Genomic DNA, 72089 nt, shown 5'->3' on the forward strand with positions numbered 1-72089 from the left:
CTCAAGTGCTTTGGAGAATAGTTTGACTCCCTCTTCTTTGTGGCAACCCTTGAGATATTGGAACAATGCTATCATGTCTCCCCTAGTCCTTCTTTTCATCAAACCAGACATATCCAGTTCCAACAACCGTTCTTTATATGTTTTAGCCTCCAGTCCCCTAATTATCTTTGTTGCTCTTCTCTGCACTCTTTCTAGAGTCTCAACATCATTTTTACATCATGGTGACCAAAACTGGATGCAGTATTCCAAGTGTGGCCTTACCAAGGCATTATAAAGTGGTGTTAACACTTCACATGATGTTGATTCTAGGAGATTCCTATCTGGCATACTTACCCTAATCAAATTACATTTCTTCTCTGGACCGATATTTCTTTTTTGTGGCCTTGGTTTAACTCTTCTTCCTATTCTTCAAGGTTATTCCTACTTCCACCTTACAACCTTTCTCTATTTTTATAAGCACTATTAAATTCCGGTTCTGTTAACAAAATGTCTGCTGTCCAAATTCTAATAGCCACTTGTCATTTACTGCATAACATCTCAATGCCTCAGCCAGTGGCAACAGATGGCCAGTCATGTTTGGGGATAGAGGCTAAGGAACATAAGGTGTGACTAGTATTTTGATAGGAGACTACCAGCAGCATAAATTACAAGCCAGGGTGACATAAAAATGATGAAAGATGTAACATAACATCATCATACAAATGATGTAATTTCTATCCTTACATCAAATACATAATGCAATGATATAACAGTGTCATTTACATAATGATATGATACCAATGCCACCAATTGCCTGCTTCCTGGTTGATGCCAAGGAACACATATACGACATTGACAAGATAATGCCATCACACAGATGCTGCAACTTTTATGTCTTATCATAGTTTATAACCCAGTTTGAGCCTTTGGAGTGAGATGAATTAGAACTCTTATTAATAAATGCTACAGATCCTAGAGTTTTTTGCTTACCTTGTTCTCAGAGCGCTTGTTAATTTCTTTTGAATTGTTGGTGATATTTTGGACTTCCTTTATATTGAAGGTGATGCTATTGTTTTCTTTGCTAATCTTTCCATCTCCCCAAAGCTTCTCTGTCTGGCTATATCTGGCAACCCGAAAAAGTCAAGGGAAGAATTCCTTCAGAATATATATTATGTCTTCCCTGATGAATTAAACTGAAATGATGAATTGAACAAGAAAATTCAGGGAAACTACAGAAAGTTGAAGGAAAAAAATATACAGTGAAAGACACAGTGACCTCTCTAAACTATCTGATAATGAAATACAGTAAGTGCTTTCTACTCATAAAAATGTCACCCCAATCTCTCGTTATTTGAAGAAATGTTTCAAACAAGTTGTCTTTCATCAAACTGAATGAAGATTGGTGTGAAAGTAATGCAGGATTTATCTGCATGTCACTGGTATATAGGTACGTGAAATACATTTTGAGCTCTTGGTCTTTCTGTCTTTCAACTGAAATCATTTTTCCCCCTCAGTTCTTCTGTTCACTTCATATATTTTTCCCCTTTGGGCTTTAATTGTGTTCTACACTTTGTGGGTTTCCCAGGATATTTTACATCTCCCCTGTATGGGAGGAACTATTTCATGCTATTCATTTGATAGTTTGTTCCCTGCCTCACTAGAATATACTGGATTAATTTCCTCATTATTATTCTGTATATGGATCGTTTTTTTTTAAATCACAGGGTTTGAATAGGATTCCGTGGTACTGAATTAAATAGGATAAGTAATAGATGGAGTAACTTTCACTTCTTGTATTCTAGGGGCGCATCGGTTGATGTGAAAATCGAACATCCACTTGGCACAGCACTGGCAAAATAGGTTCATTAAGGAAGATTATTGCTTCAGTATTGGCTGCTATTGGAGAGCAAGCGATAGAAGGATCATTGATCTTGCTTCATGAGGCAATTCCTGTGTTCTCTACTAAAGCAATTTACTGTGGCAACAATTAGAATATTTCCCTCAGGAGGAAATAGAGCCAAAGACATCACAAAGTCACTGAAGTCCTAAAGTTTCTGTTATAACCAAGAGCTTTTCAGCGAGCTCAGAGTTTGCAGACGGAGTGTGGGATTGGTTTACAACTGCACTGGATTGTGCTTTCTTTGAATCATAATGTACATGTAGCCCTCGACGTACGGCCACAACTGAGCCCAACATTTTTGTTCCTAAATTAGACATTTGTCAAATGAACTTTGCCCCATTTTACAATTTTCCTTGACACTGTTGTCAAGAGAATCACTGCCGGTTAAGTTAGTAACACAGTTGCTCAGGGAATTTGGCTTCCCCATTGACTTCGCTTGTAAGACGGTCACATGACCCTGGATACTGCAACCGTCATAAATAGGAGTCAATTGCCAAGTGTCTGAATTTTGATCACATGACCATAGGGATGCTGCAATGGTCACATGTGTGAAAAATGATCATAAGTCACTTTTCTTTTAGTACTGTTGTACCTTTGAACGGTCGCTAAATGAACTGTTTTAAGTTGAGAACTACCTGTATTCAATAAGTCACGTTGGTTGATTTATGCATCTAGTAAATCACAAATCCTCCTCAAGTCCTGCTGAGCTACTTCATGATGGCAGAGGATAATGGTGGACTATGATTTGGGGAGCATTAAGTGAAGTACAGTAGACTATACACCAAGTGTTCAGCCTCTAAGCAAGATTACCCAAGTTACGAGAGTTATCTCCGCTGTCCAGCTGGAGAAGCAGACTGCTGAGTTAGGCCACAGTGATATAGGAAGACATTGAAGGTATCGGTGACTTGAATGGAAACACCAAAGGTGTCAGAAAGCAACCGTTGTAAGCCAATATTATATTTTATGCCAATAGACAGAAGGTTCTTATTGTGTGGAGAATAGAAGGTGGGTATATTGCGTGCAGTGCCCTGAATTGTACAAAATAAAGTTGGCATATAATGATGGTGAAAGTAAGATAAAAATGTCCAGGTAGTGGATGTGGCAGTACCTGGAGAGAGCAGAAGAGAAGAGAAAGAACTAAATACCAAGATTTGCCAATGGAAAAAGTTTGACTGTGGCAAAAGAAAGCAAGGGTAGTACCAATAATAATAGCGCCTTGGGTGCACTTCCGACATAAATGGAGCACCACTTGAACATTGTCAGCATTGACATTGACATTGGTACACTAAGTACACTAATTTGAGTGCAAGCAGAGCTTTGCACACAAGCACAAGGGCCCTCCACTCAAGCGACATCCACTTGCATGAGTGGAACTCTGTGCCTGCCATTCTCGCGCGAAGCTCCATTCGTGCAAGTGGAGGACACACACATGCACTGCTCACACGAATGGAGCTGTGCACACATGCAGAGTCACACATGCACTATCACTCACACGTGCACCCCACATCAGGTTGAGCTGCTGGAAAGGTTTGGGACTGCTGCCTTATATATTATTCTCATTTACTAGAGCCTCTAATGCTAGAAGATGAAGTTTGATCAGCCATTACCAAGATGGAAGGTCAGAGGAATTGATGGAAATAAAAGTAGTACAAGGAAGAGAAGAAGAATCTGTAAAGTACTGACCAAACTATGAGAGCACATCTTGAGAAAGGCACGGTGGCCAATAGGTTGGAAGAGGTAAATCCACATAATAAGGAATCTAAATATCTTTCCAAGTCTTTTGTGGCCGCTCTCCCAAATTACAGTCTGCAACAGACTTTTGACTGCTCTTTTCACTTGTTAATGGTTGATCTTAAAAGGCAGAAGCTGTCTACCATTTCTTTATCTTCATTGCCAGTTTTAAGGCTGGTTCTTGTAACTCTAGTCATTAGTTTAGTCTTCTTTGTATTTAATTCTAGTCCTATTTTTTCACTGTACTCTTTGACTTTTATTATTAGAGTTTGCAGATTTTTTTTTGCATTTTCAGCTCACAGAGTAATGTCATTAGCATATGGCAGGTTATTGATGTTTCTTCCTCCAATTTTCTAACCATGCCCATCTTTTCCCAATCCATCTTCCTGTAATTGATTCAGCATATCAATAAGTAAGAGCCTTGTTTCATGTCTTTGACAACCTGGGCCCAGACTTTTTCACCATGTTCTGTCCATACTATGACTTCCCGACCTGTACAGTATATAGGTTTTACATGAAGATTATGAGATGTTTTTGAATTCCCATTTATCTAAGTGCCCAGCTCCCTGCCCAGTGCAGAAATCTACTGTTATGTACCCTAGATGGTTGGTCATCCAGCCCAGCACCTCCAGTGCAGGCACCTAAGGTAGCCTGTTCCATTGTCAGAAATCAATTATTTCAAATTTTCTATAATATTCAGGTGGAGGCTGTACAGGTAGTCCTTCATTTACAAGCACAGGTCTGAGCCCAAAATTATTTTTGTTAAGTGAGAATTTGTTAAGTATGTTTTGCACATTTTACGACACTTTCGCCACAGTTGTTAGTAGTAGTATAGTCTTTATTGTCATTGTACAAAATAAATACAAATTCGGTTAATACAATGAAATTGGTTAATTGTTAAGTGAATCACTGCAATTGCTAAGTTAGTAACCTGGCTGTTAGGTGAATCTTGTGACTTTGCTTGTGAGAAGTTTGCAAAAAGTTTGCAAAAAATGATCACCTGACCTTGGGACACAGCAACAGTCATAAGTATGAACCAGTTGACTTCCGGTTCCGGCGGCTACGGCGACAGGCAAGTCTTTGCCTGCTCCCGCTCTCCCGGTGGGCTTCCCCCGCTTCTGGGGGGGCACAGGACGCCCCGAAGAGGCGTCCTGCCGAGGGAGCGGCTCGCGGAAGGCCCCTGCATCGGCGGCGGCTGGTGGGGGCTTCTCCGCTTCGCTCTAGGCACCGGGGAGCAGTTTTGGAGGGCGCGCACGCGTCTCGCTCCATGCCGAGCGGACAACGTACTTCTGAAGGAAGCAGCGGCGGTATGGTGAGAGGCTTCTTTCCTTCATTCCCTTCCTTTTGAAATAATGGACTTTTCAGCGCTTTTAAAAAGCTAAACTTTCGGATTCTTGCCAGAGGTGCGGCTAGAGGGAGGGGGATTCCCCCCCCCCTTGGACAAGCGGCTTGAGAAGATTTTGCTTTTGCCCCCAGGGGAAGGAGGAGGGGGGAGAGCCAACTAATGATGCCTCACCCCTGTAAAAGTGACTTTCATTGGATTTACCTCCAGAACTTATGGGTGAACTGAGAACTTTTTGAACTTTTAAAATTTTATTATGCCTCTGAGCCCAAAGCTGGCAGGGCAAGATGGCACACTTCCGTTGTCTTCATGAACTGTGAAACCTGACTCCACCTTTAAAATTCAGGCTTCCGGTCTTTGTCTCCGTGTCACCCAGAAGAACCTCTTGTGGATTGCTATTTCTTGAACCCTCTGGAGAGAAAATTTTCCTCTATTGCTAGACTGACCAAAGAAACTCCCAGCTGTTTGGATCTTCTGCCTCCTGAACTCATCTTCCTGCTCTATCTCTTCACCTGTCCAGTCTCTACATTGACTGATCTCTCTGCTTTATAAACTATGTCTCCAAAAAGACCACCACCTGGAAAACCTGGCTTTGCTACCTCTGCACCGACATCTGCAACATCCAGTCCTGCTACACAGTCAAAGATTACAGAACTGATGCAACCTAAGAGTACAGAGATGGATTTGCAACAAATGCTTCAGCAACTCATACAGGGCCAGGAAGAAATTAAGAAACAATTAAAGGAAATGAAGGAAGAAATTAAAGAGAATCAAGTCCAAATCTATAAGAACTCACAGAGACTGGACCTTGTGGAGGGTGGGGTGGCGGAGGCGGGGGGGGGGGGTAGAAGCTTTGCAGAAGGGTAACAAAGAACTTGATATACAACAAATGAAAACAGAATTTGAGAGAATGTCCTTTTATCTCAGATTTCAAAATGTTATAGAAGCGGAGGGGGAAAACATAAGGGACATCATGACTAATATTTTAGCTGAATATATACACAAAGATAAACAACAGATGGAATGGGAGATAGACCTGGTCTATAGAGTGAACTCAGCATATGCCAGAACACACAATGTACCCAGGGAGGTCCATATCAAATTTCTTAGGAAAAGCACAAGAGACACAATTCTGGGTGTACAAAGGGGGCAAGCATTGACATACCACGACAGGGAGATAACCATCTTGAAGCAGATCCCAAAAAAAATTAGGGAGAAAAGAAAAAATTATTCGCAATTGGCGAATAAATTATACCAGAAAGGGGTGTGGTTTAGATGGTTGATGCCTGAAGGGATGCTGATATTCTGGGAGGAGACAAGAATCAGAATCAATACACCCATAGAGGCCCAGGCCTTTATGGAAAAAAATAAAGCGAACCTAGAAAAAACAGAAGACTCTACAACGGTCACACAGGACACGGGAGGGGCCGGAGCTCTGCCAGCGGGGGGAGAAGGGGCAACATTAAGAAAGCTCAGATCACAAAAATGAATAAGAAAATCACATTGTTATAAACAGACCGAAAGTAATAATGAAATTATATCTAGATTATATATTATAATATATAAGTTGATTGAAATTTTTTTTATAGAATTAATATGCTGATTTTATACGATTTTGTATTAATGTTTTATACACAGATGTATCTTATGAGTTTGGAGGGAGGGGGCGTCTGCCATACTTGCAACTGCCAAAATTTGTATACCATTCCACCTACCCTTTTCCTTATAAATGTTTTAAAAAACCAATAAAATTAAAAAAAATAATAAGTATGAACCAGTTGTCAAGCATCTGAATTTTGATCACATGATCATGGGGATGCTGCAAAGGTTGTATCTGTGAAAAACGGTCATATGTAACTTTTTACAGTGCTGTTGAAACTTTGGGCAGTCACTAAATGAACTGTTGTAAGTCGAGGACTATCTGTATCTTTGTAATTTAAATCGATTTTTGTCATGTCATCTGGAACATCTCTGAACAATCTGTTTTGTGTTCTACATGATGAGATGTTCACATGTGGCCATAGGTCTGCCCAATAATCTTATGTCCATCTCTTCCAATGTTTTTCATAAGTTTTTCCTTCCAACCCCTTCCAATCTTGGTTGCTCTACTCAGGACACATTTCATTTCGTCAGTGTGATTTGTATCATGTAATGCCCAGAATTGGACACAATATTCTAAATGCTATCTAACCAACGAAGAACAGAGAGGAAGAATATCTTCTCTTGATCTAGATTTCTGTCGATGCAATATAATTGCAATAGCACTTAGACATATACAGATTTACAGTGCTTTATAGCCCTGTCTAAGCAGTTTACAGAGTCAGCATATTGACCCCAACAATCTGGGTCCTTATTTTACTGACCTCGGAAGGAGGGAAGGCTGAGTCAACCCTGAGCCTGGTGCGATTCGATCTGCCAAATTGCAGTCAGTTGGCAGTCAGCAGAAATAACCTGCAGTGCTGCACATGGTTACATTGCGCCACCACGGCTCATAAAATTGCCTTTTTGTTAATTCTGCAATAATTAATTAATTATGTATTCCTTAGTCTGTCCTGTTTCATATTTTGCCATGACTTCCTTCTGACTCTTCACTGAAGGATTATCAGAAACATTTTTCCACATGATTTTCTGATGTCTCAAAAGTATTCTGACAGATTAGTAAAACAGGGCTTACCCTTGCGGAAGTCAGGTTAACGCTTCTTCGGCATGACTTGTCTTCTGATGTGCCTGAAAATCTTAATGTTAGTAACACTTTCTACTGATTTGCTTACATTAGCTGACTACCCCCTAATTTACAGGGGCGCACATAAAAATCCTTTAGATTTTAGTTTTAGGCTTGGAAGATTCAGGGTGACCCAAACAAAGGCTCCTCTACTTATAAAATTACTGAGTAGAAGATACTCTCTTTGGAAGCAGATGCTTCTAATGAGCTCCCGGTGGGCCGAATAATGGATAGGAACCCTGAACACTATTATATACACCTTAGTCAGTCCAATTTCTTTTTCTTCACAGGTCTGAATAAGTAATTGAAAACAATTTCCCAAGTACCTTAAATATTGATATGGCAATACAAGGAGGCAGGGAACGGACGGCATACAGTAAGAAAAATATACCTTAACTCCTTATGCTCTCATGGAATTACCCATGTCATTTTCTGGACAATTGTGTAGAAATGGTTTGACAGACTTTTCCTTCAGGGCGTATTTCTTTTATATGTCTGCCTATCCTGTCGGATCTCCTGATTGTCACCCGTTCAAGTGTTAACCAGGCTTGATCCAAGTGGGCTCCTGCCAAAGCCAACTAGAGATTGCCATCTAGTTAGGGATTTAACTACTGTTGAAAGAAATGTCCATCTGGGTTCAGTTGCAAGTGAGGAGAAGGACACTGGAAACATGGAGACTGCTTGGAAAGATGGTTTAATGGTGGACAGGACCACGTGAGTTTTTTGATCCTGGGCAAAGAGAAAAGGGCAGAGATGCTGAGAGTGCCTGGGCTTTAAGCCCTCTCTGGGCTTTCGAATTTGACCTTGTATTCTGATTGGTTGTCAGACTCCCATGAGGCCATGCAGGGGTAACTTTGTAGATTGTCTGTGTCCCAGGCTTAGTTGAGCCTTGCTGGGTGATGATGCAATGAAGGAGCTTTGGGCATTTCTTCTATGGCTCTGCTTGAAGGAGGTAGATCTTTGTTATGTAGAATAGACTGACACAGGCCTTAATGGGCCATTAACAAAGTTGGGTTGCGGGGGACTGAGTTTCTGTCTCCCTTTTAGGGGAAATACTCTTGTCCTTTTAATATTTCCTAAAATATTTTATTTTTTCTAGGAGAGGGGTAGGTGCCAACTTCCCACACTACAAAACATAGATCCCAAATGCAGAGAGATGAAGCTCTGTGGAAGGAGAAAGGAAGGTGTTTATTTTTTTTATTTTTTTAAAAAAACACCTTTTTAAAAGCACATAAAATTCTCCCATTAAAGTGCTGTAAGGACAGGGTATACAAATGCTTGATTATCATACCAGAGAACGCTTCAGTCTGGATCAGACTTTACCAGTTGGTTTTTCTACTTTTGTCTGTGGAAAATTAAGCATAGCCTTTGTTTCCCTAGAATTTGGAAGATATTTGGTAACTGGACTTGATTTTGGTATGTGAAGCCAATCTTCTGATATATTGAGCTTCCCTTGATTCAGGTTTGGCATCCTGCCAAGAGTCACAAAGGGGGCATTTGTACATTTCTATCCTGTTGCTTTGAGTCTCAGCTGGCTCCAGGAAGTGAACTGAAAGCACTTGAATGTAACCTTCTAAACTCTTCACTTTTTAATGCATACTACTTTATTTCCATGCCAAAGCCAACACTTTTTAAAAATGAAGGATAGGAGGCTGTGGCAACTGTATTATGAAATGAGTATGAAAAAAGGTGCATTATGAAGTAAAAAAAAACAACAACCCCACAGTATGAGTCAAATGCCTTCCTCTCACTAGAATGCAGTATGAATTTACCCATAAACATGATCTGGGTTTTTTGCATAATTCAAACACCTTTAAATATTCTGCTAGATATTCCAGCTGCCTTAGGTTACTGCAGCATATTTCCAGGTAGATAGATAACTGATTAGCCTTTTTTTTTGCCAGCCTCTGTTAAGCTATGCACCCACTTGCAAATATGCTGCAGTATCCTGGAGAGCAGGAATATATTGCAGAATATGTAAAAGTATTTCAGATGCTTGCCATATAGAGATCAGTAAGGATACTGAAAATAATTCATGCTATGTTTTCTCCATCTCTGTAGCAACTTTCTTTAAAAAAAGAGTATAAAGTCAAGTACTGGGGGGTTCACCTTTAATTACTGCATCATTATCACCATCAGTATGACATTGTATAGCCATTTCAATTTGCTTTCAAGTTGGAGTCTCTGAGAGAACTACTAAATCTGGTTTACAATAATCTGAACTCGAGAGTTGTATCAGTTAGTTGTATTAGCAGTAGGTAATAGGGTTTCGGTATAGGGTTTCCTGCCTAGGCAGGGGGTTGGACTAGAAGACCTCCAAGGTCCCTTCCAACTCTACTATTGTATTGTATTGTATTGTATTGTATTGTATTGTATTGTATTGTATTGTATTGTATTGTATTGTATTGTATTGTATTGTAATAAAGAGTGGTGAAAACAAAGTTTAACATACTTCTAATATGGTGTAAAATAAATAAATCTTAGAATAATGAATATTATGCCTAGTCCCGTAATGTTTTATTTACAAAAGTAAGACAGTGATCCAAAATATATACTTAGTCCTTTGCATTCAAAAAGAATCCAGTTGTGTTTGAATGTTGGGTAGGACTTAATCTCTTTCCTTGGCATAAATTATTCTTACTTTCATTTGCTCCTCCAGATGACTCATTAGGATTTCCTGACTTTCTATTTCTTGTCCTAGGTTCTAACAGGGAGCTTTAGCAATTAAAATATTAATTTGGGAACAGGTAATCCTGTTATAATATATTTAATTATTCTTCAGTCCCACATTAGTTAGATAATATTGAGAAATCCAAAGCTCCCTGTAAATTATTACTAGTGAGTTACTACTATTACTTATAATCTAATGGATACCTGTCCTAAAACAAGCCATAATATTAAATGGCTTTCCCAAAGGTGCTTTTTCAAGCGGCAACTGACTTTCTGTTTTTTTGACCCGGATGATGGACCTGGATGACTGAGAATCTTCATAGCCATTAAGTGGTTTTATATTTTCTACAAAAGAAAAGTAAAATAATGGTGAATATATGCCTATCATAGGGTTACATATGCTACAGTCAAGACCATCATAGCCCCAAGCTGCGGTGTCCAGTGTCCTTTGTCTCAAGGCATCAAGCGGATCAGCAAGCATATCAAGATAAAGGCTATTGGACAGAACAGCATGTGTGTTCTTGGATACAGGCCAGTAGCAATTATGAAAGGTTTACTATAGTCTAGTCCACTGCTCACACCTGGAAGTTTTCTGATTGTCTTCTCTCCAAATAATAAACAAGTCTGGCACTGCTTAGCTTTTCACTCCACACATGATTGCTACCTACTTAACAGAGAGACTGGGTATTTATTTATTTATGTATTTACTTTTTGTATTTGTATTATTTATAATACAAAAGATGGAGTTCAGCAAACAATGCAATATCAAATTCAACATTAAGATGTGATAAGAACAACAACTAACATGACGTGTGAATCCTCTCGCTTTTTCCTCTCTGTTTCATTTTCAGAAATAGAAATGCTAATTTTGAGTTATCATTTGACTCTCTAGCACTTCTGGTGGCTGGTTAACTTGTAGAAAACCATATTTCTGGGGGGAAAGTCCACATTCAGAGACATAAAATGCATTCATGCTATTAAACCCGTTTGTTCATTTTCAGAACTTTTAGAGTTCAATGCTTCTTCATTATATGAAGTGTACATTTTTAGCCTTTTTGATTAGAAGGCTGCAATTTCAACATAATGAAAACACTGGTATAATTCATCTGCCAGAAACATTATTTACAAGAGTCTCCCCTGGATAATAACATCATATCGGATTCTAAATCTTACATGCTATGCTGGTAATGAAACATAAGATGTAATAGTATTTCATATGTTTAGTTTCTCGCCAACTATCAGTGCTGTTGGCTGAAAATCCCTTCGCTTATGCTTCCTTTCCCTCTGCATAAGAGTGTGCATCCATGCTCCCTATGCATGCACATGGGCGAGGCATTATAGTCATCTGTGTTCATTTGATACAATAACACAGAAGTTATTAGCTGTGGTGGCTCAGTGGTTAGAATGTAGTATTGCAAACTAATTCTGCCAACTGCCAGCCGTTTAATCCTCTCCAGTTCAAGGTTGACTCAGCCTTCCATCCTTTCGAGGTGGATAAAATGAGGACCCAGATTGTTGGGAGCAATATGCTGACTCTGTAAAGTCAGTACTTAGAGAGGGCTGTAAAGCACTGTGAAGTGGGCATATAAGTTTAAGTGCTATTGCTATTATATTGGACACAGATGACTACAATGCCAAGGTGAACACTTTTCTGAAGGACACTGCTACATATGAGACTCTGAAGACAGATCCTACCAGCAGTTACAGGAAAAAGGCCATTGATTTCCTGCAACAATTACTGAAGGACAATGCCATCAAAAAGCCATAATATTACTGCCTTTACCCTGGGGAAGCCACTCCATGCATATATGGACTCCCCAAGATCTACAAAGAAAGAAATCTACTCAGGCCAATTTTCAGCAGCATCAACTCCATTATCTACAACATTGCAAAACATCTAACCATCCTATTAGCCCCTCAGATCGGCAACACCACCCCTCACATCAACAATTCACAGGACTTTGTTGACAAGGATTTGAAACTAAACCTTGATCTGGATGAGACTGGTTTCTTATGATGTGACTTCACTCTTCAGCTGCATTCCAACAACTGAAGCTGTCACGGTAGTGAAGAAACGACTGCTACAAAACAACACATTAGATAACAGAACCAATCTCAGCCCAGAGTATATGTGCCTTTCAGGATCTCTTCCTGACCATTACCTATTTTAAATACAATGAAGGTTTCTCCAGACAAAAACACAGCTATGCCATGGGTTAACCTGTATGCCCTATAGTGGCCAATTTCTACATGGAAGAGGAAGAAACCAAAACCTTAAACTCCTTCATAGGAATTCCATCCACTCACCAGTATGTGGATGATATTTGGGTCAAGATTAAAACACAGGAATTGGAAGCTTTCACCAAACACATCAACACGATGGACAAATACATTAAGTTCATTCAGGAAGATGTTAAGGAAAATAGTCTGGTCTTCCTGGACTGTGCACTACACATTAAAGAAGATCAAAACCTTAGCATTGACGTTTCCAGAAAAATCCACACACACAGATCAGTATTTACATTTTGATTCTCATCACCCATTGGAGCAAAAATAGGAATGACCAGAACCCAACACACCAGTGTTGCCTACTAGCAAAGTTGAAAAAGGATAAAAAAACCTAAAATAACATCAAGGAGACCCTCAGAACTTGTGGCTTTCCCAACTGGGCCTTCATCAAATAAAAAAAAAAATCTCAACAGGAGCTCCTCCATAATATGCAAAGAAGAGAACAATAAACAAAGCAATGTTGTCATTCCATAAGTTGCAGGAATATCTGAAAAGCTCAGAATTTTCAACCAATACAACAGGCATATACACTTTAAACCGAAAATAACACTAAGGCGGAAAGCTTGTCCACGCTGAGGATAAAACACTCAGACACAAAGTGAGCAATGTGATATATGCAGTACAATGCAATGAGTCATGTGCAGATATGTACACTGGAGAAATAACACAACCACTTCACAAATGCATAGCACAATAATGGAGAACAAACCCATCTGGACAAAATTCTGCAGTCCATCTGCATTTGAAAGACAAAGGCCACTCTTTTGAAGACCGTGAAGTTCACATTCTGGACAGAGAGGACCACTGGTTTGAAAGAGGGGTCAAAGGCCATCTATATTAAGATTGAACAGCCCTCTCTCAGGTGAGGGGAGGGATATGACACCACCTATCTCCTATTTACAACACAGTTCTTTCAATAATTCCAAGAAGATTCCACACCCATTTGCACTATTCAGGTGTTGGAAGAAATGTCCTTCTGGGTTCGGCTCCAAGTGGGGAATAAGACACTGGAGACATGGAGGCTGCTTGGAAAGATGGTTTTAATGGTGGACAGGACCACATGGCTTGAGTCCTGAACAGAAAAGGTAATCACATGCTTCAATGTTGGTGGAGAAGAAGAGAAGGAAAGAGAAGGGAAGAAGAAGGGCTTGCAGGGCTTTTTATAATCTGTTCTGCCCCACCTATCTGTTTCCTGTTCCTGTGTAAGAAATGTATTCTGATTGGCTGTCAGACTCACACGGGCCCATGCAAGGGCAACCCTCTAGGCTGAGTTTTGAATTCAGGTTTGATTGAGTTCAGCTGCCATGTAGTCAGTTGAGTAAAGGCTTATATTATCATGCCTTCATTGTCACTGCCAGAACTCTACACCCATCCCTCTGGAGCTGAAGAGGAGAACTCTTTATTATGTAAAGTGGACTAGCTTGGCCTTCTTAATGGCCCTTTGACAAAGTGGGGATGGGCGGAAGCTGCAGGAATTTACTTTGTGTTTAAAATGTGTTTCTCCCTTTTTCACATCCAGGAAAATATAATATTCTGCCTTTTCAATATTTCCTAGGATATATCATTTTTCTGGGAGAGGGCTGGGTGATAACTTCCTACACAGGTGACCTTGAGGGCACAGATAAACCTCCAAATAGCCTCAAGGGCTCTAATGACTTCAAAGAATATTAATCCTTCCTAAACAAGAAGGTTCAATTGCTTTTGAAAAAAACACCTTTGGGACAATTCAAGATATAAGAAAAAAACCCTAAAATATCTGTACAAATAGATGGAAATAATAAAACATAAATCTTAAATGCTTTACTAGGAAAACAAAAAAATTCTATTCTCTTCAGTGACCATTTGAAATATAAAAAGATTTTTTTTCCCTTAAGATATCCAAGAGGCGAAAACTGAGATACCAGTAACAAAAGGAGAAGGAGAATCCTCTCTCTGTCTTGGCACTTGAAATCCTTTGTTAATAGTTAACCAAGCAGCAGGTGTACTGAAAAATATAATTTTCCCAGCGCACCTGAAAAACATAAGTAATTTTAGAAAAATTATATTTTCCAGATCCCCTTGGTTCATTGTTATAAAAATGATTCTACCACAAGAAGCAGAAAAGAGAAATTAGACAGAAAGAGACGCTACTGTAGTCTTATTGTCTGCATAATTCAAAGGATGCACTGCTGGAGTATTATTTTAAAAAATGCCAGGGAAAAGGAATGAAATAGCACACAGGTGAATTTGTAAAAAAACAACAACATAACAACATGTAAAGTAGGTAGTTGAGGGAAAGAAAAACAGTGTGCTGTATGTATTGAGAGAGAGGGGAAATTCTACTGGATTTGTGAACCATCAGTCTTCTATTTATATAAGATATGTGTTATAACCCTTGTACTATGGTAGCATCCCTGACAAAGGTAGCTCTAGAAGGAAGTAGGGACCATGCCAACCATTGACTCAGCTGGAACCTGATAAAACTGCCAGGCTAGTCTATGCCAAAGAACTTAATCAGCTGAAACAGAGAACAATCTTGAACTGAACACACTCAAAATTGCAGAAATAATAATAGATTTTAGGAGAAGCTCTCATATTCTACCACCTCTTACAATACTAGGCAGTATCAACAGTAGAGACCTTCAAGTTTCTAGGTTCTATCATATCTCAAGCCTTAAAATGGACACCTAACATCAAAAACATCATCAAAAAAGCACAACAAAGAATACTCTTCCTGCGCCAACTCAAAAAGGTCAGACTCCCCAAAGAATTTCTGATACAGTTCACCTAAGGAATTATTGAGTCTTTCTTTTGAACCTCTATAACTGTCTGGTTTGGCACTGCAACCAAACAGGACAGAGAGAGACTTCAACAGATAGTTAGAACTGCAGAAAAAACAAGTGCTACCAGCCTGAATTTGCTGGTTTCTGATAAAACATTCTGATTTTGCACATATTTATCAAATATTTTGTTAAAGGCACATGACATATTTGCAAAATCTGTGACAATTTCCCTGAAAAATGCATGTGTCATCTTGTAAAGCTGGCTCATTGCCTTAAGTACTCCAAGTATGTTGCAAGATGATGAAATGACTTAGATGGCAGATGGCAGTGTTGGAGAAATAAAACTGCAGCACAAATTATCTGAAATGTTGTTCTACAAACACTTGATGGAGTCCCACTGATAACAGAGGCCAAGTCTGCACTGGGCCAAATCTGAAGCTCTTTCATTAGAGAAAAAACTGAGTTTCTTTTCATGTCAGAAGGGCATAAAAACGTTTAAAGCAGGTACAGCTCAATAGCAGAAAGGGTGAAAAAAAATCAAAATGATGATCACAATGTGTTTGATATACCCTCTTCCACTGGTGGGATTCAATTTTTTTTACTACCGGTTCTGTGGGCGTGGCTTTGTGGGAGTGGCAGGGAAGGATACTGCAAAATCCCCATTCCCTCCCCATCTCACTAACCTGCTTTCCAGCTCCGTTCTCCTGTTCAGGGCAACAAAAGAAGACCAGATGGGAGGCAGAGGGGGCGGGGCCACCCTATTTGCTGGTTCCCCAGACTACTCAATATTTCTGCTACTGGTTCTCCAGAACCTGTCAGAACTGGCTGAATACCACCTCTGCCCTCTTCTTTATGTGTGTCAACAATGCATGACTGCAGATACCACATTGTTTTTCTGGGCCTCTCCCTAGATAGGGACACTGCCGCATAGCACCTTGTTAGCTTCCTGGGACAGTTTCCCCAAATCATGTTGGCTAATTACAATTATCCATTCTATCAAGAAAGCATATTTTGATATGTTTTTTTTAATGGCTGCAGAAAGGTGACCCAAATGTAATGTTATAATGTTAATGTTAAATATATGTAGTGGCTAATTAGAAAAATGCAAAGGATGCAATACATATTATTGGTTCAAATTCCCTTTCTATTTATAGTTTTCCTTTATGCTGAAAATGAGTATTTTCAGCTGACATTGACATACCCCATTTGCAGCATTATATTCTTCTGAAAAATCAAACTATATGAATAAAGGCAAGGCCCAACTCATTAAAAAAAAAGATATAGGTTGGGCTGTCATCTTGCCCCAGATCAATCCTTGTTTTCTTTCTCTTAATCCAAAAACTGTCGAAATATAATTACCGTACGTATGGATAGGAGCATATCTCTCCTATATATAGTGAGTTAATGCTATATGCCTTAGGACTGCAATCCTATACGATGGGAATTCTGGGCTAAATGTGCACAGTCTATTTTTGTAAGAATCCATCCAAAATAGCTAAACCAGGGAAAGGCAACTAATTTCCCCAAGGGGCTATATGAGTAACTGGGACTATTGTGGAGGGCCAAACTATCATGCCCAAGTGAGGACAGATCACAAACCAATAGGCTGAACTTAATTCCGCTCAATTGCATGCATTGCATACACTTATTTACATTTGATTTCTAATTTCCAATTGACCTCCAGCGGGCAGGATATGGCCTATAAAATACCCACGTCTGAGCTAAAGAATGGTTCGGTGTACTATATGAATTCACATAACTGAATCAATTCAGAATAAGTGTATTGTGCAAACACAACCAGCAGCTGGGATCTGCAATTAGAGACATCCCTCTCAGCTAAAAATCAAGTCAGCTGATATTCTGTGTTCCTGCTAGGCAGTAGCCTTGCTCCCAAATAGAAGAAAAATTAATATTAGTCTGTCGGTTCCCTTCTTTTGTCCAAGACAGTTTATTTCCCCCATTATAGTGGCCTGCTAAACGGCTTGTTTCCAAGCAAAAGGCAGACTGGAACATATTGGACGAGTTGCAATAGCTTCAATTCCCATGTTTCAGTCAGAGGGACTGCCAATCCTCTTTTTCAGGACTTGATTTCCAGCAGGAGTGACTTGGAATCATTGTAAGGCCTATTTGCCTGCTTACCTATTCAGTCCTTCATATTTTAAGAAGAAGGAATCAAATATACCATCCTGCTTTGGTAGAAAGATACACATATGATACCGTTTTAAAAATAAAGCATCTTGCTTTCAGAGTGGGCTTCTAGTACTGTAAGAAATGCTATGATGTCTTAAACTCTAGCATGATAATGGGTATCTTTTCAATTACCCCCTAATTTCTTGCACAGACTGAAACATACACACAACCTATTATTAGCTTGTGCTGCTCCTATTAAAGAACAATGCCGCTAGGAGGAAGGGGAATGAGCTAATTTTGTTACCTTCTTGTTGTAAAGCAATGCTGATAAATGCCAGGGAGCAGAGACACGGAACATTACTTTCCAGAGACGCAGCAGCTCTCTTTCGGCTGAGATTTTTGGAGACAATCCAAACCAGGTCATTACCTCATTCCATCACATGTCAAGGCATCTGCTGCAGGAGCCAAGCCAGGCTGCCTAAGTGCAAACTTACACCCAAACCCAATCTGTCAGGCTGGCAGAAATGAGGTCTAGCAAAATGGCATTTCAGGCATTAGAGAACAAAGTCAGCTGTGCAGGAGGAACAATGGAAAAAGAAACTCCAGTCCTCCCTCTTCTCCTTCCTAAGGCTGGAGTTTCCTGCTAATCACGGATAATGAAAGAGGGTGGGAAGTGGAAGCCACAGAGCACGTTTGCTTCTGGAGGAAATAGATTGGATCAGAAGAAAAAAGATAATTTCCTCCTGCATTAATTGCCTACAAAATCAAGGAATCAATGATAGCAATAGCACTTAGAATTATATACTGCTTTACAGTGCTTTACAACCCTCTTTAAGCGTCAGCATATTGCTCCCAACAATCTAGGTCCTCATTTTACCCACTGTTAGGGATGTAACCCTAGGCTTGGCTTGGCAATGTATATAAGCTATGATTGTTACAAATGTTACTGTTACTTTAAATGCTTAAGAGATGTAATTGGTTTGTTACCTCAAGCAGCTATAAGAGGGAGCCAGAATGACTGTTAGCTCTCTGTTTGTTAGAAGCTGGTCGGTGTATACTGAGGTATTGTGGTTTGCTACTGTTTAGCTATACTTTGTGTGTTAGACTGACTATTTTGATAACTGAATTACTGAACCGTGTATGACTTGGACTGTTAACTGGACTCTGAATACTTCTATATTTCTACATAGTAAACTACTATATTTTTATACTATTCAGTGTCTCTGTATGCTGGTTTGTGCTTATTATTCCATATCACTCTCATTACGCTTCTCTGCATACTCACTCTTCTAACGGGGAGCTTAATTACTTAACACCCACCTCAGAAGGATGGAAGGCTGAGTCAACCTTGAGCCTGGTGAGATTTGAACTGCCAAATTGCAGACAGCCAGCAGTCAGCAGAAGTAGCCTGCAGTACTGCATTCTAACCACTGCGCCACAGCGGTTGAGGAACAGTGAATGGTAACAAGAAAAAGCTTCACTGAATGAATGCTGTTTCCCCCATTCATGTGTAATTATAACCCACAACAGTTTCCTCCAATAGTGAGATGGACAGCCTATAAATTTAATAAATAAAAATTCACTACTACCATTTTGGGGCAATTTCCAACCCAAGGATGTTGGATGCATATTTATTAAGACCTAAGTCTCAATTTATTTCCTGATTAAGTTTCAAAAAAAGTGGTCATGCTATGGCTAAATGCTTAAAAGGAGGCCCCAGTGAACTAAATGGGACTAACTTGATAGTTTGAATAGATAACTCAAAAGATAGGGTTGCATTGTAATGCCTTACATGATATCCTAAACCACCCAAAAGAATTAATGATCAAATATATCTATCACATTTCTCCTTTCCCTGTCCCCTTGTTGTATAATTTTTACTTCAGATTCCATTTGCCTTGTTCCAAATTCCAGTTTCTATAAACCAAAAATTTTAGTCATTCCAGTTTTAAATAAGAGTCTCATTCCTAGTTTGAAATGAACCTTATTACAGAGAGAAATAATTGTGTGTGTGATTGTTCGCTTTTTACAATAACTTCATAGGTTGCTTAAATGCAACACTGGATTCATAAATTGTCCTAACTCTAAAGCAGTTTATTTGTTCTGGTTTAATGTGCCGTTTAAAGGCAAACACTGTGTTTTGTAAACTATGATTTACTGCAATATATAGAAGCAGACAAAATGCAACTTTCTTTGATTCTGGATTTTGTAGGAGCAGGAGTAGCAGCAAAGGCTAGATAAGAGAGTGATAAGAGGAAAACAGCAAGTGGATATTCTAGGAAATATCATTTGAATTTGATTCTGCTGGAAATACATGGTCAGTACTACTACATTTGGGTTACTTCCAGATAGGGCTTTTATCTTGTGATCTTTGTATCACATTCATGGAATTTTACAAGAATCCAATAAATTTATGATATTACCTAATTGGGTATTGAAATGTCTGCAAGCAAATAACTAAGCTCAAGGACCACCAAGGACTCCACAATCCAATAAATTGTTATCCATATTCTAACAAGTATCGTGCTTCAAAAAAATGGGTTGTGTTAGGTCAAAAGCAGAACTGAACTAAATAAAAATGAAGTCAAAATTAAACTAGTTAAATGCAATTAATATAATCATTCCCCATATAATTAATCTCCCCCTCCCATGGTATTAAACACTTAAATATTGTGACAACCAAGATCAGGGAGGCCACAAGTTATGCATCCTTGTAGAAAATAATCATATTTTTTTTTCCATTATGGAGTTCTCCCAACTCTTCTTTATGCAGTAAAATGCCGCTTATTTTGCAATTGCTATCAGTCTCCGTTACCATTTCTGATTATTCCACTCATTGCAATTTTAAAATAATGTGTAGCTCACATGGTTTTTCGTGATCTCAAAAAATACACACAAACGACACTCTCCCTGATACTGGAGTTCATTTTCATAATCCAGAGGTGAAATGACAACACAAAAGAAGCACCAAAAAAGAACAATGCCAGAAATGTTATAGGACCTTTTGACTCAGCTGTCAAAAAGCCTTTGATAAGTTCTTGGTCTATGACCTTTAATGAGCAGGTTACCTCCAAAGGAAAGATTCAAGGGAGCAATGAGTCACGAAATTGCTTGACCATGAACATTCATCCTCAGGTTACAAATGGGATCAGATAACACATTAAGCTAAAGACCACATTAAATTTTTAACTACGATTGATTGCGCAAACCACAATTGGCTGGGTTCAGCTACTTCTATCATTGCAGAATAGTTTGTATACAGGTAGTCCTCGACTTACAACAGTTCGTTTAGCAACCGTTTAAAGATACAACTGTACTGTAAAAAGTGATATGATCGTTTTTCACACTTACGAACGTTGCAGCATCCCCGTGGTTACGTGATCAAGATTCAGACACTTGGCAACTGACTCATATTTATGATGGTTGCAGTGTTCTAGGTTCATGTGATCGCCTTTGGCCATTTTATGACAATCAAAGTCAACAGAGAAGCCAGATTCGCTTAACAACTGTCTTACTAACGTAACAACTAAAGTGATTCACTTAACAAATGTGGCAAGAAAAGTTGTAAAGTGTGGCAAAATTTACTTAATAACTATCTTGCTTAGCGTCAGAAATTTTGGATTCAATTGTGGTCATAAGTCGAGGACTACCTGTACTACAACAGGTAAATAAACACTAGGCAAATACAATTTCTATAAATAGGGTTTCCAATCTGTTGATTGCACTGGGAAATGTGGTTGTTTATACTAAGAGCATCAATTTACACACTCAAACATGCACACGCACAATTGGCTGTGATTTATTTCAATCAATGCTGTCTTGGTTTATAGGGGGAAATTAATTCTAGTCAAACAACCGAGCAATAACTTCATGATGCTCAGCTAAGTGTTAGTTGACTCAAACGTAGGCATTGATATACTCTAAATTTCAGATTAGAAATCTCACACCTGTTGAGGTTATTCAAATAGAAGTCATCCAGAGCTCAGACTAAAATGGAGCAGACAGGTTCTCAGAGTATGTTTTTTTTTTTAAATCAACATTTTTGGCCAAAACAATGTGATCAAAGATCCTTCCGTTTTTATATCTGTAGATGAAATCATCATGACTTAATCTTAACCTTTCTGACAATATCCTATGGCAGGGGTGTCCAAACTTGGGAACTTTAAGACTTGTGGACTTCAACTCCCAAAATTCCCCAGCCAGCATGGCTGGCTGGGGAATTCTGGGAGTTGAAGTCCACAAGTCTTAAAGTTCCCAAGTTTGGACACCCCTGTCCTATGGACACCCCCACATCAGAAAATACAAGAGATTGTAAGCAGTAAGCAAGTAAGCAGCTCTAGTCAGGTACAAGTTGGATGCAGATTTGCAAAGAAAATAAGGGGAACGGGTAGAATTACGTATTAAATGTCATCTCCAATCAGTTGAGGAATTTTTTTTTTACCCCTATTCCTTTTTTTTAAAAAATAAATAAACTCAATTTAGCATATATTGAGGCATAGATCCTGCTGCTGTCCATGCTTTGCCTCAACCTAAATAGAAGACACATTATCACTTTGCCTTTTGAAAAATAAACTCAGATCCCTAACTGATGGTGAATGGACTTAATGAAGCTGCCTAGAGTTATTACAATGTGCTGAACTATAAATAAGCGAAGCATTCTAGATCTCTTTGCAGAATACGCTGAGCTACAAATTAAATGACCACATTTTAGCTTGGCATGTGGTATATAAACTCAGCCATTGAGTTCTAATTGCACAAGATTGCAACTGCAAATGATACTGTCATTGTATTATCCCAACATAATAACCTCCTGCTTGTAATCCACACAGTGAAAAAAAATTCCTCATTCTGATGTGCTATCTTTGTAATCTTTCTCATTTGATGCACTTATGGTTCAGAACATATACCGAGCATATATTGAAAATGATATTGCCTAGTGTTAACTGCCAGCCTGGAAATAACTATATAATGAGATGATATCCTTAAAAGCAAAATGCTTAAGATGTGTGCCTTAATTATTATACCAATGGCAGATTGGGCAACATATATCTGCTGCCCAGGGCAACAAAAAAGAGGATACAGTAATAATAAATGAATAGGTGTATGCCTGTGTCTAATTGAAATTTCCCATTCACTTGATCATAACTTTTTATGCTCAACATATTCATGCATACTTTTGAATGTAATAATATATGATATGTCCTAACATGCAGCTCCAAAGTAACATATACTGTAATTGCAGAAAAGGGGCAGCTTTGTTTACAATTAATCAATTGCATACTTGTTTAACAAAGCCTCCAACTGTTTACTGGTAAAATTCAGTTGAACACTAAATAGCAGCAAAGAGATAGGATTTTCTGTGTCTCTTTGCGGCCATCTAATGACTGCCCAGAATTTTTACAGTTCAGATAGATGCTTGGTAAGCCCAGAAGATGGCTACATCCTTTTACACTAGTGGCTGATCTTAGTGGCTTCTACAATGTCAGGCTTGGCAGGAAGTTATGGGTATAACAATCCCAAGTTCATCTGAATATCTTTAATTTAGGAAATGTTTGCATGGATCATGACTGCCTGTACCACTGCATTTTGCATCAACTGAAGCTTTCAAATATTTTACAAGGACAGCCCCATGTAGAGCACATTATAGTAATCTATTTTTTGAAACCAGAACATGAGTGATTGAGCATAGAGCCTCTTGATCCAGGAATGGATACAATTGATGCACAACTTAAAGCTGTGCAAAGACTCATCTAGCCACAACTACTTCCTACTCTTTGAGCAGGAGTTGTGAGTCCAGAAGAACCCCCAGATTGTGCACCAAGTCTTTTCTGGTTAAATGTGACCTCACTCAGAATCAAAGATGGCCCCAAATCCCAAAGCCATTTAGTCTTGCCAGGGTTGAGTTGTAGCCCGTTGTTCCTAATCCAAACCCCTAGAACCTCCAGGCACCAAGACAAGATGTTTGGCAGCATTGCTTACTTCACCAGGAGAAAGATACACATCTGGGTATCATCAGCATGCTGATTATATCTCACATCATGGCTAAAGATGACCTCACCCAGCAGTAGGAACAGAGAGAATATTAAATCTGTAGTATCCCACAATTTAGAGGCTGAGGGTGGAACCAAGTGAACTAACCAACCCATCAACATGAAGTGAAACCTGTCACTGAAGAAGGGAACCAGCAAAATACAGTGCAGACCATTTCCACCACCCCACCGACTCCCAGCCAGTCCAGATGGATACTATACTGTGTATACCATATTATAGCCACACAGAAACAGCAGGTGGTGACTATCAAGTGCCAGGGAAATCAGGAGATTCGGGCAGTTCAAATGAGTATAAAGATTTATTGCAGCCTTAAGCTCTCTACAAGAATCTGAGCTAGTAAGGGTCAAGGGAAATGAAAAGGAGTCTTCAAGGTGGGCTGGACTTAGATCTCTTATGGGCGTGCAGGGACCCATGACTGATGACGTATTTGACCTCTCTCTCAGGCTCAGCCTGGCCATCTCCTATAGTGACCTCTTGAATTATCCAGTTTCTTCACTAGGAAAGTGCCAGCACCATTTCAGAGCCTCTGAATTCTTTTGAAAAAAAATTTTTAAGATCAATGGCAGGAAGCTTTTAAAAGAACAAAAACAAGCTCCTTAAAATCCAGGTCTCAAACATGACAGGAAGACAGCTTTGGGGATCATTACCTGCAAATTCATGCCTGACCCAGTTTCTCCTGGCTATTTCATTCAGGGAAAAAAAATGAGGTAGTAGGAAGGGAGGAAAAAGATCTTTAACGAAATCAAATCTGCCAGACATGTGATGTTTATTAAAGTATGGCCCTGAGAATTTATTAGAAAAGGGAATTTGTGGTCCTCACTGCCACTCTTGGAACACTGTGATGGAAAGAAGCCCTTTCTTCTTCTCTAGAGCTGCATTTAGTTTTCAAGGCCCCGGGGAAAATTATATTGCCATTCATGTCTGTCAAGTTCGCATCATAAAAGAGCCATTATTTCTGGTGTTCTTCCAGTCCACTTAAAATGAAGCAGTCATTTTTCTCCCAATAAAAAATTATAAAGCCTATTTTTTTATGTTTTGCTGGCTGGAATTTAGAAAAGAAGACAAGTCCTCTCCAAACTCTTTTAGTAAAAACATGTTTTCTAAACCCAATTCTTCTTTCATTTTCCTAAAACCAAAGTAACCCTAGTGAGTCCCCATTTTCCGGAGCAGTGAACTTCTAATTTGCAGAAACTCAAGGCAAACAATGTATTGGTTAGATCTACTTTGGGAGTCTGATCCTGGAAGCAGAATGCTGTGCTAGACATAAGCTGGATTCACACATTATGCTAAAAGTGGATTTTTAAACATGGCTTATTGGTCAAACCATTGGGATTTGCAGATAATATGTCATAAAGGGTGGGTTCAAACCTGAAGATAAGCCAAAAGCAAATAACTAATATTGTTCCTTGCTGGCTGAGATCCCAACACAGAACAGAATGAAAGTTAGTATGTTAATCCAGTTTTCTCACTTACTTCCTACTCCTTTCAGTCAGGCAGGGCATAATCCAATGATAAGAATCCCAGCCTTCAAAACTAACTTGGCCCAAGATGTTATGGTGCTATGGCTCCCTGCTCCTATTATAGCATAATTCTTTGTTGGCACTGCCACATCAAAAGAGAGCAGACCACCTAAAGGAAGACAGGTTAGGAAAAATGAATGAAGAATGTACAATGTGTACTTGCACTCTTTTCTGCTATCCTTCAGGGACTGCCAACTTTCCTCAGGCCCAAATGAAGGGCTGTCAGAATTTATCAGCAGCATATTTTAGAAGGGAAGTTAAATGCCCATCATCACCACCAGTACTGCTTTGGAGGCAAGATTTTCTTTAGCAACACTTGAAGGATGATTACATTCAATGGAAATAATTTTCCCAAGAAAATCACATTGACACTTAGGTTCACTCCACTCGTTAGTGACCTATAGTTGGAGTCATTCTAGCCACCCCAAAATCAAACCTGGAAATGTGTCATCAGCTCTTTTTTTTTTTAAACAAAACTCTATTCTTGGGCATCTCTGCTTTCCTAGAATAGGATTCATGTTTACAGATGGTGGCCTTGACCCTCAAAGAATTGGGCTGTAGCAGATTCTGAGTTATTGTTAATGGGTGTGAGTCAGAATGCCAGCTAGATGTTTTCAGTGATGAAATCTATCACTAAAAGGAGACTTCTGCCCCTTCCCCCTCTAAGATTTCTGTGACTTGACTTTTTCTACTCAAAAATGTGATATATTTTTTCTGGTTTTCATTCCATGGCTCTGAAGCACTGTTATTGTGCAGCTCACAAGTTCTCTAGCAGCTTTGCCTATAAATCAAGCATGCTTTCACTGCTGCTAAGACCATTAATTTTAATTTTTCCCTTATGCCTTTATAACTACCATTAACGGGTTGTGAATTTGGTGCTTGCAGGTTTGTCTATTGCCTGCAAAAAGAGAGAGAGAGAGGGAGGGGGGAATAAACACTGAACTAAGAGGTGTTCAGCAGAGATTATAGAGTTTACGGTCCTTTTTTGTTGCCTGATTTTTGTTATTCCCAAAGCTGTCAACTGAGGGGGTGGGGAGTAAAATCAGTATAGTTAGTCCACTGTGCAGTCCTTATCTTCGTCTTTCAGAATAGGAGCCACTTCAGGATGATTACCGTCCCCCACTGCTCGTGAAATGAAATTGGCCCTCCTGGAGCTTTCAAAGAGAATGGGAAAATTGTTTTTTTGAATTTACATAAAAAGTCCCTCAGAGCGATGAAAAGAAGTGACAATCCATGTGTCACCTTTTTTGCCAGTTAAATTGGGTAAGGGATCCTCCCCCGCCTCTTAATTGAATACTATAATTAGGCTTCGCTTCTTTCCTGTGCATGCTTTTTCCCTTCCTTTCTTTACCTGTCTTCCTATTTTAACTTTCATTACCTTCAAACATATTAGGTTTTGGCCATGTTGTTTTTATTTCATGTTAATGTCAACAATGCCATTTCGTCAACTCCTCTCTTAAAATGGAAGGGCTGAGATTTGAGGAACCTAAGCTATTTTTATTTTCCGGAGTGTGTCAACTTTAAATTGCCTTCCTTCTCTTTTTTTAAGGTACACAATGAACAAAATGATGAATTCATTTTGAATACATTCGTTTATGTTAGTACTAAAGAATTAAAGAGTTGCCACAAAGAAGAGGGAGTCAAACTATTCTCCAAGGCACCTGAGGGTAGAACAAGAAGCAATGGGTGGAAACTAATCAAGGAGAGAAGCAACTTAGAACTGAGGAGAAATTTCCTGACAGTTAGAACAATTAATCAGTGGAACAGCTTGCCTCCAGAAGTTGTGAATGCCCCAACACTGGAAGTCTTTAAGATGATGTTGGATAGCCATTTGTCTGAAACGGTATAGGGTTTCCTGCCTAGGCAGGGGGTTGGACTAGAAGACCTCCAAGGTCCCTTCCAACTCTACTATTGTATTGTATTGTATTGAATGGGGCATGGATGCTGCTGTGGATTTATTTGATGGCAAGCTGGAGGAACTGACCTCTTCCAAAATTCTCAGCTGAGGGATTTCATGCTTAATCTGGATCTATAGCAGGGGTGTCAAACTCATGTTGTCACAGCGGTGTCACATGACGTATCATGACTTTTCTCCCTTTGCTAAACTGGGTGTGGGCGTAGCCAGCCTGTGATGCCTTTGGCCATTTTTCAAGTTTGACAGCCCTGAGCTCCAATTTGTATTTTGATACAAATTGGAATAATTTACCCTTCTTGGTCTCCAAAATAAACTTGCAAGTGCTTATATAGCCTTGCCAAAGTTCTGAACACTTGGCATAGTTACATCTACCCCTTGGTTCAGCTCAAAAATGTCTGACCAACAGTTTTTGAAGGAAACTTCCACATGACACAAACTTCTTATCCTCAGCTCACAGCCACGCTAACATCATATTTCTCTGAAGTCAAGCTGATGTTTTCCTTCTCCTGATCTGAGCCTTGCTATTTACACCATGCATGGCATGTTGATGACGTAATAGGCAGGTGGATCTGATTAGCTCTTATAAGCCTTTTTTTGTGTTAGGGGACATGGTCCATTCCAGTTGCCACCAGTAGATAATGAATCACAAGCAGGTTACTTGCTGGGGATAAGGCATGACATATCACATCATGGGGGAACCTGGGAGGAGAAATTGTTTCAAACTTGTAGAGATAGAGGAAAGGTTACATACAAGCATGTGCAGCACACTGCCATGACTTTGTAACTGTTTGCCTCAGGTGCCTATGAGCTCACCTAATTAGCAGCACCAGGCACCACCAGGAACTATCAAGTTATACGAGATTCTACCCTGGCTCGGATGTTCATAAGATTAACAAGGAGAATACACCAAGTACAATGCTGTTGCTATATACTCTTTGCTTTGCTTGTTAAAACTGTATAAAAGAATAAACTATGCGAAGGCAGACAGACATTTTTGGATGAACCCTGCTATGACTGGTTTCTGAATCCATCACAAACTCTCCTCTCAAAACCTTTGCAGAACATGTCAGCAGGCATGTAGGCCAGAGGTGGGTTCCTACCAGTTCAGACTGGTTCGGCCAAGTAGGTAGTAAGTTGGCCAGTCATGGCCCCAAACTGTGAAGCCCGTCCCTGAGCAAACCAGTAGTAACAGAAGCCAGAACCCACCCCTGATGTACAGTAAGTTAGCTATTCAAGGCAATCCAGACAAGAAGCATCAACTAGGAGCAACACTCCCTTCCCTTACTTTTACTCTCCCCAAAATTAGAGAGGATTCCTTCTGAGATGCTTACTCTACCACCAACTCTCCTTTGGATTCAGCTTTTCTTTATCAGGCCATTGTCTTAGCTCTGTTCTTTCTCCTGTCTCCCAAGGTCATTCTCACATAGCAATACAAATGGGATGTGGCTTTTTTTAAATTCAGTTAAAAGATTGGTATGGGTGCTTGTCTTAAACACAACTCTTGGCAGCTCACGACAACAATAAAACAGGGTAACTACAAAACCATAAACCATAAGACCATAAAACAAAATCACAATCATCAGCTCTCACAGACCTCAATATCAGGTTCTGACTGCACTCTGGCCATCTGTCAAACTTTGCCTATAACCTCAGCCCAGCCCTTCTCAACCAAATAGGAAGTTTATAGCTAATGTATTTTTTGCTAGCAGAGCAAAAAAGAATCACATAACCATACTTTGTCAATCTCCTAGAATGGCAGTACATATCCTCTTCGATAATGAGGCAGATTAAAGACTGTCTATGAAGGCAGGGCAAATTTATACATTGTGCACCATCTCAGAGGTGGAAGGCAGCATGCTAAACAAGCTGCTTGGATGTGCCTTCAGTCACCAACAACGTTAAAACTTCCTGCACTGGACATTTGAGGCCTAATAAGTTAATCTCTTTGTGCATCATCGCTGCTACTGTAAGTGGTTTTCACTGCAGGGGTGCATGAATTTTGTTTCCACTGTTGTTTCGTGGCAAATGTTCATAGCTGTGTATAGCAAACCAAGTTTAAACATGAAGAATATTATTTTATTAAATTTGAAATGCAACAGGATGTTTCAGCTTCTCCACTTGATCAATTCAGATATTTTTATCTCCACAGAAATGCTGAGGTTTTGGCTTTTCAGCCAGGAAGCAATACTGGAAATATCTAGCTTAACAAAATTAAATGCATGGCAGAATTATAACCAAATATTTCCCTGACTTTGCACTGTTACATAAAAGGGACATTCCCATAAAATTCTATTCCCTTCACCAAAAAGTTAGGCACTTCTGAATAAGTTAAAGCAAATTGCTCCCTGATATGTATAGGTAACTACTCTGCCCTTTAAGAATTAAATCAATATTTCATTCATATATGTTGTCCTTAAAATGATCGTATCTACTCTATTCAGCTCTAATAGGACTTAGATGATCTGAAGGTCATTCGCTTTCATTTGATTTTTGAAAACCTAAAATCCGGCAAATTGCCAAAAATGTCAGAACAAACTCTGTCCAAAGGCTGCTTTAATTTCTTTAAAATTAAACAAGAAAAGGTCGTTTTATTGATGGAGAAAGATTATAGATTGCCCCTCCACAGCTCTCGTTTCATATAGCAGAAATTGGTGGCTTCTGAGGAAAATAAGAAGGCACAACAGTGAGGGTAGACTTTGGCAATGGCACCAGCCTCATTGGAAATGTTAGGCTACGCAAGCCATGCATTTTAACTTGCTCTTTCTCTGTTGAAGTCCTGTTGTTGAAGGCATGTATTTCTATGTTAAGGAACTCTCAGAGCAGTTAGTGTTTACCGCATATTCTCCAGTTTCTCTTTTCTTTCCTCCTCCATCTCTTCTTGACTCCTCATTCTGTGCCTTTCCTTGTCATCCTGAAGAACATGCAGCCCTTTTGTCATCTGTTTTTTTTTCATCTTGCCTCTCCTTGCCACTTTCTGACAATGTTTAATGTCATCTCTTGACTGTGACATTCCCCCTTGTCCTCCCAGGTGGCATATAAACTGACAATATTTTACTTTTCTGTGTTTTATTTTTACCACGATGCAGTATGGTGCTGTTATCACCTTAGAACAATTTAGAATCACTATCAGCTTCTCCACTGAGTTGAGGTTCAAATGACTATGGCTGACTGGTGCAGTGCAAGCACAAAGGGAGTGGCAGAAAGTGCGAGGGTTGGGGACACTTACCAGAGCAACTTGTGATCTTCCCTGGTAACCATATGAATCAATGAGAATCTTTGAATCTCCTACAGCCAACTTTATGTCTGTAGAATTCTGTTAAATGTTGTATTTATATAGGTAGGTAGGTAGCAGTGGTGGGATATGACCGGTACTCCCCGGTACCGGGTACCGTTCCAGTACGGTGCTCCGGAGGGCCCACCCGCCCGCCCGCCCTCCTTAACTGTATTTGAGCTGCTCAGGGCTTTCGCGCATGTGCATGGAGCATACGGTGCCTGCGCAACACTCTGCCGAACAGCTGGAGCATCACGGGCGGTAAGTAGGCATGCACACACTGCAGGTGTGCACGTGGTAGATGCCCGGCCCCGTTGCAGCGTACCAGTTGCAACAGGATCTGGAACCCACCGTAGGTAGGTAGGTAGGTAGGTAGGTAGGTAGGTAGATGATAGATAGATAGATAGATAGATAGATAGATAGATAGATAGATAGATAGATAGATAGATAGATAGATAGATAGATGTAGGTAGGTTGGTTGATTGGTTGGTTGGTTGGTTGATTGGTTGGCTGGCAGGTACTTTAGATGATAGACAGACACACAAAATTATATAACTTGCACACACATCACTGTTCTGGGTATTAAGTTCTCTACAGCAAACTTCAGAATGGTCCAGAGATGTGAATTAAGTATCTGTGCCACTGGCAGAACAGTTCCTACTAGGAATGGCACCATTTGATTTAAACCCACATAAGCACAAATACATTGTAGATTCTGTTAGATTACATAAATAATTAAAACGTGCTGTATTTGAAATATAGACATATTGTATATTAAACATTGTAATAAAACAGCAAAATACTTGGATGTCTTGGTATTCTTTTTCCTCTTCCTCACTGTGTTAATCCAGAGTTACAACACATATTCCACACTTTTTACAGAAAAACAGCATATAACAAAAGTATTCTTCCAAATATCACGGTGCTTTTTGTTGAAGGGGTGGGAGTAACTATGTGGGTGGAAGAGACAAGCATGCACATCACTTTTCTATTCCAAATATAACAGCGTCTTTTTTTCTTCAAAGGTCTATCCAAGCATGCCTCAAATTTTATTCTTCAGACAAATTGTAATAAACATCTTTTCTTTTTATTGTTCTTTTCTCTTTCACTTATAAAGCATATTTCTGTCAAACGGTTTTCCACTGAGGTTCTGATGGGGAAAAAAACAGAGCCTTACATCATTTTGTCCAAATATGGAATGGGAAATTGGTTGCTAAATGTAATAAAAGCAGCCTATGAGGGTAGTAAAACTTGAGTGGGAATAAATGCAATGCTTTGCAAATGGACCCCTGGTCAAATGAGGTAAAAATGTGTGGTGTTCCCTGAGTTGGTTAAGGAAAGCTGATGGTGATATTAGAAGTGTGTTGGTTGGGTTATAAACAATCTCATTAATGACTGGAACCATCCACTCAGGACAGAGTGAAACCATTACAAAAAGTGCCCCTAACTCCTAACCCTTGTAGGTGATTCAGAAGGATACCATGGTTGATGGTATCAAATTCATTTGAGATATTTAAAAGCATCAGGACAGTTCCATTGTCCCATTCCCTCTTTATAAACCAAAAGAGCAACAAAGTAGAGCAGTTTCCATTCAACAGCCAGGGATCCCTATCAAAATAAACAAGACATTCTGATTAAAAGGGAAGGATGAAAATGATCTAACACTGTAACATCAAGAGATGAACCTCAGATTCTGAGTGCACAAAGGGGGCAAGCACTAAAATATAAAGATAGAGAAATAGCTATTCTGAAACAGATCCCAAAGAAAGTGAGAGATAAAAGAAAAAACTATTCGCTATTAGCGAAGAAATTATACCAGAAAGGGGTGTGGTTTAGTTGGCTAATGCCAGAAGGTATGCTAATATTCTGGGAGGAGGCGAGAGTTAGAATCAACACAACCATAGAGACTCAGGCCTTCATGGAAAAAAATAAAGTCCTCCTAGATAAACCTGATGACATTACACAGGACATACAGGACACGGGAGGTGCCGGAACTCTGCTGGAGGGGGGAGAAGGGGCAACATCGAGAAAACTCAGATCACAAAAATGAATTAGAAAATCTGTTTGATATAAAATGATTGAAATTATTTGAAGATAAAAGTTTATATGCTGACAAAATATTACTAAGTAGTAACAATCTAATGTATTAATAAATGAAAGTTATGAGAATGGGGGGGGCACTTCCAGCACTATGTAACTGCCAAAATTTGTAACCTATTCCACTATCCCTTTCCTTGATTATTTTTTTAAAAAACCAATAAAATTTTGTTTAAAAAAAAAAGAGAGAGATGAACCTCAGGTGGGACTCTACTGTGACTTCCTTAAAGCAAAAACTACACCTCTCGCCTTCAGAGAGGAATTAAAAACTCAAATCCTATCATTTCTCTCTCCCCGTCTTGCTGTTCAATGAGGCATGGGTCAAGCCCACTGGTGACAAAATTCTTGCTGCCTATGACCCTCTTCATTTTCTCAGGGGCCACAAGGTTGAAAAAGACTTCCTAGATAACTTTGCAAGGCTATCTCATGTGCCTTATTTGCTTGGCTAATGTGGAGTCTAGAATAAAGATAATCCTTGGGTTACAACCTTAATTGGGGCAAGAACTTCCACAACTAAGCAAAGTGATCATTAAGCAAAACATCATGTAACAGACAGTTCAAGCATTTCCAGTTGTGGATCCAGTTGTGGATTCCAGTTAATCAGTTGAACAACTTACCTCCAGAACAGTGGTGGGTTTCAAAACTTTTTAGAACCTATTATGTAGGTGTGGCCTGTTTTGTGGGAGTGGCTTGGCGGTCATGTGACCAGGTGGGCATGACCAACTTGGAAAATGTGGAGAAACTCACTTAACAATGCTCTTGCTTAGCAACCAAAATTTTGTGATCATAAGTTCTCTCTCTCTCTCCTTCCTTCCTTCCTTCCTTCCTTCTTTCCTTTTGTGTCTCTTTCCCTTTTTCTTTCTTTCTCTCTTTGATCTCTCTTTCCCACTTTCTTTTTCTTTCTTTTTTCTTTTTCTTCCTCTCTTTTTCTTCCTCTCATTCTCTTTCTGTCTCTGTCTGTCTGTCTGTCTGTCTGTCTCTCTCTCTCTGTGGCTCTTTGTCTGTCTTTGTCCCTTCCTCCCTTTGTGTCTCTCTCTGTCATTCTCTCTCTGTGCGTGTCTGTATCTATCTATCTATCTATCTATCTATCTATCTATCATCTATCTATCTATCATCATTATCTATCTATCTATCTATCTATCTATCTATCTATCTATCTATCTATCTATCTATCATATATATATATATATATATATATATATATATATATATATATATATATATATATATATATATATATATATATATATATATATATATATATATATATATATATATATCCTCCCACCCTCTGTGTGTCTGTCTGTCTCTCACTCCCTCTCTCTCTCTGTGTGCTTCTTTCTGTCTGTCTGTCCGTCTCACTCACACACACACAGACACATACTGTGGTCACCTTGTTGAGTGTTCCAATCACATTTGAAACAGTCAACAACTGGCCTGTATTTATGCTTTTTTGCAGCATTCTGCAGTCATAGGACCAAAATATATGATTAAAAGTACCTGGCAGTGGCATTTTCCCCTGGGGGGCTTTGCAGAATATCCCAAGACCGATGCCACCACCTCTGCCCTCTTCGGGGACAGGTCCTCTTCAGAAGGACGAGGTCCCACTGGTCCCCTTCGCATTCCTCGTCTTCCGGCCGTGGCCCCATGCCATGGAAAAGATAAATACGTGCATTCCCCACACAATTACAGGCCCGGAGAGCGAAGCCTCTGCACAAGTCCGGGCGAGTGAGAACAAGTTCCTGCTGTTACAAAGGCTCCGGGATGATAGACGGAATCTTCACCGTGGGACAATAAAGCTCCATGCACCAGAGGCAGCAGGACCAAAGCCCCTCTTCCAACTGGCCCTTCCTCCCTCTGAGGGTGAGGGACCCAGCTGCCCCACTGCTACTGGCTTCCCTCTGAAAGTCTTGCTCTCTGGGGCTGTAATTGTGCAGGCTGTGCATGCAAGCCTATGTTTTCCACAGGAGATCATGGATGGGCTCGGGAGTCACTCCAAGCCATGGAAAACATAGGCGCATGCGCACAGCCTGCACAATTACAGCCCCGGAGAGTGGAGACTCTCAGAGGGAAGCCAGAGGCAGCTGGGCAGCTGGGACAAGGGAGTGCGACCAGCGCGGCATGTACAAACAGCAAAAGAAGGAACAGGAGGGGAGTTCAGCTGTTTGAAAAGCCCCACATGGAACTCCTCTGCTGTTCCTTCTTTTGCTGTTTGTACATGCCGCGTGGGGCACGCTCCCTTGTCTTTCACAGCCACCTCATTTCCAATTGGGGCGGGGATCCATGGAGAGGGATGGAAAAGATTGATTTCTTCCCCCCAATTGGAAACGAGGTGGCTGTCAAAGACAAGGGAGCGTGACTCATACAGTGTGTACAAACAGCAAAAGAAGGAACAGGAGGGGAGTTCAGCTGTTTGAAAAGCCCCATGTGGAACTCCTCTCCTGTTCCTTCTGTTGCTGTTTGTACATACTGCGCGGGGCACACTCCCTTGTCTTTCACAGCCGCCTCATTTGGGGCAGGGATCCATGGAGAGTGACGGAAAAGATGGATTTCTTCCCCCCCAATAGGAAACGAGGCGACTGTGAAAGACAAGGGAGTGCGACCCACGTGGCTTGTTCAAACAGCAGAAGAAGGAATAGGGGGGGAGGATTCATTGGACAAGCCCACCGGCATGCACTCTCCTCTAACAGTTGCCTCGTTTCCATTGAAGGGGAGGGGGAATCCAAGCGATTTCCTCCCTCTGTGATTCCCCACCCTCCCTCCATGCGCAAGCCAGCCAAAACCTCCTGGAAGGCTTCTGCTGACGGGCGAGCGGGGGGGGGGGTCAGGCCAGGGGAGGGACAGTTCCGGTACTGGGCCCCCGGAAGCCCTGGTACGGGAAGGCACACTAAATTATTTTAACCAGTACGCATGTTCCAGACAGAACTGGCTGAAACCCACCTCTGCTCCAGAAGTTGTGAATGATCCAACACTGAAAGTTTTTAAGAAGAGATTGGACAACCATTTGTCTGAAATGGTATAAGATTTTCTGCCTGAGCAGGGGGTTGAATTAGAAGATCTCTAAGGTCCCTTCCTACAATTCAATTCAATTCAATTCTATTCCATTCCATTCCATTCCACTCCACTCCACTCTATTATTTTCTTGCTATGCCTCCCAGAGACAGGATATGTGGAGGAAAAGGAGAATATGTCCTATTTTGGCCAGTTGTTTGATAATATCTGCCTCAAAGTCAGCTTTACATTCTATTATCTTCTGCAATAGCATAGATGTCAGAAAATTCTCATATGAGCACCCTAAAGAGGGTCATAGGCAGCAAGAACCTCACTCTCTTGGCACTGTCTTTTTTTAAAATCCAAGTATGCATTCTCATTCCTCTGGGTACCTTGCAGGTAAAAGAAACTTAACAGGTGGGTCATTTAAATGCTTCTTGTAGATGGAGTACAGCTTAAGGGAAAAATAAAAAGAACATTATTGGGTTCATGGTTGTTTCATTAATTTAGTACCCTGTTTCCCTGAAAATAAGACCTCCCTGGATAATAAGCCCAATCAGGGCTTTTGAGTGCGTGTGCTAAAATAAGTCCTCCCCTGAAAATAAGTCCTGCCTGAAAATATTGCAACACAGCAGCAGCCATGAGGTGACCAAGCTCATTGCCTCCTGCACCTCAAAAATAAGAAGACCTCCCTGAAAATAAGGCCAAGACCCTGTCTTATTTTGGGGTAAACACTGTACTATAGAAAAGCATTACAGAGGAGTCCCCTTATTTTGTAGGATGTCAGTGGCACCACAATATTAGAGGAATGAATAACAGAATAGCAGAGTTGGAAGGGACCTTGGAGGTCTTCTAGTCCAATTCCCTGCTTCAAGAAACCCCTTACCAGGAAACTCTATACCATTTCAGATAAATGGTTGTCCAATCTCTTCTTTAAAACTTCCAGTGGTGGAGCATTCATAACTCCTGGAGGCAGTTGTCCCACTGATCAAAATGAATGCTAATACTTATTATTTATACAGAACATTTTGAGCAAACTAATGGTTTCACATATATTGTTATTATACTTTTGGTCCTAAAGTTGTAATGGGAATACATAATTCTCCTCCTATGTGTTGAATTCTAGGAATTGTAGTTCCAACACATTTGGAAGATATCTAGCTGGTAAAAGCTGCTGAGGGCCACCTATTGGCATTAGAGGCAGGCCAGCTGGTCACTATTTGTAATGTTTTAGTCCCTGAACCCATCAATTCTTCAAGAATAGCTCCTTGTTGTTCACTCCTCTGGTCTTTTAAAGGGAGCCAGCTAATTTGGAATTCTTCTCGAGTCTCCTGCTGCTTCTGGGCAGCTGCAGAGCTCAGCATGAGTTAGGGTTGTGCTGAGACAAGGCAAGCAGGCCACAGAACTAGCACTTTTTCTACAAAAGAAGGTAAACACTAGTTTGCTCTCATCAGTAAGCTCTGCTTTGTTCCTTTCTCCCACAAAACCTCAAAGGGACTTTTCTTCCTGTTCTCAACACGAGAAACCAGTTTGGTGGAGACTGAAATCAGTTTTGTACATAAAGGTGGAAATGAAATTCCCCTTATTTATAACCTTTTCTTACAACAGGAGAACAACTACCTGATTTCCAAGATAGCTGCAGTTCCTCCTCCTCCTCCCTCCTCCTCCTCCTAACTTGAACATTCATTTTAATCATGGTACACGAATTTGCATAGATTTTTAAAGTCTATTCTACTAAATAATGGAATTTTTAATTTTTGTGTTAAATCAGCTACTTTTTAGAGAAAGCAATTGTTTTAATTCAAGGATACATTAAGTTGTCACATGTCTATGCTCCTGTAATCTGAGCATCATCTCACAAACAATTAGCTTGGCTTAATAAATCACTCCCTACTAACTAAACATTAATCCTTCATGCTCCATTTGTACCACTTTATTTGTCCATTTACTCACATCCCATTTTCCAACTACCATTAACATCACATGACAGAAGCCTATTTCATCATGCTGTGTCTTGTAGCTATTACAAGAGACTAACTGGAGAAATTAATCAGATATATGACAATAACACACAATCATTTTGGCAAAAGTGGAATTACTGTATTCTTCATACTTTAAAATATCTTTAATACAGAAATATCAAAGTGATCAAAGAGGGGAAAAAAGCTGTGGTTATGAACAACTTTTACTACTTTAACTTGAATTAGGCAATTTTAAGAACCTACTCAAATCTACTAAAAAGATGGGTATAAACAATATTTATAAAATGTATGTATGTTTTGAAATGAAGTGTTTCTAGATATGGCTTTTCTGCACAATTCATAGGATTTTAAGGATTTTTTCCCCCAATTGTTATCCTCCTGTGTTTTACTCCATTATCTGCAATTTACTTGCCATAGATAATTTTTGAAGAAGGAAAAGATGGAATAGTTGTAGAAAGTATTTTGGGTAGCAACTCTTAAAACAACATGGATTATAGGATAAATATTTACCTATACAATTCCTGGGCAGGGGACATTAGTTGAAAATGTAATAAACCTTTTAGAAAGAAGTTAAAATAACAGTACACAACTACAATAGCCCCTGAAACAAAGCCACCAAAAGCTCACTTTAACATAGTACTTTTTGGGAAACATGTTTGAGAATAACAGAGTTGGAAGGGACCTAGGAGGTCTTCATAAGATGGAGAAACCATTGAGAAGGTCTGTTGCCCGGACCATATCCCACATGCCTTGTGGGAGTGGATAAACTTCAATAGGTCTTCTTGAGATGTTATAACTAGATGGAAAGATTATACTTTGGTTGTGTTTGAAGGGCATTAGGGATAATAATCAGCATTCTCAATTGGGCTTTGAAGCCTATTGGTAACTACTTACATTTGATTGAATTCTATGCAGCTCTTATATGTATCCTACCAAGGATATTTTATGTATATACACATAATCATACAATTGTGGTAGCATAAAATTCTGTTTAAAAAATACATAGGTATTCAAAATAAGCATAAGGAAAGGAGGAAAATCAGATGGAGCCTAGTAACAACTTTTCTAACCAACAAATTGTAAAACAGCATAAGCTTTTAGATAGATACCATGTTTTCTCGAAAATAAGACAGGGTCTTATTTTCTTTTTATCCTTGAAATAAGTGCTTGCCCTTATTTTGGGGGAGGTCTTATTATTTTTGAGGTATAGGAGGTGGTGAGCATGGTCACCTCATAGCTGATGTTGTGTTTTTGGGGAGGGCTTATTTTCGGGGGAGGGATTATTTTAGTCCATGTGCTCAAAAGCCCGATGGGGCTTGTTATCCACGGAGGTCTTATTTTTGGGAAAATAGGGTACATAGGTACTGTATGCATACAGTAGGTATTATGATAGTTATGTATAGATTCATAGTTAGCCACTATGCAACTAATGAAGTGAGCTACAGTTCCCAAAATCTTGTGCCTTTTAATAAAATTAGTCAGAAAAGAAAATACCAGACTCAACTGATTTTTTTTTGCCATTATACAGTAACATGGATCTCCTCCTAATATGTCTATAAGGTATTCTATTTTTTTTTCTCTGTTGATAGTCAACAAACATTGTCTTAGCAATGTATCAACAGAGATGCTCAACAAACATTTGTTAGGGCAAATACTCAACTTTGCTAGGCCAGATATTCCACAAACATTGCCCTAGCAAAAGCTCAGAAGACTAAACCTCTGGTCCCGGTGACCAACCCAGATTGGATCCTGAAACATTGTCCTAAATTATTCAACATTTACTCCACCCAACATCTTATCCATTCTGCTATTACAGATTATATACAGAGTGTACTGTATCCTAGCATGCTCAAATTAAGTCCCAGTGACAAGTATTTAGTCTATGTGATGTATAAAAATGACTTACAGAGTCATGTTGATTTGCTAAGTACAATACTTCAGAGAAATGCAGACAATGGATTTTCCTTCCTTAACTTGCTTGGCTGGCACAGGTCAGGAATGTGCAGTGAACTCTAGCAGCCTGCCAGGGCTGACTACTGGGCACTTAGCTCACATTTAAACTAAGGCAACCCTGAGAGGCCAGGCAGAAGCTGGTAATTATATAAGGCCCAAATATAGAAGAAGTCTGATTAGCAGGACAAAACAGGGGTTCCTTTGTTTATTTTAAATTATGTGACTTGCATCTGAGGTTAATATTATAGTGTTCATGTAATTTCAAGCCTCAATATTGTGGAAAATCAAAATTTGTCACAGCTTACTAAGCCACAAAAAGGAGAATTCAAACTGCACATAGTGTGGGCTTTGTTATTAGCCTTGGTAATATTAATAAACAACAATCCTTACATTATCTTATTTTTTTAAATTCTAGCATATTATTACTACAGATTACAATTAGTAACAGTAAAATCATATGAATCCTGCCTTCAGGAACTCCAAAACCCCTAAGATTCAAAGGACTTTGAGAACATGCCAATTTTTAAGAGCTTCCAGAAGGCTGAAGGGCAGTTTCTATCCCTTTTGCCTTTAGGAAAAGCTGTTCCAGATCAGAGGAGACCCCCACAGTGAATACCAACTTCCAGGAACCTGCCATTGTACCTCCTGATAAATATGGACCTTTGCCAAGCTTATTTCATGCCCTCAGATTCAGCAGATAAAGTCTCAAAGATAACCAGCGCCCAAATCAAATAGAATATTATAGGTGACTAGCTGATAACCCCGTGTTGCCCATGTATTTATTTATAGGGGGGAAATGCCTGGACCAAATGTTGGATTTTCCCTTACCAGAGGGAGCCCATTTGTGCAGTACTGTGAAGCCATTACCATAGCAACTCCACTGCGCTGTACCATAGAAGCCATTTTACAGCAGTACAGTAGAAGCCATTTTAAGACACAATAGGCCAGTGATGGCGAACCTATGGCACGCGTGCCACAGGTGGCACATGGAGCCATTTGTCAGGGCACGTGAGGTGCTGCCCTGTCAGCATGCATGCGCTGGCCAACTGAGTTCACCCTTTTTAAAAGCCATTTTTCATCCTCCCAGGTTTCAGAGCTTTATAGGAGCCTGGGGAGGAGCCTCAGGAAAAGAGCCTCCCCCCCACCCCCGAGGCCCTCCGGAGGCTTCATGAGCTTCCCTGAAGTCTCCAGAGCGCAAAAAAATGGCCCTATGGGGAAACCATAAGTTCGGGAACAGACTTCCTGTTTGCTAGGAGGGTCATTGTGACTGCCCCGGAGGCTTCAGGGAAGCCTCTTGAAGGTCCCTGAAGCCTTCGGAGCACTTAAAACGACCCTCCAAGCAAACCGGAAGTCACTTCCAGTTTGTTCGGAAGCCTTCGGAGCACTTAAAATGACCCTCCGAGCAAACCGGAAGTGACTTTTGGTTTGCTCGGAGGGTCGTTTTGACTGCTTCGGAGGCTTCAGGGAAGGATCCTGAAGGTCCCTGAAGCCTCCGGAGGGCTTGTGGGGGAGGCTGTTTTCACCCTCCCCATGCTCCTATGAAGCCTCTGGAGCCTGGGGAGGGCGAAAAAAGCATGCAAAAATTGGGGGTGTCGTGCCTGTAGTGCGCACATGTGCACTGGGGGTGTCGTGCATTGCATTATGGGTGCGGCACGCCTGCACACGACCCCCCTGCGCTCCCCCCACTTATGGCACACGAGCCAAAAAAGGTTCACCATCGCTGCAATGGGCTGTATCTTAACAGAGCACCCCCCCAAAGTTAGGTGTTAGGGGTGTCTTACCCCCACAGTATTTTTTCCAGAGAGTAAATCATCTGTGTTCCAAGTTTGGTTGAAATTGTTTTTTTTAATATAAAGTTTTTTATCAGATAAACATTTAAAACATTGGACATAGTGCAACATTTCTGGCATGAATGTTTCCATATAGTGATTAGATCTTACAACAATTATATTTTATATCCATTACATAACTGCATGTAGTCAGTCAGTTGATCCTTTATTTTATATAATTACTAATCATACAAATACATATTCAATTCCTACCTATCAAACATTCTTAATACCATATTTTCTAATTCTTAACTTGTCTGTGTTTTTCTGTCCCTGCCTTTTCCCCTCATTTCTAACCATTGGTACCACCAGATTTCATGATATTCCATCTCACCCTTGTCTTTGAGCTCTAGAATCAGTCTGTCCATCTCTGCGCATGTCAGTATCTTATTTATTATTTCTTGCTCCAAGGAAGTCTCCTTATTTTTCCATTTTTGTGTAAAAACCAGTCTTGCCACCATTAAAATATGCAGCATTAAATAAAGTCCACCTTTGCCATGTTTTTCTTTAGTGATCCCTAGTAGAAATAATTCTGGCCTCAACTCCATCCTTTGATTTAACATCTCTTCCAAATAATTTCTTATTTGGTGCCAAAAAGCCCTAGCTTTCGTGCACTCCCATCACATATGGTAGAAGGTCCCTAGTGCAGCCTTAAATTTCCAACATCATGGTGATAATTTTTTGTTAATTTCAGCTAATCTTGTGGGTGGGGTATTCCACCTGTAGAAATTTGGTTGAAATTGCTTGAGGCGTTCAGAGTTATGCTGGAACACACACACACACAAACACACACACACACACACACACACACTTATATACATACATAGAGAACAAATACCTTGCATTGCACTTATTGGTAGTCAATGCAACTCTCACAACAATGGTGTTACATGGCAGTATAAGACTTTCCAGTGGGCATATGTTCACATATGTGGGCATATTGCAGCAATTGGGTACTCTTCAAAAACAGTCCCCTATAATTGAATTACATTATTTATTTTATTTATTTATTTATTTATTTATATTTGGTGCTTCTAGACCGCCCCCTCTCCCAGAAGGGACTCGGGGTGGTGTACAGTCCATAGAGAATATCACAAAATACAATAAAAAGTGAAATATGTACAGTTTGGAGGAGGTTAACATGCAATTAAAAGAACTGTACAAAGCTAATATAAATATAAGTTTTAAATCCCTAAAACAGACACAACAAATTAAAAAACCCCTAAGATAGCCAGATAATAATACATTTGCCAGGAGGGACAGATTGTAATTATGCCAGGCCTGCTAATCGGAACAGGTGAGTCTTCAATTTTTGCCGGAAGGAGCGGAGGTCAGAAGTGGTTCTAATGTCGGGGGGGAGGTCATTCCAGAGGGTTGGGCCCATCACAGAGAAGGCCCTACTCCTTGGTGTCGCCCGTTGGCATTGCCTAGTGGACGGCACCAGGAGAAGTCCCTCCCTGTGTGAGCGAATTGGCCGCAGGGATGTATGTGGGAGGATGCGATCCCGCAAGTAACTAGGTCCCGTGCCATGGAGCGCTTTAAAGATGGTAATCAGCACCTTGAAACACACCCGAAAAACCACAGGTAGCCAGTGCAGCTCGCGCAGGAGAGGTGTTACGTGGGAGTACCTCGTACTCCCCATCACAGCCCGCGCGGCTGCGTTCTGAACTAACTGCAGTCTCCGGGCGCGTCCCAAGGGCAGCCCCATGTAGAGAGCGTTGCAGTAATCCAGGCGGGACGTCACCAGCGCATGAGTGACCGTGCGTAGGGCATCCCGGTCCAGTAGGGGGCGCAATTGGCGCACCAGGCGAACCTGGTGGAACGCCCCCCTCGCCACGGCTGCCACATGGTCATCCATTGACAGCCGGGCATCAAGGAGGACGCCCAAATTGCGCGCCCGTTCCACAGGGGGCAATTGTTCGCCCCCTATGGCCAGCGATGAAATCAGCTGGCTGAACCGAGGTGCCGGTAGCCACAGCCACTCGGTCTTGGAGGGGTTGAGTTTAAGTCTGTTGTCCCCCATCCAGACCCCGACGGCTTCCAAGCACCGGGACATCACTTCTATTAATCTATTGGAGATGACAAGGGCCTGGATGAATGACCTCCCTCCGGATATTAGGACCACCACTGACCTCCGCTCCTTCCGTATAAAGCTCAAGACCCACCTATTCCAAATAGCTGGCCTGGCTCAACCATAACTGCATAACGGTCCTGATGGGTTTTTAATTCGGTAATTTTATTTAATGGGATTTTAAATTGTGTTTTTGTCTTCACTTATTAGTCTACCTCCTCCATGCACATGCACATGTATATGTCTTTGTTTCTTATGTATGTATGTTGTCTCTATCTGTATTTTATTTGTCTTGATTGTACGCCACCCCGAGTCCTTCGGGAGAGGGTTGCGGCTAATCAAATAAAATTATTATTATTATTATTATTATGGGTGAAAATTTTTAGTGCCTCTTGTTCTAAATAAGGCTGCAAATTGGTCTTTGTGGCCTCCATTTGTTATTCCAGCAAAAGTCTGGGAAGATGCCTGAACAGTGGATTTGCTTTCCACAAAGAAGCATAAACCTGTTTATTTGGCTATATCATAGCCAAATACGATATAATCTCAGAATCAGTGGGCTTCTAAATAATTTGTTAGAGATGAATCTGAGCCAGTTCCAACCCATTTAGGCTTTTGAAGGTTGTCAATGTTTAGACTGAGTCAAAACTTCCACTTCATAGCTCATTCTGTCTACATTCTGGAGATATACAACTGGTTATTATCCACATATTGAGAATATTTCAACCCAAACCAGTAAATGGCTTCCTCTGATTGCTTCATTTGAAGATAAACAGACTAAGAGTTGAATACTGAGAATAATGAGCCCGCAGACACTCAATACAGAGTCCCATGAGGGGCAGACTTCTCCCTCACTGTGACAACTGATTGAACCCTCCCATTCAGGAAAGAATAGAATCATCAGAATTCTCTGCTTCCAATTCCCAGCCCTCATCTGATACCATTATGTTACTAGCAAAAACTGTAGACATCTAGCAAGGCAAGAATGGCTGTGCTCCAGAAGTGGGTTGCTCCCGGTTCAGCCTGGATTGGGCAAACCGGTATTGCGGCAGTGGGAAGCTCTGCCCATTCTGCGAGTGCGAGCAAACTGGTAGTAAAAAATGGAAACCCACCACTGCTGTGCTCTCTTTCATCCAAGTCCTGTCATAAATTACCATAAGGGAGACCTATGTGGTTTCTGTCCCATGCCCCATTGCCCAGGCCTGAATTCTGACTGCCATGAGTCTGGATGCTGTACTGTGTTTCTTCCAACATGCTCTGTAAGCTGTTGCCTCATTATCTTTTCCACATCTTTCCTCCAAGAGGGGAGTTTGGATATAGAATAATTGTCCAAATATAAACAGATCTTATTTTTTATTAAAGATGCCTGAATGCCAAAGACATTTGGGCCTGCAGATAAAGCGAGTGCTGGCACAATGCCTACTGAAGAAACATCTTTTGCTGCCTGAAAATAATTGGACATTGGGAATCTTTTTGGCATGTTTTGAGAGCATCAGGGAATATTCTACCATGATGTATTTTTCCTTTTAACTTTTATAGGCAATGAGTGTCCTTTTGAACTCCAACCCTGAGAATCAATTAACTGACAACAAGCCCTTTACAAAAGATCACTCGGGCATCTCCTTGCCAATGGGCAGAACATGCAATTAATTATTTACATCAAGAAATGAACTAATTAATCCCTTTTGAAACAGAAATTAGAACCCTTTTCTCCTTACCAGCTGAAGAAAGTTGGAACAGAAAAAGCAATCAGTCCGTCTGAGTGCTTCTCGCATTACTTGTTATATATCAAATAACCATGAAGTCTATCAACTTATATTGGGGCTTTAGTTCTCCCTTGCGTTTAAATTGTAGCTTCTGCTGCATTTGAGATCTATGACTATGAAAAAAAGGGTGTGATTTCATGGTGAGTACCTACGGAAATCACCAAAATGTAAGGAATTAGTTGCCCAATTACATATGATTTAGTGTGTATTATTTAGATCAGGGATTCCCAAGTACCGGGCAACACAAGTAGCGGGCATACACATGAGACCATCCCTTCTTTCCCTCCCCCCCCCATTTCTGCCACCATTCCTACCACTGCCCATTTGCGGAGACAGAAAGGTTGAGGACTGCTGAGTTAGATCATTCCAATTTTATTTGACAGCAGCAATCTTTCCTGATAACGTGATTTATAAGACTTCATAAAATTTCTGTCCATTTAGACCTTGGTAGCCAATAATTTTTGAAGTAAATTAATATAGTCTTTTTGGAGGTCAGGATGTACCCAGGATCAGGTATTTAGCATGAAAAGCAATAAAATATTTGGTTAGGATTGCATTCCACGTGTGAGTGTCACATTAATTTCTACCTAGGAAAATTGTTTTATTTCTATGCCTTTTCTTGCCCCATATGGTTGGATATGACTCCCATTCATCTTCCTTTTGTCTTGTTGTATTGCAGAATCAGCTAAATCATTCTTGCTCAGAACCCAGAGCAAAATAATACAGCATAATTCTAGGAGGATCATCAAAAGGACCCAAATTGGCATCTTGCAAAGTTGATTCTAATGCCTAGGTAAATCTTAACACGGCATGATTAGGTTACTGTTAAAGCCAGCATACAAATTATATCTGGAATGGCATACTAATTCTTGTACAATTGTCATTCTCATGGGGAACATATTGAGATTTATAGCAGCCCCAAAAAAGAATATTGAAAGGTAGGTTGGATGGATGACAAAGCAAAGGAGAAGAAGGACTGTCTCCCTTGCTAAGGAAATGTTGGTCTTGATGAAGCAATAACTATAAAACAAAGGTTGCATATGGCTTTAGAAATATTTTAAATATTTATGTAGAAAGTGATTCACTAAAAACAAACAAAACAGCAGCATAACAACCCAAAACTAGCAGACGGTTTTTGCATTAAAATTCAACATTGATAATTATTAGCCAGAGTCAGAAAGGTCAACTCCAAAAGATGGCTATTAATTTCAACTTGAGATCTCAGATACAGACGATCCTTATGTGACAGTGCTCCTTAGTTCTGTGTTGCTTGCCTTTCCTGCTCTGTTACCAAATGGAAAAGACAACCTAATTATATATATTTTTAAAAGCCTATTTTGAAAAATAAGGAATAAAGTATCACCCAGATAAACAGCTGAAATCAGCCTCCCCTTGGTGCTGCTCTGAAAAACAGGGCAAAGAGCCTCCTATCTTAAATGGTCACAATGAATGCAATGCATGTGAATGAACATTGGCCAGAGACAGCACAGCTGAGGATGGCCCTTTTGCTTGAATATCCAGACCAGAGGGACTATTTGTTTCACAGCAGAGGAATAAATGGTGACATTTTCCTGGGGCTCTTTCTATCATCCTCATTGAAATTCTGCATCCTCATAGTGTCTCCTTACACTGTATCATTTACAGTACCCACGAGCTCAGCACTCTGACTCATTATTATTAGTTAATGAGCCATCCAAACACTAAACCTGCGGTATATGGGATGGATATAAACATTGTACTCAATATAATTTAGTACCCGTTTTCCAGACAAGGAGGGTTATGAGCTGGGTATGCTATCACGATCCTGTGACTGTTCCTGCACTAACAGATGGTGTACAGATCAACTGCCGAACAGCAATTTTGTACTGCAGTATACAGCATCAGACAGAATATATGCATATACACATGCCCTTTATGGTATTCCCTTTTGGGGTGACCAGGATTATGCAAAGCACAGAAAAGGAGTGAGAAATCACAGGCAAGCAAAATTAAAAACCTAAGAAAAACAGTATGTAATGCAAGTTAGAGTTGGATGGGAAATCTGCTCAGGTGAATGGTTCACTCACATGGGTTTACCCATCACATGGATAGTATAATTTGAGAGCTAGAATCAATAGCCCCTTGGCTTTAAGGAAAGAAAATCTTCAACATAACTATTTATCTTTTTACTTCAACAGCATCATCATGCAGCAAGGATGCAGGCCAGGGACAGATTCTTGGTTTTCTTCTAAACCTGTTACTTAGTAGGTTTTTTACACACACACACACACACACACACACACACACACACACACACACACGTGAAAAAAGAAGCTATTCCCTCTTTGAATTCTATAGTTTTATATATTAGGACATAGTAAAAATCATCTGATTCTTAGCAGTTGTTAAAAATACATGGTGTGCAAAATTATTAGGCAAGTGAATATTTTGACCATATCATCATTTCTATGCGTATTTTCCAACTCCAAGCTGTATAAACATGAATGCTTAGTGGATATAAGCTTATCAGGTGTATTTGTGTAATGAGGGAGGGTGCAGCCTAGGGAGATCAACACCCTATATCAAGGTCTGCATAATTATTAGGCAGCTTTTTTCCTCAGACAAAATGGGCCAAAAAAGAGATTTAATTGACTCTGAAAAGTCAAAAATTGTTCAAAGTCTTTCAGGGGGATGCAGCACTCTTGAAATTGCTAAGATACTGGTGTGTAATCAGAGAACCATCAAATGTTTTGTTGCAAATATTCAACAGGGTTGCAAAAACATGTTGAGAAAAAAAGACGCACATTAACTGCCAAAGATTTGAGAAGAATCAAACCTGAAGCTACCAGGACCCCCTTATCCTCCAGTGCTGTCATATTCTAGAACTGCAACCTCCCTGGAGTACCCAGAAGTACAAGGTGTTCAGTGCTCAGAGACATGCCAAAGGTAAGGAAGGCTGAAACTCGATCACAATTGAACAAGACACATAATTTGAAACGGGAAGACTGGGCCAAGAAATATCTGAGAACAGATTTTATGGACTGATGAGATGAGAGTGAGTCTTGATGGACCAGATGAATGGGCCCATGGCTGGATCAGTAATGGGCACAGAGCTCCATTTCAATTCAGACACCAGCAAGGTGGAGGTGGGACTCTGCTATGGGCTGGTATTATTAAAGATGAGTCAGTTGGACCTTTTCGGGTGAAGATGGACTCAGAATCAACTCCAAAACCTACCGCCAGTTTTTAGAAGACACTTTCTACATATTGTACCACCACTAAATATCCTTTGCCCTAATAATCAATGTGAAAGAAAACTATTTAACTGTTACTGATTGCAGAAATGAGGATTAAAAATAAGGAAGTAGGAAGGGTGAATAGCGTATCATTATATTTGTATTTATCAGTGATTTTGCATAAACATTTTCACAAGACCTGTTGTAATCTATTATTTCCTCTCACCCTGCACTGATGTGTAGGGAAATCACTGAAAGAGAACTGAAGGTCACAGTCTGTCTTTGGAAAGCCAGCAATCTCTGACACAGACTGGATCTTATGGCCCGTGGGACTCTTAAGGATTAGCATAAAGAAACAACATTACCTTTTCTTTTTCAGGGGAATAGCATGTCTTTGTGACATCAGCTGCTGATATATCAATCAGTGCCTTCACCTCAGAACTACCTATAAATATGAGAAACAATATTCTTTTCATGAAGGAAAGGAAAAGGCATACAATGTCAAATGGAACCAAGTCTGTGGGTGTGTGTCAGAGGTGGGTTGTGTTGTGTACTGGCGAGCCCGGCCAGCAGACGGCGTTCAGAGAAGCACCTCTGATTGGTCCAATGGTTCGGATCAGGAGTGGGTTCCTGCCAGTTCTAACCTCTTCTATAGAAGAGGTTCCACAAATCTACAGTGCCATTTAGAACCAATTCCCTCCCCCCGCCCATCCGCACATCATCAAGATGAAGAGCGAGAGGAGGAATTCTAGGAGTTGAAGTCCACAAGTCTTAAAGCTGTCAAGTTTGAACACCCCTGGGGATTTTTTTTATAAAGGGTTAGGGGTGCAAGGGTCTTGTAACTTGGCAGCTTTAAGACTTGCATGCTTTAAATGCCAGAGTTTCTGAGCCAACATTTTGGTTGTTAAGCAAGAGAGTTGTTAAGTGAATTTCACCACATTTTACAAGTTGGCCACGCCCACCCAGTCACATGGCTGGCAAGCCACTCCCACCCGGTCACATGGCCAGCAAGCCCCTCCCACAAAGCAGACCACACCTACAGAAGACGTTCTAAAAATGTTTGAAACCCACCACTGGTTCGGATGAACCAGTAGTAGAATGTTGGCCTGGGTCACAGAACTGGCAGCGACCCAGGCTGGCAACACCTCTGAACCGGTTTCCCGGTCGCCGCTGCCATTGCCAACATGGGGTGTTTTTTGTCAGTTGTCCTTTTTTAATGTTCTGCGCATGCGCAGAACTATTTACAGGCAACTAACACATACATGCACGAAGCGAACCGGCAGTAATGCTGACAGCAACCCACCCTTGGTATGTGTATTTGTTCGTTTGTTTGTTTATATTTCTAGACTGGCCATCTTCCTCAAGGAGTTGAGCCATCATGTCTTAATTCTGGGCAGTGGATTAAAGCAACCCTATCCACTCCATGTCAGATCATGCCCAGGAGCATAACTGTTGAATCTTTCTTCAGAACTATCAATGGGGTAGCATCTTCCATTGTTACCTGGGAACAATTCTTTAGTTCTTGAAATGCAAGCTGGACCTTTATAATAAGGTCCAGCTTATTATACCTCTAAGCTACATGGCCTTATATTTTCCAATTGACCCCATTCCTAGATTCCAGTTTGAGATGGTTGCCTCCCTATGACTAATGAGAGGACATAAAACAGACTGTAGAACTCCAAGCAATGGGAGCAGGAGGAGGAAAGCCAAGTAGAATAATAGATCAAAGCTGGAGAGGGCTGTTTTCCTGACATATCAGTTCCTCTTTTTATCTCCCTTCATCACCACATGACTAAATGGACATCTCGTTTAATTAACTTCTTACGGTTAACATCTCAATTACCCCCAAGATTTTGTGGACATCTCCTTCAATTAAAAATGCTAATAGTCTGCCAATTTTTGGTCTGCCTTTTGAGATAGAATATATCTTTCTTTTCATTTGGAAAAAAACAGATTAGAACATTGCTAAACACTGCTAAATTTAAGACCTCTTATTAATTTGCATAACGCACATGAAAAATGGTCTTTAAAAGCTGATGTATTCATTTATATATTTGAGATACAGATGCTCGAACTGTGATTACAGACGAAGCAGGAAGAGTGCTGGAAAGCTGAAATGTAAAAGGTACCATTCAGACTATATCTTCCAAACTGAGCGGGGGTTGGGGAGAGAAATACCTTGGGAAATAAGGCATTTTATTCTTTGCCACATCTCTGTGTCTCATCTTAATTAAACTATGATTCATTGTTAAGAGGAATGCTCAGATACACGGGACTTGTGATATATTGAAGGAATTCCTGAGGGAAGCAGAGGTTATGCACACTCAGCCTTGAGTAGCTTTTTTTTTTTTAAAAGTAACTGTTCAGGCAAAAGTAATTATCTAGGGGAAAACAACAAAAATAGGAATTAGAAACTGCAGCCATCACAGACACTGCAAAGCTTCTAGACGTGTTTTGTGTAATTCCATAATATAGGTCAGTAGGATAAGGCTCAGTATAGAAAAACTGCAATTACAATTTTGGCTGAGAGTGGATAACAGTTGAATAATTTCCTTTTTTAGTTTCCAATATTCTTCTCTTTTTATATGTATTGAACTCCCTGAAGTTTGGTACTTTTCATAAAGATGGAAAAAATGTCCTATGTTCAGACCTGCATTATACAAACCTTTATTTCTGCTTGTGAAGCCCAGCTGATCAGGAGCTCTTCAACTGTTTTCCTTGCTCTTTCCTTATTTTCAATCTGGAAGTTCAATTTTCTCTTAACGTCGCATGCGCCCAAGCGAACTGGTAGCGAAGCTGGTAGGATGCCAGGGGAGGGGGATTAAGATGACAGATGCATGGCAGATAATTATGCATGGTATGGGGAAAGTAGAAAGGGATATATTATCTTTTTGAACAATGCCAATAATGTTCAATAATATAACATTCAAAACCATAAGAAGTCAAAAAGCTTTAAACAAGGATTAGCTAAATCATTGAAGAATGGATTTGTTATACAATAGCAGAGTTGGAAGGGACCTTGGAGGCCTTCTAGTCCAACCCTCTGCCTAGGCAGGAAACCCTATACCGTTTCAGACAAAAGGCTATCCAACATCTTCTTAAAGACTTCCAGTGTTGGGGCATTCACAACTTCTGGAGGCAAGCTGTTCCTCTGATTAATTGTTCTAACTGTCAGGAAATTTCTCCTCAGTTCTAAGTTGCTTCTCTCCTTGATTAGTTTCCACCCATTGCTTCTTGTTCTACACTCAGGTGCCTTGGAGAATAGTTTGACTCCCTCTTCTTTGTGGCAACCCCTGAGATATTGGAACATTGCTATCATGTCTCCCCTAGTCCTTCTTTTCATTAAACTAGACATACCCACTTCCTGCAACCATTGTTGGCCAAAATCATGATGGCTAAATATTACCTCCAGCACTGGATCCAGTATCTCAATATCGACTGATACACATTAGCAATATTATTGCATCTATGGGCTGTCTGGGAATTTTCCATAATATCAATTTAATCATTGTGGAGAACATATGTTGGATTTTAAAAGTTGTTGATCAACATGCATTTAGCTTCTGATTATCTCCTAGGTATTCTCTGTGACACTCTATGGAAGTGAAACTTGAACTTTAAAAGAAACAAGATAGGAAGAATATTGATACTTTTGAACTTTGATGTTGGTGAAGTTTCCTAACAATACCTTGGACAATAAAGAAAACAAATCAATGGATCCTTAAGCAAATCAACCCAGAATTCTCACTCCAGGCATGAATGACCAGGCTCAAATTATCCTGGTTCAGATATCTGATGTGAAGATCTAGCTCTCTGGAGAAAGTTCTAATGCTTGGAATGGTGGAAAGAGAGAGAAGAGGACAAGCAACAGCAAGGTGAATGGATTCAGTTACAGTGACAATCAGTGCACCATTAGGAGAACTGAAAGAACAGGTTAGGGATAGGCCATTGTGGAGAAGATTGCAAAAAGTGACTTAATGGTATGTAATCAATCAATTTAACTGTTGTAATTGTTATGAACTGCAATGAATTGAAATGTATTTATTAATGAACATATCTACATACCCATTGATCTATTAGCGTTAAAGCCAATTTAATAAAGCTGTGAGAATCATCTGGAACTGTAAGTTTGGTGAAAAAGAGGTTTGACTCTATTTAAGTATTGGCCTGCTTAATTTGGAACACATTATGTTCAAAAGTGATTTGATTTATTTTTAGAAAAAGAAAACAATGTATTAAAAATTAAAACAAATCAATACGAATGTTCTCTCCAAATTCCTTTTGGAGAGAATTCTCTTTTCTATTTCAGAGAGATAATTTATTTCAGGGTATGTGAACAAAACCTTGCAAGGTATCTCATTTTATACCAGCATTGTAAAAACTGTCATCGTATCATCAGCTAATTGGGATTCCATTATTCAGAGGTTCCCTAAGGTTCTATAATGAAAGCAGGTGCTTCTATCTGAAGGTAGGTGACACCATGTGTCATTTTCTTAATGTTAATGTATGGAGATTAAGACTTTTCAGTTTTCAGAGGCAACACAACAAAGAAAGAAACCTATACAAATCAAGATACTGAAATTGTTATGCAACATCTTTTTTAAAAAGGAAATTATTTTTAATAATTCCCAAGGGATTCAACATGACAGAAAGACAGCCTAGCTAATTAGAAGGTTCTTCTGTGTCATTTACAGAAATAGCCTTCAGATCAAACAGCATAATTTTTACCAGGAAATGACCTGACAGGAAATACGACCAGATAAGCCAAGTCTACTTTAATATAAAGTTATATTAACAAAATGTTACAAATCCACAAATATAATTCTCTGGTGTTTCCTTTATATTCCTCAGAAGAAACTAAGAAGAGTTTCTTCTGAGCCTCTTGCCCAGTGGTAAAATTCAGCCGGTTCTATCCAGTTTGGTCAAACCAGTAGCAGCTGCGATGGGAGGCTCCGCCCATTCACTCGGACATCATCACGTCCCATTTTTTACAGTTCTCTGCATGCGCGGAAGGTCCTGCATATGCACGGAGGTGGAATGTGAGCGCTTGTCAAATAATTTAACAACTGGTTCTCTGCCTTAATGATTTCTTCCAACAACCAGTTCATCAAACTGCTCAGAAAGGTAACAACCGGTTCTCCCAAAGTGGTGCGAACTGGCTGAATCCCACCACTGAATCCCCCCCTGCTCTTGCCCTACCCACTATCCAGTTGTTGACTGTGCTACCTCTTATTTGGTTGTTCTCTTCTTTTCATCTCATCTCCCAAGGTCTTTCTCACATACCATTACATATTTGAGTTACAAGACCAATTGTCAAGAGAACATGAAAGAAAAAATGGGAAATCTACTGGATCTATTTTGCTTGACTTGTAAATTATGAGCAGCACTCATGCATTGAAATGACTCACATTAGATAGTCTATATTTTACTGGTCAGAGACCAGTACTTCAATCCACATCTATTTTTCATTCCTGGTTCCTGAAGAGGTTGGAGGGAGAAAAAGCAAAATTAGTGTGGTATCTCTTATTCCCCCTTCTGGGTGATTAGAAAACTGGAAGTGGACTGAAAAGATTCATTATTCAAGAAATAATGCTACAATAAGCAAGATTGTTCTAAAACACTACATCCATTGCATCTTGCAATATTCCTTTATAACATTATTTTTTTCAATGCTTTTGTCCATATGTTCTAGTGAAGAAAGAGAGAAAAAGCTAGGCTTCTTAATTAAACTGTAAATAACAGCGACTTCGACCTTTCATTTATTTATTCATTTTATTAAATTTATATGCTGCCTCACTCACTATCAAGCAAGTCTGGATAGTTTACAACAAGATAAAATGACAATATAAAAAAAATTAAAATGATAAATATGGTAAATGCTAACATTAAAATTAGCAAAAATTAGCAAAGGAAGCAACCCATATACAAACATGTGTGGGTGGAATCTTCTTTTATTCCACTAACCAGTTCCAGAATGGAATGTCCCGAAGAAGCCCAGGCCAACTGGCCAAAACAGGTTTTAAAGCCCTTCCAGAAGGCAAGAGGGTGGGGGCATATCACACTTCGAGGGGTATGATGTTCTAGAACCGTTAGAATTCCATGACCGATGGGATCCAAAACATGTCCCTTCTGCTGACATGAGTAGGACGAGATGGTTCTTCAAGTAACCAGAGAATTTTTACTGGTTAAAATACAGTTTCATTTTAACCTTCCATTTTTATTTTTATTTTGGATTTCTATTCGCATTGTGGCTTATATACTACAGAAGTGGTTCTCAACTTTGACAACTTTAAGATGCATGCACTTCAACTTCCAGAAATCATATATCTTAAAATTGCCAAGATTGAGAAACACTAGATTAGAGAAGAAGCCTCCAGTACCATGAAAGCTCACCTAAGGGAGGTTATTCTGGCCAGCTGTTTTTTAAGTCATATATACAGAAAGTACCTCTTGTAGAAAGGAAAAAGTACGTCAGATGTGCATCTGATTAAACTGGCTACATACTGGATTTCTTCGTAAGAGAGAAATTCCTGGATCAGTTAAGACTCACCAATATGTGGAGAAGCTGTGCACATATATATTGTTCCCTCTGCAATGTCCTTGTCTAGAATTGGGCCAACATATGCCTCAATAGCTGTAAAACTTAGATTACAGCTAAATTGCTGTAATCTTGCAACTCCTTTGCCTGTGCTTTGAACATAGCCCTCCTTGTGAGTCTTCCTCACAGTAGAAAAAAAATCAAAGCTGATTTCGGCATCCTGGACACAAGAACAGCCTCTCCCATTCTTCTGCTTTACTAATATGTTGAATGCCAATCCATATAGTCCCGTCAGCAGGATCTTTGATTTCATTTTGACTGATCTTTTTTTCTTGGGAGTATGGGCTATTGATGTAACTCTTAAAAGCTTCTTTACAAAAATAGCTTATAGTGTGAAAGTTATAAGATATATCTGTTATATTTTTCCTGCTTAGTTATTACCATATTCCCAGGATCAAGTGGAAGTTGATATGATTCCTCAATGTTTCCACACAATTTCCAACCGTTATGGTTTCAAGACACTTTGCATATATAGCTGGATCAGAGTCATGTGTTGAGAGGTATCTAGGCAACCCTGAACAAAGTACAAGGGGAACCTTGACTCTTATACTCTTTTATTATTTGAATATGCACATTCCTACATTATTAGAAGAGGTTGCAGTATTTATAGCCCATTGGGTTTAAGTAAAATGAGCCAGATTGAAGCCTTTCTTACGCAGATCTGAATATTCCTATAAATGTGCACCTTGGATTGACCAAAACAATAATATGTTGGAAAATAACATAAACTCTACTTATAATTATCATCCTCATTTATGGAGATATTGGATAGGGCAGCGATGGCGAACCTTTTTTGGCTCGCGTGCCACAAGTGGGGGGAGCTCAGGGGGGTCGTGTGCGGGCGTGCCGCACCCATAATGCAACGTGCGACCCCCCCAGTGCGCATGCATGCACATTGCGCGACCCCCCCATTTTTACATGCTTTTTTTGCCTTCCCCAGGCTCCAGAGGCTTTATAGGAGCCTGGGGAGGGTGAAAAGAGCCTCCCCCGCCCCCCCAGAGGCCCTCCGGAGGCTTCAGGGACCGCCCGGAGGCTTCCCTGAAGCGTTTGGGACGCTTAAAACAACCCTCCAAGCAAACCGGAAATGACCTCCGGGTTGCTCGGAGGGTGGTTTTAAGCGCTCCGAAGGCATCAGGGAAGCCTCTGGACGGTCCCTGAAGCCTCCGGGGGGGAGGGGGGAGGCTCTTTTCGCCCTCCCCAGGCTCCTATAAAGCCTCTGGAGCCTGGGGAAGGCGAAAAATAGCTTTTAAAAAGGTGAACTCAGCTGACAGGGCAGCGCCTCGCGTGCCCTGACAAATGGCTCCACGTGTCACTTGTGGCACGCGTGCCATAGGTTCGCCATCACTGGGATAGGGTATCCTTAACATTTAAAGAAATATGCTTTTCATCTGGACAGCTTTAGTTGAAAAGCTTTGTGTAACATGTAATACTAATATTTTTAGTATGACTGGATATATTTAGATGTTAAATTCTATATTCTCAGCAACCAGGAGATCTTCTATCAAAGCAAAACTTTTAAATTTTTATTGCACTTACAAACAAATAGCCTTCAAATAGCCTATCCTGTGGGGGGAAATATTGTTTCTTTCAATGAGATAAGCTTGTGTTATCTCTCTGGGGCACTGAGAAATTGAAATGGGATCACACACTTTCTTCTTAAGCTAACATGTGACAAAGATTTATTTGGATAAAACTCAAGACCTTTCCGTGCCATCCAAAGAGAAACTATAAGCCCTATTTGGGGGCTTTTAGTCCTCCATAGGTTATCCAGCCACATTCATTGTGCAGCTGAATGGACAAAAAGCATATGCTGTGAATAACATGTTCCTCTACAGTGAAAGCCACTTGAAAATAGGAATGAACTAAAGAGGCAAAGCCAAAGTTCACAATCTCAGTTCTTGTTACACCAGGATAGATTATCAAAGGCTCTTTTTTCCCCCCTGGGGATGATCCTTCGTTATAAACAGTTATCATTTGGCTTTCTATGCAATCAGTTCCCTGTAGCTCAAGGCTTTGCAAACTCTGAGGTACAACGTCCACAGGAGGTGTGAAGGACCTTTTAGTTGTACATTGTTACAATAAATCCACTTTTCCCAAAATACCAGCTACAAGCCAGTGATTGGGGAGGCATAAAGTTTTCTATTTTATTTTATGTCCTTATTAAAATAAAGCTCTATTGTATTGTTTTCATTGTTCATTTGTGTTCATTCTAGTCTTTGGATTTTTAGGATACGTATGTACATTAAGATTATATTAAAGGCAAAAATTAAATGGCAAAATTTTTAGGAATCCTAGATCTTCCTCTTGTATTTTTTTAAACTGTTTTTATGTTGCTGTTTGTTTTGTTTTCTGAAGCTGCTGCATTGTATTTGTAGGGAGTCAAACTATTCTCCAAGGCACCTGTGGGTAGAATAAGAAGTAATGGGTGGAAACTAATCAAGGAGAGAAGCAACTTAGAACTGAGGAGAAATTTCCTGACAGTGAGAACAATTGATCAGTGGAACAGCTTGCCTCCAGAAGTTGTGAATGCCCCAACACTGGAAGTCTTTAAGAAGATGTTGGATAGCCATCTGTCTGAAACGGTATAGGGTTTCCTGCCTAGGCAGGGGGTTGGACTAGAAGACCTCCAAGGTCCCTTCCAACTCTACTATTGTATTATTGTATTGTAGCAATTTTAAGAAATTGAATTTTCTATGATATTACACAGACTTGCCTACTTCAGTTCCTAGAACTCCTAGCTCCTAGAACTTTGGCAAACTTTCTATTATTTAACGGTGTAGAGGGAAGGAATGTCTCAAATCCTAACCTTTGTTTCTTACTGGCCTGAAATATTCCCAAGTTTTCTATTATAATCTGTATTTTTATTTGCTATAAGAATTAATGCATGGCCTTTCTGATAGCTAGTCAAGTCCTTTTTCCGGTTTCCAATGTTCCACTTATGACATCTGTGGTAGTCTCCACATTCCTGATATTTATTCTAATGGTGAAAATATTGGCTAAGATCAGCACCAGGAACATAAGACTAGTAGGATTTGCAACTGATCCCATGCCTTGATTTCAGAAGGCCCTGAGTTGAGAAAAAATAATTTTTCTCAGAACGTATACTATGATAGGCTGGTTTGCTGTATGAAAAAGAAAGACAAAGTGTATTAAAGATAAGAACTATATTTAAAAGTTTATTCACAGCACATTTTAGCCTCATTTGTTGAATCAGCCAATCACACACTAATATTATGGAGCAGATATGACTTATTTGGCCAAATTTGGGTTATTGCACCCAATTTTTAGATGCTTTTGTCATTCACTTCTGTATATTAGTTAGAGGCTTGGAAGCTGAAGCCACTTGGTGACTAGTTAGCAATAAATGTGGCTTTTTCAGTTAAAATTCAGATGTACCAGCATTCTGCTGAACTAAGAACATATTTCCATCAAGAGTAAAGATACAAATCTATATTCAGACATAACACCACAAAACTTTTTCTTTAGATTATAACTGAAGTATCCAAACTTATCTTTGGATCAAATATGTTCCTATACAGAGTTGGAAATGTTAAACATTCATAGAATAACATTTGCATTGTCCAGTGATAAATGAATGCAGATCTGGTCAAATGCGTGTCAATGGAATATAAGAATTGTAATAATACTGAAATGGTAGCAGTAGGGGAAAAAAGAGGAAAAAAATCCATAAAATGAACCATATGATTGGGAGAACAGTCAAGGATAAAATACATATCCCTATAAAGGTATAGTTATAATCACATCCATATTATTCTAAAATACACTGGTCTGTGCAGGACTTACACAGACATTCAAATGATGCTTCAGCCAAGCCAATGTGCAAATTATTATGTTAATTGTTCCCAATTTTACAAGCAAATAAACAACTCCATGGAACAAAGACTTTGGTATGTATTTCATTGAAATTCCCATGCCATGTCTAACTTAGGCATGAAGAGTAACAAGAAGCAGTGGTGGAATTTGTGGAAACAACAAAGGGCAGCAGGCAAGCATCCCGGGCTGTATACTCTTTAGAAGATGTTTCCAATGCAGACATTCATCTCTTGCATGAAGCTTGCTTAGATTTTACTAACCTCAAACCATGTTTTTCCCCTTATGAACCTTCTAGTACCAGGTATGCCTTCCAGTCATTAAAATGAAGAATAAATGCAAGAAGCATTTCGAAATCCCATTGAATCAATGGCCAGAACTCCTGTCTTGTTCATGGGTATTGAAAACAAAATTTATCATTTAATAAAATGAGAGAGAATGGAGGTCTGTCTATCCCCCAATGGTGGTCAGTTATTTTGATTTACTTTGAAGTACAGAGAAGGAAAAATTTAGGAATGGAAGGATGTACTAGAACTGTTTGTTCCTCTTGTCTTTTATTTTAGTAGACCTTTCTTCTATTTCTATCCCTCTAAATGAGGTACATAAATATATCAGCAGCAAAGTTTCATTAAAAAGCTCAGAAAAGTCTTACTTCTTACTCTGCTTACTTAAGAATTTGTAAAAAAATACCTTCCTTATTTATCAATTCTTTAGACAGAATGATTTATCTTGCTTTTGCCCCATGAAAAATTAAAGATGAACCCTACAGCCTTTCTGACCGGCTTCCTTGTGGGAGGTAGCAACAGATTTCTGTCCAATTCAGCAGGTCTTTCAATTAAATATATTATCATAAATAAAATGTCATAGAACTTTACAATGGCACAGCAGAACCCAGCTGGATGCACTTTCCAAAAATATACTTCTAGATAATTTGGTTCCACCTCAGTGGCACATGTATCCTTAAAAGGATTTTGGCTCAAAATCTGCCATTTTATCTGGAGGGTTAAGGCTAGAGAAATTAGTAAACCAGGGGGGAATGCAAATTAAAAGCTCCCTTTAATCCCTTAATTGCAGCCTTTACCTACGTTTGGGAAGGGAAATGATCAGTAGACAACACTGCTAACCTAGAATTTAACTCTGTTTCATATTAAGACCTTCAGTCTTGCCCCTCAAACTGTTTTTCCAACCTAAAAGCAAATGGAACAAATCTAACGCAAAACTTGCCTTTTCTATCTTGTGCCTGGCTACAATATTTAGCAGTAAGATTCATTTTGTAGAGCCTGAGGGTTTATGAGAACAGCCAAAATTGTGCATTTATGAGGCATCCCCTGAGAGGAAAAAAATGGTTTCAAAAAAGCTAGTGCAAACCAAAATACAAAAATATGCCACATTTCATTTCCACACCTTATTACTCCGTTTTCCCCAGGGTTAATATCTATGTCCCCTAAATGACTTTGCATTTTGCTGGCTCTGACAAAGGAATGTCACCATCAGTTTTTGCAGCATAACAATTTTTTTCCACAATCCATTGGGATGCAAAAAGAAGAAAAGAAAAGAAAACTTGATTTTCCCCTGGCAGCATTATTTAACATACAGACAGGTAAACTGCGCTTCTAATTCATAAGTCCTTTGCCTGACTTCCAATTCTAGCAAGGATAACTACTTTTGAATGTTGGTGAAAGACTGGATTATGATCTTGAAACTGTAGAAAGAAGGAGCACCTATCACATTGGGAAGTGATCCAAATTCATCATTGCTACAAGTCTTGCCCTTAACAGTTTATCAAATATGTATACAGCATTTTATGCTGCTAGACCTCTCCTGATCATGGATTGCCATCGATCAGTATTTTTTCAAACTTGGCACATTTAAAATGTATGGACTTCCAATTCTAAAATTCCCCAGACAGCTTGCGGGCTGAGGAAATCTGGGACTTGAAATCCATGCATGATGGCTGAGGAATTCTGGAGCTAGAAGTCCACATATGTTGTCAAGTTTGAGACACACTGCCATAGACAATATCTTTACATGCCACTAGATCTGAGAAATGTTCCCTCTTCGATAACGTTTTCTTGATTACTTTATGCACAAAAGTGGAACAACACTTTTATTCCCACAATGGATAAATGGCTACAAAAGTTGATGAAGTTAGCAGAGATGGCTAAATTGACTGCTTTGATTTAAAAAAAACACAAACACAATTATTTTTGTTTCTACTTGGAAACCACTTCTGGACTTTGTGCTTGAAGTAGAAAAAAAATTAAACTTTCATTTTGGGTTTCATTGATTAGATAGGATTGTTGTTATAGAAATGGCTAGTTTATACTATTTGGTGAAAGTAAAAAGTTGAGGTTTAATGCTATTATCTTACTCTATTGCACCAAAGGGGAGTCAGACGTCAATGCCTTTTCTTTCTTTTTTCCTTCTTTTCTACACTTTACCCTCCCCCTTCACCCTCTCCTATTTTTAGTGCTATTTTCTCTTGTATTTTTGTATTTTATATCCTAAACTATTTTAAAGATTAACTTTTTCTTCATAGCTATCACTTTCTAATATATTCCTTCCATGGTAGTTTTTCTAGTCAGTCAGCATGCATCTGGCTGAGTTGTCTTCTGTGTTAAGAAAAAAGGACTTCTTACAATGGCAGTGTGATTCTTGACTTGTTAGCCTGAAGTTGCGACATAAAACATTGCTTTTTGTGCTTCATTCCTTGTAACTCCTGAGATGTTGGACTGAAAACTCTCATATCAAACTTAACTGGACATTACCTTTTTGGAAACTCCTTTCCTAACGCTGGTCATTGCCACACTCTTACAATGGACAGGAATGATCATTCTCCAATTTTCTATTGCTAGTAAATTATTTGCATGAAAAAAAGCACTTTCTTTCTGCAAAATCCAGCTCAGGGTAGTATCTTCATTAAGCTATCCCAAAATCAGATAATAAATAAAAGCTTTCCAAATAACTCTTTAGTGCTTCTGATGTTTCAGAAATAAAATATTGTCTTGCACTAAATTGGTTTTATTTTCCCTTATGATCAACATAGTTCTTGGTTTTTTGTGCAAAGAGTGCAGTTGTTGTTTTTTCCCCAGGGACAGTACCTAATACTTGTTCTCTCAACATCGAGTAAAAGCGTAAATGTGTAAAAGTAAGTAAAATCTGAGCCTAATCCATCCTACATTAAAAAAAAACCAGCTATTATTTAGATAACACTTCAAATGCAGCTGTCCGCAGAATCAATAGAGTCAGCTGCAAGCTCTACATTGTAAAATCATCAAGAATAGTGAAAAGGAATAAGGTGAAAGTATAGGAGGATGGAGAAATTCATTTTCATCAGTCTTACAGCAATTTGGCATATTCAGGCCAATATGTGGTTTGAAATTAATTGTTCTCCAAATTCTGCAATGAATCTGTTAATCAAAAGTAAGAAAGCCAAAGCGTCCCTCTATGTATTAAGGAAAAAAATCACATAAAAGTGCATCTTTTCCTAAACATAATGTACAAAAATATATTCTATTATGGAAAATAGTTTGCAAAAACCAATTTCAGAATGCCTAGAGCCATGATGGCGAACCTATGGCACACGTGCCACAAGTGGCACGCGGAGCCATTTGTCAAGGCACGCGAGGCGCTGCCCTGTCAGCTGAGTTCACCTTTTTAAAAGCTATTTTTCACCTTCCCCAGGCTCCAGAGGCTTTATAGGAGCCTGGGGAGGGCGAAAAAAGCATCCCCCGCCCCCCGGAGGCTTCAGGGACCGTCCCTGAAGCTTTGGGAACACTTAAAACCACCCTCCGAGCAACCCGGAAGTCACTTCCGGTTTGCTCGGAGGGTGGTTTTAAGCGCTCCGAAGGCTTCAGGGAAGCCTCCGGACAGTCCCTGAAGCCTCCGGAGGCCCTCCGGGGGGTCGGGGGAGGCTCTTTTCGCCCTCCCGAGGCTCCTATAAAGCCCCTGGAGCCTGGGGAGGGCAAAAAAATGTAAAAATGGGGGGGGTCGCGCGTTGTGCGCATGCGCACTGGGGGGGTCGCGCGTTGCATTATGGGTGCGGCATGCCCGCACTCGACCCCCCTGCGCTCCCCCCACTTTTGGCACGCGAGCCAAAAAAGGTTCGCCATCACTGGCCTAGAGCTTTGTGTTAATTTTAACGAATTCGTTTAGGTTCTATTCTGGCATTTTCCTGAGGGTGTATTTACTGTGTGACAGAGGTGTGAACCACACTGAACATATGAACGATAAGGAAGCAGGCAAGATAGTTCAAACTGTCACTTGCATTGATCTAATTCAGATACATCCCGTAACTTTTTTCCCCATTGTTATACTAAACCCAGATGCAGCAAAAGAGTTTTATTTAATTATCAGCAAATATTCTAATAGCACTAGCAAGCTTCTGCTTAAACTGGACTAAGCTGTTCTGACCCAGGCTTCCTGAGAAAGCATATCACAATCTTACTCCCAAAACCCCTCTTTTATTTATATGTCTGTGAATTATGGTCATTCACAGCTTGCAAAGTTTCACAGTCTGTGAAGATTCCAACAGATGCCTGCTCGAGTTGCCACAGTTTTCAGGGGAATGTTGATAAACACCCACCTTATCTCCCTTGGAATGCAGTCAGAGATCTAATTGCCAAAGGCAGAGCAAGACCAAACTTAGCACAGACTCAACAGAACTTTTCAAAGCTTGAACTGATCAGATGAACTAATTGCTTCCTGCAAAAGCTCACATCCCGTTCACTCCTCTTTTATGTCTTATGGGAGGGGCTAATTATCTCCAAGCCTTACTCCCCAATCGACTCTGTTTTCTTAATTGTTCTTGCATTCTGGAAGCTCTGTGCATGCGCACAGTGGGAACAGGCACTTGCTGTTCTTCTGCCTCGCTGATGTCAGACTGCGGACGTTCTGGAGACATCAAATAACTACCAGATGGACATCATCCGAGCCTTCCGGGACTCTAGAAGTGGCTCATGTTCCTCCCCAACTTCCTAACTGTCTGACTCTGCTGCTAACTCTGCAGACCGCTGGCAGACCACAACATAAGCATATTCTTATTTTCATCAGCATTTTAATCCGAAACATGTATCAGGCTCTTTTATATTTTTGCTGCTGCCTCTCTCATTTTATTGTTATTGTAATGGCTTTCATTGTTTTATGATGCATTTGCTGTCTGCTGCTTCGGGATGTATTGGCTGAACAGCGATATATAAATGTTTAATATGCAATAAAATTGAACTCCCCATTCATTACGATGAAGGCCCTCCAAATTGTCTTTGGAGACATTCAGGATGCTTACCATTGCTAAACCAAATGCAAAACACTCATTCAGAAATTACTATGTTGCCATTACTGAAAATAGATACAAACACAAACCACAAAATGTCATCTGGCCATGGATGCTTTTGTTTCTCCAAAACACACTGCTCTTTAACAAAGTAGCTCATGAAAACCCACTGTGATTAACAGGCTTTATATGGGCTATTAGCATCTGGTGGAAGTATCCATTTTCTCTACATCAGGGCTGTCAAACTCAAGGGCCATGGGCTGGGTGTGTCACCTGCTGGCCATGCCCATGCTCAGTTTAGTGAAGCAGGGAAAAAGTCACAATACGTCACATGATGCCACTGTGACGCCATGAGGTTGGCATTTCTGCTCTACATTAAGGAGCCTTAGCAATAGAAGAAGCAAGGAAGGGGTTTACTTGTTATTTATTTGTTTGTTTAACAAATTCATATGGGTGACCAACTCATACACGGGTGATTCTTGGAGGCTTAGAGCATTAACAATTTATAATGCAATGTTGTTTGCATTCCCTTGACTGGAAGATTGGTATTCTGATTGTTTACCTACAAGTGACTGAACAATTTGTTCCTACCATCACCCAGCCATCAATGACAGATATAAAGCCTGTCCTTATTATTTATGTGGCCACAGCAGTGATTGGCTGACTCTAAAAAATGCTAAAAACAGCAAGGGAGGAAATTGCGTTAGCTTTTCCTGTTTATTCTGCTTCCTATAGGATTTTCCTACAGGAAAACTAGAGTACTTGCTTCCCTCTCTTCCTTTCTCCTCACCATGAGATATGTAGCTCTGGAAGACCGCCTTTCTTTCATAGCATGAAACTTCCTTACCGTGCCTTATTTGACTTGTGGACCAATGAGTGAACAAAAAAATGCCTTGGTTTTAACTGCATAATTATCTCTCCTGCATGAATTTTCTAGTCTGAGCTGCTTCTCTTTTCATATGTCCCTTTATATTTACAGATTTGCCTTCTGCACAATTGAGAATGGAAGAGCTTATTTTCTATATACATCCACACATACAGAGGAGCTTTTGAATCTTCTGATGGACATTGGTTGACTGCAAGGGCCTTAAGGAAGGCCGAAAACATACGGGGCATTGGAAAAGAAACAACTGCTGCTATTGTCTAAGTTAAGGTCAGCATATCAAAGGCTTCCTACTAATTTGGTACAGGAGTCAGAAAAGTTACTTCCTTGGAAGTAGCATTAGCTAGACATTTATTGTTTTGTTGCCCTTTCTTAACATCCTACAAGGGAATATATATCAATCTCCCTCCCTCCCTCCTTCCCTCTCCTTTCTCCCTGTTCACTAAAGGAATTTGCTATTTTAAAGAATCCACACATTAAAGTTGAGACAACAATTTTTGAGGTCAAGCAGAAGAATATGTGATGGTATGAGACTCACAAACTCTTCTTCCAAACTGTTTTTGAAACATGCATAATTCATGATTTATTGTTCAGGGTTTTTTCTGCTTTGTTTTAATAACTCTTTTACAATGTATGCATGTAAACATTTTCTACAGCTAGCGAAAACAACAACTCTTATTTTGAACAGATGTTTTGGAATCCCTTCAAAAGTAATCTGCTAAGATGTATAATACTTATCCAGCTGTTTAGACTTGTTTTAGGAAAAAGCAATTTCACTGGGTGTGTTGGCAGCACACAGATTTTCTTGTTAGATTGCTTTCTTTTCTCCTTTCTTGACCCTCCAACCAAAATATAAATATTTGTTTAAAAAAGAAACAAATTTATTGTTGAGTGGTTCTTTTAAACAGAACTTTAAAAATAAGTTTACCTTTCTCACACTTAGTACGACCTCTTGACATAATGCTATTGCTATAATTAAATTGATATTTCAGTACTTAGAATTTAATTCCATAACTAATAATCCATCACTAATATCAGAGTACCTGGGGCATTTGGCATGCTAATTACCTTCAGAGATAGCAAGAGTAAAATATGTGTGCCTACATCCTGCTAAATTAGTAGCATTCATGGAGGGAAGGTCAAAATGGGCAAGACGATGGACAGCACATTCAGAAGATGCAAGACCAGTCACCTTTGAACATGTATGCATCAACATACATACACAATGCTCCATCTGCGTATCTTGCCAATTTTACCACTCACACAACCACCATGGATGCTGAACGTTACCAACAGTACCTTTACTTAGACATTGTGCAATAAGTCCATCTTGCTGTCTTAGCATAACAGCTACATTTCCTCAAATGCCTAAACTAGAATTTCTTAACACCTTGGTTAGTTGAACAAATTTTAATGGCCTAATTTTGTACATCATAACAGGTAGAGCCTGTTCTGGTGTGCAAATCAGGCTAAGCCAAAACCAAACAACCTTGGATTCTGGATAACAGAATTAGAACTCTCCAAGTTGAAGTTAGAAGATGTCAAGGCACAACAACCAGCAGTTATGGGACCCTACAGCTGTCCTTAGTTTATAGGGATCATTGCCTATATTTACCCTTATTATTTATTGGTTTAAATTTGTTATGGCTGCCCACTCCAATAGATTCAATGAAACAGTTAAAAACATAAAACAACACAGTCAGTCTGTGATAAAAACACCCAGAACAGTAATTTAAACCACCAACAGGGACTCTACAAACACATTAACCCCAGGTTTGGGAATAGAGCCAGGCCTTAAGGGCTTTCTGAAATCCCAGGAGAGAATGTGCTCTCTGTAGCTCAAGGGGGGTGGGGGGGATGTTGTTCCAGAGAACAGGAAGCATGACTTCCTTTTTGCTCCTGAAAGTTGACAAAGCTTAATAAAGAGGAGCTGAAGAACACACACTCTGGCATAACATACAACATAATGATGTTGGATAACCATTTGTCTGAAGTGGTGTAAGGTTTTGTGCCTTAGCAGGAGTTTGGATTAGAAGACCTCCAAGGTCCCTTCCAACTCTGTTATTCTATTCTATATACCATATTGGCAGAAACAATTACAAATAGGCTATCCCTCACATCTTTGTTTTTACAAAGAATGCTGTTCAAAGATAAAATGCCTTGTGGTTTTTTTCCCCATAGCTCATTTTCCATATAGACACCACAAAGACTCCTGTAGAGCTGGTAGGTCAGGGACATGAAGAGATAAAGCATTTTTGCCAAACCCATTGCTTCTAATTGTAAATGATGAACATATATTTGTAGAACACTGATCCAAAGAGATCCCACCAGGAATCACTGGCATAAGCTGATAAAATCGTAGGGCTGGAATGGACCTTGGAAGTCCAATCCCCTGCCCAAGGCAAGAAACTTTACTGAATTCCAGACTAATGGCTGTAGTTGGAAGGAAAATCCAGTTCCAGTTCCAACCCAGGAATAAAATGGAAGCTGATTGGAAAGAAAGATTCTGTTTATTGATGAGCAGAACTACCAACAGCTTGTACTTCTAGGGCAGCTGACAAAATAGAGTTGAAAATGGGTGGGTTTTTATACCTTCTTGATTCCTATGAGGTATGTGGGGAACATGGCTGGCTCTATAGCAGTGGTGGGATTCAAATAATTCAACAACCGGTTCTCTGCCCTAATGATTTCTTCCAACAACCAGTTCACCAAACTGCTCAGAAAATTAACTACCAGTTCTCCCAAAGTAGTGCGAACTGGCTGAATCCCACCCACTGCTCTATAGGCAAAGAGGGAAATGCAAATCCTAGGTGTTTGTCTAAGCTATTCTTGTCAAGCTTTGGCTTGCCTAATTTGTTGCTTATCTGGAGTTTCTGTCTGACCCAGTCTTTCTGAATGGATTACCAAATCTGCATTTCTAAAAGCTGGCCTTGGATTTTTCTTCCAACACTGTCCAATCTTTTTTCTTGAAAAGTTCCAGTGATGGAGCACCTACAATGTTTAAGGGAAAAATCCTTTAAATTAAAAAAAATATATTATCTGCCAGGATATAAAAGAATCCACTCATAATTCATTTTCTGCTATCTACACGGTTCTGTCTGAATTCCCATTGCAAGAGATTGCTCTTAATGAATTAGAAGGCTTCAAGGAGATTCCAATTGCTTTTGCTTTGAATGTAGTACTCAAGTGATTTTTTAAAAAAAGCTTCTCTATCCTTGATCCTTGGTTATTGCTTTTGCCTGCCCAGGGATGAAAACCATCCAACATCATATAATTGGTCCAGGAAGCGACAAAATGTGCTAGACATTTTAAAAAGTAAACAGATCTGGAAGAAAAGGAGATGTAATGTTTATTGTCCATGTGGTCTGGCAAATATTTCTCTAGGAGAAAGAAAGAAAGAAAGAAAGAAAGAAAGAAAGAAAGAAAGAAAGAAAGAAAGAAAGAAAGAAAGAAAGAGGGAGGGAAGAAGGAAGGAAGGAAGGAAGTCTTACAATAGAGTGCTGGAGCTGTCAAAGAATTCAGTACAATGAAATTGACTTTTGAGGACCCACACATTCCTGATTATTGATACCATGCATCATTCACCCATGACTGCTAGCGGATTGGACCATTTACTCATGTAAGCTGATATTTTTGGCTTTGTTCATACATTCCAGTATTTCACAATGGGATCCTTCCACTTCTGGCCTTTGAAATGAAGTCATCAGCAGCTGAAACTAACTTCTGCTTGCAAAATCCTGTTTTAGTTAATTAACACTGATCTCTTAAACATTTTTTAGTCTATGGTTGTTGCACATAAAGTATTTTATTCTTATGCATGCAAAATTAGCCACTACCCTCTGACTAGCTTGCAGACTTCAGTGTTTCAGAACACTCATATGTTGAATAGTCTATAGCAGGGGCGTCCAAACTTGGGAACTTTAAGACTTGTGGACTTCAACTCCCAGAATTCCCCAGCCAGCCATGCTGGGTGGGGAATTCTGGGAGTTGAAGTCCACAAGTCTTAAAGTTCCCAAGTTTGGACACCCCTGGTCTATAGATTTCATTGTACTGTGACTAATCTCATCCAAAGTATTATTTTTTTTAAAAAAAGGTTGGAGACAACTTTAGAAAGAATGCATCTATTTGGACACCCCTGGTCTATAGATTTCATTGTACTGTGACTAATCTCATCCAAAGTATTATTTTTTAAAAAAAAAGGTTGGAGACAACTTTAGAAAGAATGCATCTATTTGGAATAATTGAAGATCCCCTGAAGAAAACATTTCAATTTTACTAGTATACACAGTTACCTTATTTTCCATATAATACATCCTCTTTGTTTTCTGTTTGTCTTCTGCCTTTTCCCCCTTTCCAGCATTTCTGCATGTTGCTGTTAATAAACCTTACTCTGACTTTATATTATTCAGAAAACTGCCATTTCTAGCCAACTGCAAGCTCACTGCTGTAAGGGAGCCAAATTTGGGGATGCACAAATTATGAGCCTATTCAGAGTGGAGAGAAGAAAAGTTTCCAGTAGGTCTTGCAAGCTGACTCTGGCTCATGAATGCAAACCTCTCCCACAGTTGTAATTCATGCCTTTGATGGAGAATGACAGAATGATTTACTGCCATTTTAATTAGATTATTTGTTTTCTGTCTTCAAAGTAGCAAGGCATGATGCATTCAGAGACAGCTAGTCTGTTTAGGACTGCAACTCATTTATCCTTTCTACATAGGCCATTAGGTTGAGATATCACACCAAGCTGGTCCAAATCATTTCACTATCTTTCAGGCTGATGACATTGCCTTTTCATTGGTTTGGTCATTCTTTTTTTCCTTTTCTTAACAGTACAGAAGCACAAGAGGGGAGAAACACACTCATCTCTGTTAATTGGACAGAGACCAGGCAGTACATTGAGACTAGGAAGAGTTTCCTGGGGACTGGAAGGACAGAGCTATTGTCTCTCTTTTTCCAAAATCATGGTCCACCTACATTCTTTTGTTACACCAAGAGCCTTACCAGGATTTACAGGCTCTTCCCCCCCCCCCCCCGAAAAAAAATAATTTCATTAAATTTTTGGGAGGGAGAAAAATATTAAATTGGTATTTTCTATAGTCTCCTGAAACAAAGGTCAGTTATTCACAATTTCTGGCTTTTCAATGGTAATTATAGTGATAATGCCATTGGGGCCTAGTTGCTATTGGTGACTTTCAGGTAGAACCCTGATCACTTCTGGTCATTTTAGTTTGCGTTGCTGCAGGGGCATGACCCCTGACTTCTGTGAACAACTGCTCACAAGTCCCTACGGTCTATAGTTAGCTCAGGTCTCATCTTAACTCCCTCATCCTTCTACTCTTGTAAATTGGTGCCAGACTTTTTTCAAAACATGTGAACATGCATTCAATCCACTTGTAAGACAGTGCTCCCTTAAACACAAAAAGTGGGTCATTAAAACAATTTTGGGAAGTGTGAATCCAATGGCACTAACTCTTCATTAATTAACCTGATGATTTACTAGCCCCAAGGGAGACAGGGGCATGGAGTTAGGGAATTAGGGGGTTACTCTGTGTCTCTTTGTTTATAAGAGCAAAGCGTTAATTTGAGGACATGTCCCACTTGTATTTGTTCTCAGGTAGACATATACTGCAACCTCTTTGACTTTACGATGTAAATAGTCGGCTTTGTTATAACCCTGACACATTTCCTGTAAATAAATTTTTTTCTGTAATAGTCATGAAAATTGCTTCAATAATCTTTGCTCAGATCACTTTTCTGCTCTCAGTACACTCACAAAAACAGTTTAGCCTCCAATAATAACAAGTCTAGCTTTCTGAGCAAAAAGTCAATGTCATCCTGAAAGACAATGTTTCCAATATCCATAGTTTCACTGTTGCTTCTGCCAATGAGGGATGCTATTTTTAATTTGATGGAGGCAGAAGGTACCATTTTGCATATGTGAAAGATATGTTGGTTACTTATCACTAGACTGCAACCTTCCAACTAATACCACTAGCTATGGTGCCAGAAAAGGACTCACTGCAGTGTTACCATTTCTACTCGAAGCTCCTGCTAGAATTACATTCTGGCTTCCAATCTAGCTGGGTTCTCCATAGAATACACAAGGCAAGTCATTTGGAGAGAGCAAAGTTTATTCGAGAGGCAATCAAAGCTTGCAACTTGCAATGGAAGTTATAGTTCTCAAGTGTCTATGGAGATTCTTAGTCATCCAGGTCATGGTTGTTCCAAAGGTGCTTTTTCAAGAGGCAACTGGACTTTCTGGTTTTTCTTTGAAGCTGTTTCTTTGAAGACGTTCCTTCCATTCCCCACCATCCAGTCAGAGCTGAAGAAGCTTCTTGGATAAGAAGTGAAACATTTTCAAAGAACAAACAGAAAGTCCAGTTGCCTCTTGAAAAAGCACCTTTGGGACAGTTCTCAAGTATTTATCTTTATACTTTAGCCAAAAGGGATGCTCGATGGTTAGGCTGCTGTTTTCATGGTGGGGGAGGGGAGGGTTTCCCATTGAAGAAGCTACTTCAGCTCTGAAGAACGTCTTCAAAGAAAAACCAGAAAGTCCAGTTGCCTCTTGAAAAAGCAGTTTTGGGACCACCGTGACCTGGATGACTGAGAATGTCCATAGTTTCCTTTCAAGTCATTAGGCTGTGCTTAGCATCTGTTTCACAACACAATGTGAATCTGAGATATAGGCATCCTGTCTTGACTAAATTCTTTAGGAGACTTTGCGCACAACGTCCTGGAAATCACACTTGAAAGTGTCCTGAGAAGATCTGATTTGTTGTTTGCCAACTCAATTAAGGATCATCTTTTGATTATCACAAATTGGGAAGGAAAGAATCATATCTCTTGGAAAACAGAAGGAGCCAAAGATGTCTAGCTCTTTGACATCTGTCTTCACCCCGGTGTCCTTCAGACATTTTGACATAAATCTATTACCCTATCTGCAACCAGTATGGCCAATTACAGAGGAATTTGGGAAGTGCAGTACTAATTATCTTGAGACAACCGGTTGCTCTTTCTCCAGTATGCAATTACCTGCACATTTTACCACAGCTCTGGAAGTACTATTTCCCCACTAGGCTTTGCTCTCCTTCCTTCATACTCACCGCATATGCTCAATTTCAGTGATAGCCAAAAAATGAATCACTGGCAGAGAAACAGAAATGTCCAGGGAGCCTTTCTTCATGCAGCTGTATCGGTTTGTATGCTGTGCCATTTACAGAGATACTGCAGTTATCTTAACAACTGAAATGCACAAAGGCAGCCCAGGCTACATTAAAGAGGCTAAGCTAAATGGGAATGACTGGATTTAATCATGATGGTTT

This window comes from Natrix helvetica (genome assembly GCF_964273705.1).
Source record: "Natrix helvetica genome assembly, chromosome: 1".
NCBI lineage: Eukaryota > Metazoa > Chordata > Lepidosauria > Squamata > Natricidae > Natrix > Natrix helvetica.